General features: G+C 27.8%; 4 protein-coding genes and 1 long non-coding RNA gene across 6 annotated transcripts in view; 4 read left to right on the top strand and 1 right to left on the bottom strand.

The window, feature by feature from the left end:
- LOC136092133 (uncharacterized) overlaps positions 1–1,088 on the top strand; it is a 3,710-nt gene extending 2,622 nt beyond the window's left edge. For both annotated transcript variants that reach the window (XR_010644222.1, XM_065819855.1), the window contains exons 1-3: positions 1–243; positions 758–851; positions 956–1,088. The exon at positions 1–243 is cut by the window's left edge. Coding sequence is in view for 1 of the 2 variants with exons in the window: in XM_065819855.1 (XP_065675927.1) it covers positions 114–243; positions 758–851; positions 956–1,055 (324 nt within the window). In the remaining variant the exon portion in view is untranslated. The remainder of the gene's footprint in view (positions 244–757; positions 852–955) is intronic.
- An 81-nt stretch (positions 1,089–1,169) lies between these two features.
- Positions 1,170–2,462, top strand: LOC136092135 (uncharacterized). Its single transcript, XM_065819856.1, has 5 exons — positions 1,170–1,292; positions 1,481–1,550; positions 1,703–1,749; positions 1,973–2,132; positions 2,277–2,462. The coding sequence occupies exons 1-5, from the start codon at positions 1,269–1,271 to the stop codon at positions 2,321–2,323; spliced, it is 348 nt and encodes a 115-aa protein (XP_065675928.1). The 5' UTR covers positions 1,170–1,268; the 3' UTR covers positions 2,324–2,462.
- Positions 2,463–34,913: 32,451 nt separating this feature from the next.
- Positions 34,914–41,045, top strand: LOC100215181 (myophilin). Its single transcript, XM_065820499.1, has 3 exons — positions 34,914–35,137; positions 39,436–39,663; positions 40,727–41,045. Exons 1-3 carry the CDS (start codon positions 34,979–34,981, stop codon positions 40,940–40,942), a joined length of 603 nt encoding a protein of 200 aa, XP_065676571.1. The 5' UTR covers positions 34,914–34,978; the 3' UTR covers positions 40,943–41,045.
- Positions 41,046–42,628: 1,583 nt separating this feature from the next.
- Positions 42,629–50,184, top strand: LOC124812170 (conodipine-P2). The gene is made up of 2 exons (XM_065820727.1): positions 42,629–42,944; positions 49,885–50,184. The coding sequence occupies exons 1-2, from the start codon at positions 42,762–42,764 to the stop codon at positions 50,167–50,169; spliced, it is 468 nt and encodes a 155-aa protein (XP_065676799.1). The 5' UTR covers positions 42,629–42,761; the 3' UTR covers positions 50,170–50,184.
- A 1,117-nt stretch (positions 50,185–51,301) lies between these two features.
- On the bottom strand, positions 51,302–53,565 carry LOC100204812 (uncharacterized). Its single transcript, XR_010644403.1, has 2 exons — positions 53,293–53,565; positions 51,302–51,471 (listed from the first exon to the last, which is right to left on the bottom strand). It is a non-coding gene; the product is annotated as an uncharacterized LOC100204812 (long non-coding RNA).
- Positions 53,566–72,089: the final 18,524 nt, after the last annotated feature.

Below are 72,089 nucleotides of genomic sequence, written 5' to 3'. Positions count from 1 at the left end.
CTTATATAAGATTGTTTAGAATTAAATTGCACCAGAATATTGAAATGTCATTTGCCATTGTTTAATTTTTAAATGGAAAAATTAAAGTAGTGGTAGTGATTACTAAAAGTTGGATGAAAAATGATGGGAAAAGCTTCTGGCATTTATTTAAAAGTTCCGCTGCGATTCGTAAAGCTGTCACAACCTTGCAGGCACCAACCTCTGATTGGAAGATATACCCAGCTAGGATTTTATACACTACAGGTTTGCATATTACTATAAAAAAATGTAAAAAAATTGAATTAGATACTGAATTGTATGTTTTGACCAGGGCACTGGAGAGGATAAACATGTGCTGGTGCAAATTTATTTTGGGCCCCCCTTTACAATATGACTATTCTCTCATTTAATATCACTTATTTTAAATCCAATATTCCAACAGGCATTTGTTTAAATTATATGTTCTGAATGTCATTAGAATGTTTAAAGAAGATTCTTAACAATTTTTTTAATCGTTGACAAAAACATTTTTATTTTGGAGTCTTTATAAAAAAAAGTTTTTTTAACAATGTTTTTATTTTTTTTTAAATTTTCAGTGTTTTTTAAAAACTAAAAAATTCATTAATTTTCATGGGTTTTTCATTAAAGTTCATTAATTTTTATGCGGTGCACCAACTGCACCCCATTCTCATAGCGCCTGCTTTTGCCGCAAACATTTCAATTATATTTTTTTATTAGATATCGATAAATGATTTTACGTACACAGATTTGTGTTTAGATTTTTATGAAAAAGCTCAGTCACGCTTAGAGAAAACAGCAGATACTTTAAAAATTGAAACTGACACCGAAGAGAAAAAAGGGACAAAGCAAAAGTAAATTTTACTAAAATTATTTTTAAATAAATAAATAATTTTGCAATAAAAAATTACACAAATCATGCACTGTTTTTGTTTAAAAAGTAAAGTTTATATTAAAGGAGAAAGACGGCAATGGCATTCTCTGAAAGTGATGAAGATATTGTGGTTGGTGATGAAGAACTATACAGAAGATATTATTTTGATAGCTCAAATAGCTAAAGAACATCTAACGTGATTCTAAATATAGCAGGTTAACTATTTTTGTAAAAGTAGTATAATGGTTTGTTAAAATAAACATGCTTATTTTTTTACTGAACTATAAATGTTTTTAAATCAATATCAACTCCCCATTTACACAGTGAAATAGCAAGCTTTTCAGTTGCTGAAAATAACATTGACTTCTCGATAGAAACTAATCTATCTCAAGGGAAAATGATGTTTTCTTCAAATATATTGGTAAAAAAAAAAGTCCTAATGTTGCTTTTGTTCTAATTAAAATCTGTGTGCGTGTGCAGTAAAAAAATTAATAGAAATCAGAACTATATGTTATAGAATATAATTTTGTTGACAAGTTTAAATAAAATCACTATATAATGTTTAAAAATTTTGTTTAATTTTTGTAGGTATAATTTATCTATACCTAGGTAGAAAATGGCTCTAAAAATTGTGTTTTGGATAAAGTGGATAGCAGAGAAAGACATTTGTCTTGCCAGGGTAAATAAAATTTTTAAGAATGTACATTTCAATGTGTTAATCAAAGTTTTATTTATTTTTTCCATTTAGGTAATTTTTCATGGTTAATTTTTTACAAAATATTTTACATAAATAATAACAATATTATTTATTTTACTACATTTTTTTTTAAGATTTTCAAAAAGTTGCGTTGAGTTGGATGGCAAAAATAGATAAAAAGGTACTACTGTTGCTTTTTATTTTAATATCAAGGATTGCATAATACCCCCACAAATTTTCAAAATTTTGAATCAAATCAGAAAAGTGATTCAAGAGTCAATTTTAAAATCCATGTATTGAAATTAAGATTAACATTTAATGAAAATTAATATAAATTTCATTCATATAGAATGAACATAATATGTATTCTGACCCTAAAGTAATTTTTATTTTTTTAATAATAGATGAGTTCTCTTAGTCGTTGTGGAGGTAATACTCCATTTAAATTGGCTTTTGCTTTTGGAAAGTTGTTGATGAGCGAGGATGCTGGGGCCTGTTTTAATGTCTCTGGTGGTTCATTGAAGATAAATTTTAAAATATACACCCTGTATCATATGACAGTGGGTTAGAATGGTTTTATGCATTTTTTTAGATTTTTTTTTTTACAGGAAATATATTTTGTTTGCCCTAGTCAGTCATTTATGTAATTATTTGCTATAATTTCTGCAGTTTGAATTTTTTTTAATTTGATTTGAATTTTTGATTTAGATGCGATTACACGACAGCATCATGGTGCAAAAATTTGCGAAGGTTGATCAGGCATTTCGAAATTTTAAGACAATCAGGAACACGACTCAATCAAAATGTTTTAAAAATGAACAATGCTGCAAACGCTAAATAAATTGTTTGAAAATGTAAATTTTGTGTTAAATTCAATAAAAAACTTTCTTACTTAACGCAGTGCCTACTTTATTTCATTATTCTTTTGAGTTAGCTTTTAATTGCTCTATCAATAAATTTTTCGCTAAATCCTTTATTTACAGCCTGTTTTTTACAAAACAAATTAAGATATGAGCAATATGTATAAATTTTATATATAAATATTTTATATATGTGCATATATACATACATAATATATATATCAATTATAAATTATTAGAAAATCACTTAACAAAAATTTTTTCAATTAACACTGTGTTTCATCAATAAAAAGACTCATCAGAAATAATGAGTTTTTTTTATTGATGACAGCATTTCTGATGAGTCTTTTTATTGATGAAACACTGTGTTAAATGAAAAAAAATTTTTGTTTAGTGATTTCCTACTAATTTATAATTGCTCTGTTCTTCTAAGAGCATTGAGCACTCTATTTTGTAGAATACATTTTAAAGTTGTTTAAATATATATATATATATATATATATATATATATATATATCAACTATTTACGAAATATATATATGTTTATATATAGATATATAAACATATATATATTTCGTAAATAGTTGATATATATTTTTTTGATATATGCATCAAAAAGCGATATCAAAATGCCGTCGACTATTATAAAAATCAGTGTTGAATCACCAGAAAAAATGTTTGTTGATTAAACGTTGAAAAGCAACATTCGATCAACGTTTTTTGTAAACACCAAATCAACGTTGATAAGTGGCTAACATTTTGGACAAAAAATCAATATGGAATCAATGTTGACGAGAAACATTGAATCAACATCAAATCAACGCCTCATTTTTTAGCGGGTATGTATATATATTTTATAAATGTTATATATTAACTGTCATTTAAGGCTCCAATTTCTTAAAAACTTTTTCACTTGGTACTACTTATAAATATATAAATTTGTTTCCAAAAGGGCTCCTAAATTTGAAATTAGAGCCCGCTAAATTCGCTGCAAACCAACCCCCCCCTCCCCCCACAAAAAAAATGTTTGTGTATTTAAAGAAATATCTTTTAAATTGGAATCCGGCGGCGAAACGAAGTACTTTGCAGTCGTATAAAAGTATCTAAGGGGGGTTAGGAAGGTGATGTATCTGCAAAAAGCGTTTAATAAATTAGTTGGAGGGGGGGGGGGGTAGAGTGAAAGCAATTTTAAAAGTAATTTAAATTTAAAAAATATCTTTTAATTTATAAAATAACTTTTTTAGTCCATGAAGAAGGAAGGGGGTGTTTTAAAAGGCTACGTACTTTTTAGAAGACATAAAGTACGCATGACAACAGAGGGGAGGAGTTCAAGTTGCTAATTTTTTTGCTTACGTATGTACTATATCACCTTTTACAATTTCACCAGAATTTTTAAGGAAAAAATAATTATCGCGATTACTACTTTTTCAACATTCCGATTCTTTTAAAATTAGTGCCAAACTGAACCAGTGATATTCCATGTATTAACATTTTTGATACAATTATAAATTGATGGTTTACAAAAAAATAAAAACTGATTTAACAAGAAACAAGTGTTAATGACTCTTTATATTAACTTTGTTATCACTATAATTTATTAATTTGTTTTTATTGTTTGTTTTTCGTTGATTGAACGCTAATTTTTTATTTCAGTTGAGGGTTAAAAATTTTTAATTTGTATATGTAAATGCGTATTTATTTATTGAATGTGGGTGTATATGTGGGTATGTATGTATGTATATGTATATGTATGCTTGTGTATTTTTATGTATGTATATGTGTAGACATGTATGTATATACTCAGCTAGCACACTTACATTAGTTCAATGTATGTAAAAAATGTCGTAGCGGTTTTCCCAAAATTTGGCATAGATGCAAAGTAAACAACAATGATGTTTTGAAGGGTGGCGATTAAGGCGCATTAAAGATTGACCTATTATTTATTAAAGAGGAAAAACACTTTTTATGGCTCAAACTTAAAATTGACAAACATAATAACTATAGCCAATCTTGATCAAATTAGCTTTTAAATCGTTTTAGTTCAAAAAAGAATGGTTATTATTGAATAAAAGTAATCTATCTCCGCTTTAACCCTTCTTATAAGTAAAGATATTTTAATTCATTATTTTACTTTTATTACCGTTAACTAGTTTATATAAAACATTAGGTTAGACAAAGCCTTCAATATATTTTTACCTCTAGCTCAGAAAACTGAAAAAAAACTTGTACTCTTAATAAAACTATTCAAAGTCAATAGTATTGACTCATGGTATTGACCAGACCTAGGGTTCGTTCAGAAAATTCTGAGTAGCGTTCAATTTGTCGCTTAGCAGCTTTTTATGGACAAACGCTCGCAAATCCGCTCAGAAAATTTTCTTGAGCGGGCACTCCACTCGTTTGCTCACAAATCCGCTCATAAAAAAATTTCAATATATTTCCCAATATTTATTTATTGGCAGCCCGTTCCCATTGCTTTAATTTTCAGTTGGTCACTTAATAGGAAGGAGTAACACGAATTTAAGACAGTTATATAATGATTAATTAAATAATAGCTAATATGACTGACAATTGGAAAATTGTGAACCAAATTGAATTGGCCAAAGACCACTCTGAGCAGTGGGCAACGAGCAGGAGAATAACCTTTTAGCGGTCGATGGAGTCTCTTTCCAATCTTTGATTACGTTGTTGTTGATCTTGTACGAATTCAACTTCTCAAAGAGTCGTCGGTCATCGATCCCCGTTTGGCAGTAAAAATGAGTCCCCCTACTGAACGTTGGCTTACAAGACGAGGGCAACGCAGTGTTGTATTGCCTAAAAATTATGAAACATTTAAGTCTTAATCAGTTCATTTTGTGATTTACAGTGGATTTAAAAATGATTAAAATATACCTGAAAATCGATTTGATCGTCGGATATCTGTCTAGCTGAGAATAATCACATTGCTCCTCATTGAAGTTACGATCCACCTCGTCAAGATCACTTGAGCTACCTTTTTGTAGGCATCCAAGCATCACCTTTGCTGCGTCATGCCACGGTTTTCATCCGCGGTCAATTCTCTAAAGTTGAAACTGTCGGACCTTTACAGAAATTCAATTCAAAGGTTTTAAATGTTACGTTTCTATTTTTAAAAGAACAGGACTCGATATAGTAGGTTATTGAGAGAAACTACAATAATTTTACTTACAGAGAGCTTCCAGCTTGGAGAATTTCCTTTTTAGCAGTGACTTCACGTTTCAGAAGGCGGGTGTCCAAATGACGCTCTTGTTCAGATGCCTAAAGCAGCTTGAATTGAGGATCAGAGAGTGCAGCAAGGCGGAGTCTCGAGTCATGGAACATGTTGCCAAGTCTCTTCTGCAAATCCCACAGCGCAGCATTGATGAGGCTTTTGCAATAGACGATCAATAGCATCATTTCCATTCCAGATAACTCTCCTTTTAACAGCTGTATAGAAAGCAACAGACATACAATCGAGAAGTTTGATTCATTTTAAAAGAGTTTTAGAGCCTCAGACAAGGGCTTCATGATGAAAGTGTACTCGATGACATACTCGACCTTAGCCTGATTGAACTTCTTGATGTCACCAAGGTCTTTGCAAAGCTTGTCAAACACATCCTTCATGTTGACCAGAAAATCTCGGACCCAATCCATAACGTTGTAGTATCCGTTCCATCAAGTGGCTTTGTGAATAAGAAATAACTTTGCCATAGTCGACTTGATAAGATCGACCTTCAAATAAATTCTGATTACAGATTGCTTGCAGTTTTCCATATTCTTTCCTCTTCAACTTCGTAAATGAGCTTGATGGTCCTTGAAACAGACACAGTCTTTGGCAGCATCTAAGTTAAGTAGGTGGCATCCGCATTTGAAATGAGGAGAAAGGCGAAATTTGTCAAGTAAGGACTCAAAGGAGTTGATGCTCTGGTTCGAAGCTTCTTAATCGCTACGTCCGGAATTAAAACGTTGCCTCGTCTTCTTCGGCATTGAAAAGAAGGTTGTCGCAACCATCACGGACCACGGCTTAAACTTCCTGAAAGTATTACAGACTTGACCTTCTCCTCGCACGCTTGTCTAGTAGCTGTTGATAGAATTTTGGACTTCTGATCTCCAGATTGTCGACCAGCGGTAGTAACAAACTTCGTAAACAAGCGTTGTGGACCGAAGAAAATGGCCGCATATCAACAGCAATATAATTCTGGAATAGCAAATAAATAAATTACAGTTTAGCCGCAAAAATAAAGACTTATCAAGATTGCAATTTACTAGCACATTGTGTTATAATTCCTTTTGAGTCATGGACTTTTTGTTGACCTACTCTTTAGTGTTCTTGACCTCGAAGTGGGCATCCAGAGTAGACTGATTCTTGTTGGATTGTCTTCCTGCCTCCACTGCTCTGTTAAAACTTAGCATTTTATCTCCAAGATCTCCTCCACAATGGTAATTCTGAATAGAAAATTCAAAATTGAGCATATACAGCTAATCAGGTTTATATCAAGAGCATAATTACTACCTTGATGTGCCTACGAAGATTTGAAAGAGAATTTTTTGTCATAAACATCGGCCGTATGGCTCGAGAAGTGCAATGACGTGGGCAGTTTTTTATACAGTATTCAAACAAGAGTCCAGATTTCCCAGTTTTACTTGACCCTATGAGTTTGAGGAACTTAGGTGGGACGTATGTTGACTTGACTTTTTCTTTTGTTTGCTACTTATCATGCTTGCTATTGTCTATTTGTTCCTCCCCATCTTCAGATTCTTTGCTTTGAGAACTAGATTGACTTGAATGATAAAAATATGTAAATTATCATTGACATTTTTGTTCTGGATAGATAATTTAGTAATTTGATGGTGCTTATTAGCGTATACTTGCTCTGACAAGCGGCGAAGCAGACATAAGCATGTTAGCTTGAAAGTCTGAAACTGTCAAGCTGAATATATATATATATATATATATATATATATATATATATATATATATATATATATATATAGCTTGAAAGTCATACTGTCAAGCTGAATATATATATATATATATATATATATATATATATATATATATATATATATATATATATATATATATATATATATATATATATATATATATATATATATATATATATATATATATATATATATATATATATATATATATATATATATATATATATATATATATATATATATATGAATAAGTTCACAATTATTAAAACTGGACAAGTTAGCGCCTTAATCACATTAATAAAATGCTGCAAAATGCCAAAATCTCTTTCCAGTGTCACTTTCAGATTAACAAGGTAACAAGACCAATTGCACTTTTTAAATAAATTAATTTATTAACATGCCTGTTGACTTGGATTTCATCAATGCACGATGCACCACTTGTATCTTCTTCAGCCATATCTCAATTTTTCAATTATTTTGTGATCCAAAGGGCAAAAGCAAAAATATTTACTAGAATAATTGCTTTATTCTACAAGAATAAAGCAATACTAGACGAATGAACCCGTAAAAATTCTTCTTTCCTACTATTATCTATTTATGTTTCACTTTAGTAGTCACAATAAAGTAGAATATAAATGATACTAATAAAGTGCTATTACTATTAATATGAAATTAAAATAATCTTAAGAATTTTTTACCTAATGTTTTTACTACTGTTCTAAATTATATAAAAATAAAAATTAATAATATGATATGATAAATGAAAATTTAAAATAAGCTATATATATATATATATATATATATATATATATATATATATATATATATATATATATATATATAAATATATATATATATATATATATATATATATATATATATATATATATATATATATATACATATATAAATATATATATATTGAATAAAGAAATAACAAAAATGCAAGTCAAAAGTTAAGTTGTGGTGTTTTAAATATCAAGTTAAATATTTGACCGCTAGATGGCGCATTTCAACATGGAGTTCAATATTTGGCTGCTAGATGGCGCAGAATGATTGTAGTTTTTGAGCGCTAGCAAAAACGCGTTCGCTCGCGCTTAAGTTCATCTAAGTTTGACGTCGCTCGCGCTCACGCTTCGCTCAGAAATATTTGAGCGCCGCTCATGAGCGGGTTTATTTGGAGCGGCGTTTTTCCTAGGTCTAGTATTGACTCAATACTATGAGTTGGTAGTTAAAAGTATATTTTAAAAATATAGAAAATTTTAAATGTTTATTTCAAACAATTTTAATTATAGCATGCATATTTTGCATCTCTTGCATCTCTTGAACCAAATAGTCTACTTTTTATTACACACATAATATATATAACCAACTTAAGCATTTGCTGCAAATAACCATAAAATTATAAGTGCAGACATCAAGTGAATTGTAGCACTTGATGCCTGCACTTATAATTTTGCATAAGAATCCATTAATTGTAAACATTCATATTTACAATTGATGAAATCTTATGCAAATTATTCAAGTTACTTGTTTCCTCGAGTAATGGGAAAGGTTTAAACTGCCCATCCTGAAACATTTTCTAAAGATATTTATCGTTTTAATATTAAATCTTCTTAGTGTTGACCGAAAGCGTTGTGGAAAGCATTTGCTATAACAAAGAAACCACAACCCAACCTTCCAATCTGTTGTTGAACACTTTTTGTTAAACTACTTGGTGGAAATTCAAATACGTTTGTTAAACTACTTGGTGGAAATTCAAATACGTTTGTTAAACTACTTGGTGGAAATTCAAAATTTAAATCAATAGATTTTTTTTAATGTTTAACTTTAGGTGCCCCAAGAAGTCCTTACCGTCTTATCACAAAGCTCCGTGGAAGAGCATTTAATGGGAAGCTCACGTCTTCTTCCCAACCAATGTCGCAAAACTTGCCCAGAAGTGGGATTTGAACCACCAATCTTACCTTTCTAAGGCAAGTGCGCTACCACTGCGCCTTTTTCTTAGAAAATTTTTGAAATATTTGTCACTTGTTTGAACTTCATAGCAAGTTATAAAAGATATATATCGGGTAAGGAGGCAGCTTCAGGCCGCTGATAGAACCGACATGTTACTGTTATAATATATTTATTTCCTGTTTCTGTAAGAGGAAAAATCCAATTAAATCAATTTCAGTTGTATTCTATACTTCATCTTTAACACTTATAGAGTATACGTCAGCTGAATATTTTTCAAATGTTCTAAAAATCTATTATAAAGGATTATATTATGCTTAGGGTAGCAAGGTTAACAAAAAATCTAGTATAAAGGATTATATTATGCTAAGAGTCAGCGTCTTGAAATAAAAAGTCTTGTTAAACTCATTTTAGCAAGGCAAGACGAGACAATACCAAGACAAGACGAGACAAGACCATTTCAGTTTTGTCTTGAAAAGTCTTGAATGAATCAAGACCAGCCTTAAAAAATAAGTAGTAATTCAAGAAATAACAAGACTTTTCTTGGTATTTTTTAAATCAAGACTAGACTAATCAATCTGAAAGATTTCTAAGATGAGTTCACAATTTTAACTTTGTACCAAGGGGTCATCAATAATGTACGTCACGCTAAATGGGGGGGGGAAGGGCGGCGGGAAAAGGGGGAGCAAAATTTTGTGACAAGGAGAGGGAGGGTGTTAATCGAATGTGACGTCGCAAAAATTATTTTAGTATTACAGTTTAATTACAACGCGTTCAATTGAAGGAGTGTTTTAGATTGTCAAAATTTTTACTCGTTTTATTTTTGTGCGAATTGCCGTATTTTAAATAGTTTTAAGTTCGCAAAAGCTGCCATCACGTTTTTGAAGACATTAAAGCGCAGCGATGCAAAATCATTAAATTAAGAACGTAAAAATTAAGTTTAGAATTTAAAATTTAGGGTTTAAATAAATAAAGAAAACATTTTTTAAAAATTATAACAAATAACATAAAAACATGTAAGTTAATTATCTTTTATATTGTTTATATTTGTGATTCTTATGTTTTTAAACATTAGAGTTTTAGTTCCATGCACATTTAAGCAAGAATAATAATAATCTAAATAACTAAATAAAAATATTATAACTAAGTTAAATAGTCTTGCTCATGCTTTTTTTAATAACATTGCATCTATTTCCGCATCTATTGCTCTCTCACATCGTGGTCAAATCTCCAATTTAGACAGTATAGGATGAGTATAAATTCATGCCAAAACCAACAAAAGTTGATGGCCTGAACAACATTTTAAACTAGTGGAAAGCAAATGAGGCATTGGCTTTGCATTCCAGCATCATCAGCATCATCTTCTTCTTCCGAACGGGCTTTTTCTTCATGTGGAAGCATTGTTTCGTGCAAGAGAACTAGACTTCAGCCTGAGAAAGTTGATAAACTTTTTTATATTCAGCAAAATGTTGACTGTGTTAAAATTCGTCGATGCAAGCTTATTTCCAAAGATAAGTTTGATGAAGTTCCGCATCTCCATGAAGATAATGTCATACCTGGATCAAGTACTGATTCATCAACCATTAATCAGTGATATGGAATGTTAATCAGTTCAAGTTAAAACTAAACATTTACATACTGAAAAAAGATTTTTTTTTTTTTTTTTAAAAAATGATAAATAAATATTTTGAGAAAAAACTAATTCCTTTCCAAATTTTTAAAAGAAAAATGCACTTGAGGTCTTCTAATTTAGAAAATAATTTCAAGACTTAGTTTTTGGTCTTGAAAAGTCTTGTCAAGTCTTGATTTTCTTGAAATTATTTTTATGTAACAATAATACTTTGAAAAAGTATTATTGATATGTCTTGAAACATTTCAAGACTATAATGGAATTATATGTTTCTCCGCGCAGCGGCCTTGTTCGTCAAGGTTCATGTTTCGGAGTTATAGAGTTGAGAGAAAGTTATAACCACAAGTAGCCTCCTCATCAGTAGTCGGCCTTAGGGAGGTGAATTATAAAAAATAAAAATAAAAAAATAGATCAAATTTTAAGCCTCATTTTGTTGAAATAACACTGCTATGATTTCCGCAAAAAAAAATTTGTTCCTTATTTTTTCAATTTTATTAACTCAAACCTTTATACGAAAAAAATTCAAATTTTTTGAACTTAATTTACAGAAAAATATTTAGTATTGTTAAAATGTTAAAAGTTTTTACTATGTTTTGTTTTTATTTAAAACCACTGCTATTTTAGGGCTTTAAACTAGGTAACTTCAATGAAAAACACTGGGTAATTTGAGCGTGCTCATATTACACAAAAATGGCATCTTTAAATAAAGTCAAAACTAAATGTCTTTACGTATTGTTTTTCATACAAAAATGGATTAGATTTTTAGCAAACATATTTTCTTTATGAAAAAATTAATTTTATTAATTTAGCACCAAAATTTCGCGTCACAGATTTATTCATGCGTGATGATATTATTTTAACGCAAAAAATTTAACAACTTAATTAGATGATAGCCGCTAAATACTTCATAAAAATTTACGGTAATAGTACTGACTCCTGTCAGTACAATTACCGTATAAAATCGATTTAAAAATACAAAACAACTTTAACTTCACTTCTTACTTCTAAGAAATCTCTAAGAATGCTCATATTACCGAGGTGCTCATATTACCCTAATCTACCCTATGTCTATTTAATAACTTATACATGTATTTTCGTTTGTAGAATAATTATATATATAAACATATATAAGTATATTTAAATATATATATATATATATATATATATATATATATATATATATATATATATATATATATATATATATATATATATATATATATATGTATACATATATATGTATATATACTTATATATATATACTTATATATATATATATATATATATATATATATATATATATATATATATATATATATATATATATATGTATATATATATATATATATATGTATATATATATATGTATATATATATATATGTATATATATACATATATATACATATATATATATATATTTATATATATATACATTTATGTATATATATATATATATATATATATATATATATATATATATATATATATATATATATGTGTGTATGTATGTATGTATACAGTGCCGTGGCAAGTGGGTCTCGGCCCCCTCCCCCCAAAACTAGCCATTAAGGCCCCAAAAATTTTTTTTTTTTTGAAAAAATGGATAAAGTTTACAAATTACCCCGAAACAGTTGGGTACCTGACATATTTTTACGTCGCCGTTTATAAGACTAAAAAAAAATCAAATTAACGCTTAATTTTAGTTAAATATATCTTATAATTGTTAAATTGATATAGAGTTTACTAGTAAAGAGATTTTTTAACTACTGTAAATGTATTACCAAGATAATACAAGTACGTCGCAAACCATCAAAAAAAGGGTTTGCGACGTGTTTTCATGCTTACAAAGTCATTTACTATGCTTTCATAGCCTAATTTTCTTTCAATCTCGTTCTTAATCGACAGCATTGCTAAGGAAGACAAATACTAACGTATGAAAAGTTTTAATTAATTTTAACTTGCTGAAGCTACGTTCTGCACTTGCAACAGTAACTGGCAAAGTAAGAATGTTTCGTAACGCAATAACTAGATTGGGATAAGTTTCTGCAGCTCTTCTTTGTAGATGTAGTTTAGGAAGGCATGTGTAGATTTTAGGATAGTATTTTTTTTCCTCATTTATATTTTTCTATTTCCAAATCCGTTTAACTCCATTTCTAAATCCTCAAAACCTATATCACCAAGCTTCATTTGCAAACTTTTGCAATATAAAGCGTGTACACGAAATAAATGTGAAATAATAAGCACGTCATTTTTTTTTAGTGGTTTCATTAAAATCTTTTTAATTGTTTTGTATTTTGTTACAACGTGTTGAGGTTTCAAAAAAATATGTTAGTTTTTGGATTTAACTTGAAATTAGTTTTAAAAATGACAAAAGAAGTAGTCATAAGAGAAAAAATCTATCGCAAATCTTGTGGTGGAAGAAAGAACGGTTTTAAAGATATAAAACTAGTTGGAAAACTGGTTAACAGTTTTAAGAATAAGCCTTTCACTAAGGGAACGCGCAAAAATATATGGATTTTCTCATAGTTTTGTTGCAAAAGTGTGAAACAAACATGGTTTTCAATCTTTCAAAGCACAAAAAGTGCCCAACCATTTTCAAACTTAAAAAAAAAGTGCAAGAACCCACGGCAGAAAGTTGTACGACAATTTTATTTCTAAAAATTCTGAATTAATGAAGACGATGAAACTTATATCAAGTACGATCATCAACAAATTCCTGGTCCTGTTTATTATATTGCCAAATATAGAGGAAAAGCAGATAAGAAATTTAAATACACAAAACATGACAAGTTCGCTAAAAAAGCTTTAATTTGGCAAGCTATTTGCAGTTGTGGCAAAATATCAGCACCTTATATTTCTCAGTCCACACTTTCTGGTCAAATATGTTAAAAAATGTTTACAAAAACGTCTTTTACCTCTCATCAAATCACACAATAACAGACCTGTGTTCTGGCCTGATTTAGCTTCAATTCAGTATTGTAAACTAGCTATGGAATGGTCATGGCCTACTATATAACACGGCCGGATTTGTTGCCTTGAACGCAAAAAATTAGTGGGCCGATTTTAGGTTTTTAGCTTTTGAATCAAAACCTGAAGGTAATTCTATAAAGACATTAATAATATTTAAATAATTTGCTCTTAGCTATAATTATTACTATTACCAAAATTCTTAACCTTCAAACACTAAAACAGTTAGCTAATAATAAATCATGATTGCATTAAGCCGAATGAACTATCTATTTTAGCCATCAATTTTAATCTACAAAATCTTAGTCTTAAAATTATTGGTTCAAACAACTAAAATTAACAAAAATGTTAGTAAAACTAGCATAATTTTTTAATGTACACATTTACTGAAAGCATTTACATATATTACAAAAAGATTAATCAAGTCAAGTTTCTTTTGTTTCTCAAAAAACAATATACATATACTATGTTGTTATGGGTTTATGCATTTGTCTTTTTTGGTTTGTCGAACTTTAAAGGCAGCAACTTCATTTTTTCTAATGTTTCCATTTTTAATTTGTTGCTCATTGTTAAAATATATGTTGGTAATAATTGTGTTTACCAAATGCCTTCCCCATTCCTCATGTTCTATACACATAAAATCACTATCACTTGGTTGATATTTTTCTAGCGCTAGCAAGGATGCATTTTTTATATCATGGGAATACTTTAATAACATTATCTTTACAGTGTCCAGAATCATAAACCCATTACAAACATATTTAGCTAATTCTTTGGAAGGTTTTGTTAAACCACCACGTGAAAGAATTTCCAGATATTCTGTTGAGACTTTATTGAAACTTAATGATTTCAGACAGTTAGAACAGTTATATTTATCCCCAATCTTTTTCGTGATGTAACCAGATATATTGATTGCAACTTCGTAAGAGTCATGACAAAGCTCATTCTCTTGAATTTCATTGCTATATTTTTCCAATTTTATTAAAAGTTCATTTTTGTCAATTTTTGTATCAAGTTTAAGATTGCTCGTCCAACAATTGATATTGGCTTTAATTAAAGATTTCATGCATAATATCTTTTCAGAGCTTTGAACTTCACGTAAACTGATTAAAAATCTTACACCGCTCATTTGTCGATATTTACTGAAATGTCTTTCTAATGGATCAGTTTGAAACCTGCTAGTTAAAACATATTTATATCCTTCTGAAAATAAATCTTCAATCAGACTTGCAGTACCCTTCAGTGTTGTAATTAATGCATTAGTTGTTGAGCAGATAAAGTATACTTATTACATCTTTGAAACTGCAAGTTTTTCCATTCATTAATCCATGTTGCAAAAACTCGAAAAAATTGTGACTTTTTGTCACCTGGAATAGCTGCATTACCAATCCTATTGTTTGTATTAAACATTACCTTTGAATTAGAAATAGTCCACCAAATATTAATAAGCCTTAGAAATCCAGCAGCTGCAGTTTCGTTTGGAAAATAGCTGATGATTGCAGCAGAGGTGGTTTCATCAAAAATATTTAAAGCTAAAGGAACACTTTGTTTGTTGTTTCCTGGATGTAAAGTTTGGGCAGACAATTTGAAAGCTTTTTTAAGTTAGCAGGTAACAATTCATCTTTCTCATAAACATTATGCAATAAACTCCAAGAAATTTCTCCAGCTTCAACATGAATAATATCATCAAACTCAATAAAATCAAAAGGTGGAAATACAAACCGTTTTGAATTTAATAAATTATTTCTAATGTTTTTCAGTAAATGAACACTGTCATATAATTTGTAAACCCGGTGTCCCATAAAAGTAAAATATATTTCATTATCTTGTTCACCAAACTTTAAACGTAGAATTTTAAATGCTGAAACATTTGTTGCATGACTGTCAGTTATTATAGCTCGTACATTAAAAGATGCTTTATATAAAGTATCTAACGTTTCTTCTATATGTGAACTAATCATAGAACCAGAAATTTGAAATTCTGGACAGGCCTTAATTACAAAGGGGATAGATTCTTTCAAGCTAACCACCATGAACACAACTATACCAGAATAGAAATTACCATCATCATCAGCACCAATTAAACTTCCTCCATGATATTGGACACCTTTTTGTAAATACATCTCATCAATTAAAACAACACAGTCAGCACTAATACTACCATTTTCCAAAAGTAATAATAATCCTGATAATGGATCAATGCCACCCTTTGAAAGTGATTTTAAATAAGACAACGAAGGAAGTGGAAACTCTTCTAATAGCAAAGTATAAGCCTGTTTTGATGTATATCTAGGCATTAGAGAAAATCTAATGATTTCATTTGTGTAGATTGGACGTCCTTGTGGTTTATAAAGAGATAATTTATATAAATCTGATAATACACTTTTTGATACGTTCTTTGCAACTTCATGCATATAAGAAACAAAATTAACAAGCATACTGGCACTGGTCAATTTACAAACACTGCCTTCTCTAAACCATTTAGGCAATGGAACTGGGATACCTTTCATATGTAGCTTTACATGTAAGTCTTTATCAATAGTAATACTCTCAATGTTAGGAGTAACATCCCCGTCGTCGAAATAAATTCGAAGAAATAACACACGGTTATCAACTAGTTTAAATGAAAATCCTGCTGGACAAAAACTTTTATTAAGATCTATAATGCTTTTAATTGTATCATGTTTTCTAAAATTGTATGTTTCATCGAGAAAAGGATGAGAATATATACGAACTGCAGGGGGCTTACGTAAAGCTAAGGTTGATTGAATTAAAGATGGCTTTGATAGGATGTTTTGGTTGGTAATAATTGTTGGTATAGGATTTTCGCAATAATTCAATGTTATACGTTTACCTCTTTTCAAATATTTATCTTCAAAATGATCGATACATATAACTGAGTTTTCTGTGGGGCTCCAATCAGCTCGGTTGACAAACTTAATCCAACAATTTCGAAGATCTAACTGATTGCTATAAGGAAAACTAAACACAGTTTTGTATGTTACGTGGTTGCTGTTACTGGAACATTCTTCAATCTTTCGCTTATAATTACTTCTACAACCAACAACACAACACTTTTTCGGCATTGCAAAATAAAGTATTACTTGAATTAAAAAAAGTTTAATTTAAGATTGTTAAATCGGTTCATTGTAAACTTCGAACTCGTGTTTTTTCGGCCCACTAATTTTTTGCGTTCAAGGCAACAAATCCGGCCGTGTTATATAGTAGGCCATGGAATGGTATAAAATGGTATAAAAGAGTAATGTGAAATTTGTGCCTCAAACAGAAAATCCTCCAAACTGCCCGGATTTGAGAGTTATTGAAAAGTACTGGGCGAATATTAAAAGAAAAATGAAAAAAACTAAAAAGCTATGCAGAAACATTAAAGATATTAAAATATCATATAAAAAAGCATCAAATAGTTTTGATTATTATTCTGTGCACAAGCTTATGGGTACAACTAAAGCAAAAGCTCGAAATTTTTTTAGATTCCCACAGGAATAATTAATTTTTTTTTCAATGTTTGATCTTCTTATATTATTGTATTAAAATTATTACTTGGTTCGAAATAAAAATTGAGGAGTACTTTTTTTTAGTTGTTTTTCTACTTTCACATTTATTTCGTGTACATTTTTTACAGACAGAGAATTTTCATTACAGGCTTTGATAAGACTTTCAGATCGCTAAAGAAAGTCATAAAGCTTTGTGACAATGCCGATCTCTTCAAAACGCTATTTTAATGATGCAATTGACATACCAATTAGCGATAAAAAGAAATCTGCGATCATACTTCTGTGGCAGTTGCCCCATCTCTCTTTTCTAAGGCATGTTCTTCTAATCTTTCAAGTGCCTCTAAGATTTCTTTTAAATAATAGAGAAGTGGATTAACACAGTTTATTCTACTTTCGCTCTGGTATCTGATTGTAGTTTGACAGAAATTGCCACGCACGATTTTAAATTTTCCCATCGAATAGGAGACGATCAAAAGAGTGTATATAACCTTGTAAAAACGCCAAAAAAAGAAATTGCACTGACGGATGAAAGTGCACCATCAACAATAACAAGATTGAGTGAATGCTTTGTACAAGAAACATACACGGCTTTAGGATTCGTTTTCAGAAGCCTAGCTTGAACACCTTTTAATTTTACTTTCATATTAGCACCATTTTCATAAGATTGACCTCGACAGTCTAAAATATTTAGATCCCAATTAATTCCCTGATTTAAAAATGCATCCAAAAGCCCTTTTCCAGTGGTATCATTTAATGTGAGATGTCCAATGAAATTTTTGGAAATGTGATACCTACTCCAGGAGTACATGTTACTGATCGCAGTATAATGCTCATTGGTTCTCTGTGCAAAACGTCTGGCACACAATCTAAAATAATAGAATAGTATTTTGCCTTATTTACATATTTATAGGTTTTTGGATTCAATCTCTTTGGGTAAAAGTCTAATCAACTCGTTCTGTGTGTCATTGCTCAAATAATGCTCTTTGTTTTCTTTGTTCTGAAATCTTTGCATAAGCTCATTGAGAATGGTATCTTACTTAGCCAGTAATTCAAACACCTCACAAAAATGTCCATTGTTCTTTGAACCAGTTGCTGTGTCTGAACCACGGAATGCAAGATTTCTTGCAGAAAGAAATAAGGTAATGTCCAGTACCCTTACTAACACAGCACTCCAAAATATCCGCTATTTATGAAACAACTATTGTTGTTGCTCGTCTATGTTGGCTTGATTTGCAATGCCTGCATTACCGAAATTGAAAAAAAAAAATTAATTAAGAAAAAGAAAGTAACAAAGCAATAAATTAAAAGAAATATCAGTTAACATTTTTTTAAACTCATCCAGTGTTCAAAGCACTTGAAATGTGCACTGCATGTTTTGTGCTCTTTAAGTTTTTTTGATAAGCCTTTCCAGGTGTTCATTCCTTGTCGGAATAATAAAGAATTTATCCCTAAAAGTTTTCAACAAAAACAAAACATTTATTGCTATTCAAAGAATTTATGAGCCATGTCCGTTCAAAGATTTCTCCATTCATTTCTGGTATCAAAACACTTTCAGGCTGAACTGCTGGTTTCAAAAAATGTGTTAGTTTTTTGAAACCAAAAATGTGTTAGCATCACTTTTCACTTTTTTCATACCAATAATTATATTTTGAAATACTAACGAACAAAAGCTAGTAAGTTAGTATTTATTGTTGTAACTGGTTTGGCCAGTGAGCATGCTTTTAAGCACACTGTGATAGCCGCTTCAATCGATTGTTGTTCGTCCGACAGTCGAATCCTGCTTTAAAGGAGCTTACAGACAATGATTTGACAAGCTTCAAAGGCAATGAGTTCCATAAGTTTGCCGATCTATTGCATAAGAAAATATGCCTTTGCAGATTTTTTGTTGTTTCCCTATTTTTGTTTCAAACAATTTGCATTTATTCATTAATTTACTTGGCAGATCATTTATATATATAATAAACATTCAGAGTTAATTAATTATCATCTTGTGAGAAACACTATCAAAAGCTTTAGCAAAGTCACTACCAGATTCTGTTGTGAATATTAAATCTAGAACATTTGAGGTTTAGCCATTAGCCAATTGAAAAGTTGGTATGTTTATATATTGATAGAGGAAAGTAACACTTTAAGTTTTATAGAACTTATGTTCTTTGCCACTGTAATTTAAAATTGATGGTATACTACCATTTGACCATTTAATAGCTGGGAAATTGAAATCACTCATAATTAGTTCATCTCTAAAGGTATTAACATCAAAATATCTTCTTGCTATCTTAAAAATATTGTCAAAATCTACCATATCAACAAAATAATTTGGTCTGTATAGACAACCAACTAGGTATTTATTTTGACAAAAATAAACTACTGCCCGAACCTGTTTAATTTTGCTAATACTAAATCAGTGTCGACCAGCTCATACGAATCTATTAAATTTTTTATGTATAATCATACATCACCGCCTCTACGATCACCAGTTCTATCATATCTGTATATATTGTACCCAGAAATATTTACAATTGAGTTATTTTTGAACCATGTTTTGCTTACTCCAACAATTTTTGGACAATTCTACTAGCTACAACCTTTAATTCATTTGCAGCTCATTTATGGTTGATTAGCAACTTCTAGTTGCTCAGGTGGCTTTTTACCACTTTTGCTACCTTTTCTAACAATTTGCAACCATTCGTTGGCAATATTGGCTGAATTTACATTTTGCATTGATTTACTTTCAGGCCGTCATAGAATTTTTTTGTGTGTGTTTTTTTCCGATAATTATAAATTTTTGCAAACCTTCTTGCATTATTTATTTTTATGATATAAAAAACTAAAAACGCATAATAATAATTAAAAAAAATCAATTCAAAAATGCAAAATAAAAGTTCATATGATTATGGACTTATCATATGGACTTTAAGAGAAACAAATATAAAGCGTAACCAATCAATCAATATATTACTGAAATATTTGGTATTACATTTCAAGATTGCTTACAAACAGTATAAACTACTAACATTAAGTAAACATCTAATGACAATGATAAAAATAGTAATAGTAATAATAATAAAAAATATATTTATAATAACAATAATAATAAATAATAATAATTTTAATAGTAATAAAAACATGTTACTTAAGTAACATGTTATTATTATTATTACTATTGATAAATTCAACAATAGTAATAATAATAATATAGTAATTATAATAAATTAACCGTTTATACATGCAAAGTTACAGTTACAAACAGTAATAAGCTGACAAAATGTAGCAACTAACGATGACATAAAAATGACTATTGCTAAAAAAAATTATAAAGATTCAGTAAATATATCAATCATAGCACTTATAATATAATAACCAAAACATATTGCAAATAATATGACTAAATAAATGAAATATAAAGAGAAAAACACTGAGAAAATCAAAACAAAACAAAAGTTACAACAAACATTACTTACAAAACAAAAAATTACGTTAAGTACTTTTGGCAACAAAATATAAAATAAAAAAAATATTTGTTTTTTATTTCATAATACTAAAGCAAAAGTAATAAATAGTAATAAAATTAGTTATTACCAAGATAAAATGTGAATTCCGGAAAATAAAAAACGATTTATAATTAACAAATAAGTAACCTTGAAATAGGTACAGTCAACTGGGGTGACTATAAACGCTTTTTAAACAATTATGCATCATATAACAATACCGTTAGTCTAACAGCTAATTTTTTTTTAACAGAACATTATACTATATAGCTTCCAAAATTGGTTCTAGGCCTGGTAAACATTATAAAGTAAATACCTTAGTTTTCTTATTTTATACAAGCATAATCGTATTTTTAAAACGGGGTGAGAATGAACAGCCGATTCGGAGTTACTTTGAACACGACATAATGTTTTTATTTCTTAGATTATGGATAGACTAACATGTTGTAAGGCTGGGGGGGGGGGAGGAATACTGTTAAAGATCAAACAGATAACAGAAAGTGTATTTTAATATGTTGTAGAGTCTTTTATTTCAAATCAATTCATGTGAAAAAAATTACATACTAAGTTTAAAATCTAGTTTTTTCAGCACATTACTATTTACAACAATATTTACAAAGCTGCCTTAAAAAAAACAGACCATCAATTATCACTATCCTCGAAGTTCTCACATGGCTCACACAGGCTACATAAAAAGTCAATTTATTCAATATTAAGCTTATAATATTGATCTTTTTCATAGAAAAGGCCACAACACTGGAGGTGATAAGGTTTGCTGCATTTGTCGCATTGAATCAATACGCCGTCGCTTAACTCCACCCATTTTTTGTTACAGAAAGCACAGTACCAATCACTATCTTTGTTGTTTTGCTCTGTTGAACTTGATGGCATTGACTCATCTAAACATAGAACTCTTTTTCCTGGTTCAACCTTTGGACCGCGTGTTTTTCGTATTGCAACTGGATTTGTACCTAAGCCTAGATTGTTTTTCAGAATCTCTAAAACAGATTCGTTAAGAACCATTACAGTGTTTTTACCACCAGAGTCTTTATTTTTTCCAGGAAGTCGTTTTATCACCTCTGTTTTATTTATAGGGTAGATTCCTGTTGCTCTAAATCCGGAAATTAAAACTTCTGGTTTCAAGGTGTTTACTAACTTGTTTAAAAGGGTAGGCATGTGTTCTTTTGGAATAGCCCCTTTAATACGACTTTCTATTCTCCACTTTGAAAGTACTATCCTCCACGACTGCTTTAACCCTCTAAATACAGCAACATCTAGTGGTTTGCAGAGATGGGTTGCATTAGGTGGCATTGTTACAAACTTGATGTCATGTTGAATTGTGGCTTCAATATCTTCTGGAGAAAAGTGTGAAGCCAGATAATCACCAATCAGCAATGTTGTTCCGATTTTTAAAATAGCAATAGGCAAGAATATCTCCATGAACCATCTGGTAAATGTTCTACCATCAAACCACCCATAGTGGTGATATCGTATACGGTTCTAGGTGGTCCACCATGAGTCCAACCCTGGTAGAGATTTTTTGCTTTATAAATAACCATAGGCGGCAAAAATTTTCCAACAGCGTTACCAGCAAACATTATACTAGTTGATTGCTTTGAATGTTCCTGTTTGTTTTCAACGCAGTGTCCATGTCCACGACGAACAATAACAGCTTTGGACCCTGGATTATCTTTTATATTGGTCTCGTCATAGTTATATATGTTATCTGGAGGTATATCCTTTAACTTATGCGGTAGTGGTGTAGTGGTAGAGCTCTCGCTTCATAAGCGAGAGGTTCCGAGTTCGATCCCCACCACGTCCCTGGTAGTACCGCGCTCGACTTGTTTCTCCGCGCAGCGACCTTGTTCGTCAAGGTTCGTGTTTCGGAGTTATAGAGTTGAGAAAGGGTTATAACCACAATTAAGTAGCCTCCTCATCTGTAGTGGCCTTCTGGGCCTTGGGGAGGTGAAATAACAAAAAAAAAAAAAAAACTTTTGGTATAAGTTGTCAAAATAACGGTTAAGAGTTTCTTCATTGACTAAAGCCCTACAATGCTTTACATTGTCAGCAACCCTTTTCGTCAGACAATGCCTTTTCATGAAAGACTGAACCCAATCTACACCAGGCATATTATTTTTAAATATAAAGTCTCTTATTTTCTTTTTATCACAACAACATTTAACTAAATGTCCAAAAAATCAAGAGGCACCCTCCAATCTGTCATATAAGTAATTGTTTGAACAATTAAATTTTCTGTAGAACTGTCAAGTCTGGTTTGTCTGCCATGCTTTTTTAGAACTTGATTTCCAAGTTTTACATTTTTATGGAGAGTTTCTAGCGGAATGTTATAAGCTTTGGCTGCTTTCCTGATAGTAAACCCGTGGTTTTTCAATTTATTTACTGCTGCTTGTAAGTCTTTTAGAGTGTAATTTGTTTTGTAACCTCGGGTATTTTCTTTTCTTTTGCAATTTCGAGGCATAGTTCCTTAAATTAATAAAAAAAAAAACTCGAATTCTTGATTAAAAAAATGCTATTTTTAAATGAGCAAATAATCATTTACAGACAAACTACACCCTCAACTTTGAATTCGTTAGAACAATATGTACCTGAACTTGATATGTAGCAACTTTTATAGTGTTTTGATACGCACTTCTTAAGATATAGCTTGATAAGTCAACAAACTACCCGAACAATGTAACTCATGCTGTTGATATGCGATAAAGAAAAGCCGAAAAAAGAAAATATTTTGCGCAGCCTAAAATTAGGTTCCAAATATTATACTTAATGCAACTGGATCAAAATAACACACAATTTAGATTTATTGTGTGTGTTGTTTCACCTTTTAATTAACTTGGTACTGATGTTCATAGTCACCCCGCTGTTCATAGTCACCCCCGTTGACGGTAATCTAAATACAAACCATAATATATTCGCACATAATCGTAAAATAAGCGACTTGATTTTTTGCAAGGTCATCGTAGATGGCGATCTTGTTTTTTTAACCGTTGAAAAAAAAGGGAAATAAAAAAGAAAATCTAAAACTGAGTTAATTATCAATTGTTAAAATAAAGAATTCATTTATATAAAAAGAAAACTTGTTGAATTTAATTAAAACGGCAGCGTAACGGGTGTTGCGGAAGTTATCGGACAAATCCTAATTTCATTATTTGAGCATAATAATTAGTATGTCCGATAATAAGTGGTATGTCCGAGCTATTGTTTCGCACTTCCAAGGCTGTAGCGATCAATTCATCCAATCTATATTAATGAATGTTTAGAAAAACGACTTCTTCCATTTATTCACAAGTATCATGGAGACTTTAACTATTTATTTTGGCCAGATTTAGCAAGTTCTCATTATTCTAAAGAATCTCTAAATTGGATGGACCAATATGTCTATTACGTTGATAAAGAATCCAATCCCCCAAATGTGCCTCAAGCACGACCAATTGAAAATTTTTGGGGACATTTGAGACAGAAGGTTTACGAGGGAGATTGGCAAGCTTCAACAGAGCAAGTTTTGATGGTGGTGTTTTTTCATATAAAAAATTATATATTTTTATTAAAAGATAAATGCTTTATTTAAAAAAAATATAACAGTAGTTTGTTTTTTTAATTATAAATAAGTTATTGACGTTTTTATTTTGTCCAATAACTTCCGCATCACCCGTTATAATCTTTTTGTTTTAAATATGATTTTAATGTTATTATATATTTACAATATTTCGCTGACCTATAGAGGTCAGCAGGTGTAATAAAAAACGTTACAAAAAATTGCTGCAAAACAAGTTCTATGTATGGTTCTATGATATGGTTTTAAGGTTCTATGTAAGGTTCTATGATATGGTTTTAAGCTCTTCCAATGAAACTAATCTGCATTTATCCGACCATTTTCTGGAAAAGTGCAAAGTAGGAATATCTTCTGAAAACCTCTACTCTGTGGATGGTTTCAGTAAGTCAATTTTAATAGTGAGAATTTTTAATTACTGTGTCATCTTTCAAATTCATTTGTCTATTTAAATTAAATGACAAATGAACCACCTATTAAATTTTAACAGACACTCAAACACACACACACGCTACAGATATATATATATATATATATATATATATATTATTTAAAAACTTGTAAAAGAAACTTTTGCTCTAGTTGCAACAAAATTAATGTTCATTAATTTTTTAGTTAAAAGGTTTTATTTAATATTGCGGTTTATTTAAGTCAAACCAGGTTTTATAAAACATTTATCATAAAGGATTATTTTAAAAAGAATTATTGTTACCCAACTCTCTATTACAAATGCTTGAGTATTTTAAATTACCAAAAATAACAATGCAACCAATATTGCGCTATTATAAATGGATAGATTTGGCTTAAATAACAATAAACAATATTTAAACAAAAAAAATACACAAAAAATAAAACGATTTCAATATTATAGACTTTGTTGCCGTTCCTATAGAAAACAAAACCCTATTGTTTTGTACTGATAAGTAAAGCGATAGTGTAATCCTTAAATTGCAGCAGTTTATAAAAACTTCAACTAACTAGAATATGCTTTGACCTTAGTTTAAATAAGTCAATTTTAAGAGGTTATTATATTTTTTGTATATTTAAAAAAGAGTTTTAAACTATAAATATAAGTTGGAATTGAAAATACGGTATATAGTTTACGATAAATACTTGCTATTGTGGATGGATGTTTTGTTTTGTTTAGGCGGATAAGTTTTTGAATTTTTAATTAATATAAGCTATTTTAAATGTGTTTTTAGATCACATAGTTTTGTATATGCATTAAAACTTATATATATATATATATATATATATATATATATATATATATATATATATATATATATATATATATATATATATATATATATATATATATATATATATATATATATAAACACCCTTTTCTTGAAAATCATTTAATGTGTACTATGTAACAAATACAATTAAAAACACAAACAAACTTTTAAAAATAATCATCGTTTTATTAAAAGCATAGGAAAATAATTATATTCAAACTCACTTTTTCATTTTTATAAGAAAAGATTTTTATGCAATTAAATCTAAAATAATAATTTTCTTATAAAGTTATAATTATTTTATTCATTTTTATATTTTGCTTTGTTTGATAATCGACCTAATTTTTTTTTTTTACTTGCTTCATTTGAAACCAAACATACATATTTTTTACAATATTATAAAATAATGTTATAAAAAAATTATTTTATAATATTTGAGAGACATGTTTAAAAGTCTTGAATTACCTCTAAGAAAAGAAGACTTTATTCAAAATATTTTATAAAATAATTTAAAAAAAAACTATTTTAAAATATTAGAGAGACATGTTTAAAAGTCTTGAATTACCTCTAAGAAAAGAAGACTTTATGCAAAATATTTTTATTTTCGGTGTTGTTTTATTAAAACTTAAGTAAAATATTTTATATAATAAAGTAATAAGATAAATATTTTCAAAAAAAATGTTCCTTTTTTTAAGTATCACTGGTGTTAATTAGGGAGATCTAAATATCAAAATTAACTCAAAAGAAAACTCTCCACTTTAATTTTAATACAACTTTAAGGGCAGAATTTAAATTTTATCAAAAAATTTATTGGCGCTTAAAATTGACCAATTTTTAAATAGTAAAATAGAGAAAAATTTGAAGTAAAGTTTAAAGTCTCTTTATTTTAATTGGGTCGGTTAAAGCTGCGGTTTACTAATTCGTATAGACGGTGTTTCATGACGGACGGTGTTTCAACGTGCTAACCTACACCCAAGCTGTTTTAAGGGTGTTGGCATTTTTTGCCACTAAATGGCATTTTTTGCCACCATATGGCATTTTTGCTACCTAATAACATATTGATTGTGTGTGTTGGCATTTTTCCCACCAAATCTGATGCTGGTTTTTCCAACATCAGTAGCAAAAGGTGGCAAAAATGGTGTTTCATTGGTATTGGTGTTCCCATATCGAATAAGAAAACACTTTTTTATTCAATGTAGGAACATCAATCATATAAGTTATAAGGAATTTTATAAGGCCTGAAAAATGACGACAAAGATGTTTTTTCAATTTGACTTTCTAGGCAAATTAAAAAGTTATCAGCATTTTTAAATGTTTTAAGAAAAAGCATTCAAGAGCAAAAAACTATAATTAATAGCTGGCATTAATTTGGATTGTTCTCAGTAACGCACCGATTATAGAATTAAAAAGATTAAACCATGATATGAATTTAAGGATTCCGTTAATTCATAAACCAACAAGAACAACTGCAATATCAGCTATTTTAACAAAAAATGTCATTACAATTGATATTATTTTATCTTTTAAAAAGATATAATTAAACGCAACGTTTCTGATCACTTTCATTTTTTTTTTTCTTGAATAATAATAACCTTGTCGTTTACAAAACTTTTACTTCAGCAAATCATTAAAAGAACAATATTCTCTGCTTTTTTAAAATCAAGTAAAAGTTTTAGAAGACGCAAACATAGTTAATGACACATAGTTTAAAATTTTTTATAAACTGTATGACGTTAGTTTTCAGTAAGTAATATTTTTGTGATCCATGGTGCCATTAAATCTAAAGGTTTAATGTCGCTATGGATCATAAAAAAGCTCAGACAATCCTTTAAAATTAGGCAATTCTCTAATTCTTAATTAAAATTATGTCCAAAAAATTAAAAAAATTTGCTAACATTAGTTAACTTAAAACGAACAAGCCTAATTTAAAACGCGCATGGGATTTATGTAAAAAGAAAAATTCCATTTGTGACTCACAAAATAGATGATTATGCTTTTCTGATAACGTTGTCTATAATTTCTTTTAAATTTTCTTTTAAGGAATTAAAAAAATCTATTTAGGGTAGATTAGGGTAATATGAGCACCTTGATAATACGAGCATACTTAGAGATTTCTTAGATGTAAGCAGTGAAGTTAAAGTTGCTATGTATTTTTTGAATCGACTTTATGTGGTGATTACAGAAATCAGTGCAATTAGAGAAAATTTATATGCAGTAATTAGCGGATATCATCTAATTAAAACGCTGTTAAATTTTTTGCGTTTTTAAAATAATATCATCACGCATGAATAAATCTGTGGCGCGAAATTTTGGTGCTAAAATAATGAAATTAATTTTTTCATAAAGAAAAATATGTCAGCAAAAAATCTAATCCTTTTTGGCTCGAAAAACAATGCATAGAACTATTTAGTTTGGACTTTATTTAAAGATACCATTTTTGTGTAATATGAGCATGCTTAAATAACCCAGTGATTTTCATTGAAATTACCTAGTTTAAAGTCCTAAAAAAGCAGTGGTTTTAATTGGTTTTTTGAATAAAAATAAAATATAGTAAAACTTTTTATTACTTTAACAACACTAAACATTTTTCTGTAATTTAAATTCAAAAAAATTGAATTTTTATTGTTCAAAAGTTTGAGTAGATAAAATTGAAAAATTAGCGAATTAATTTTTTTTTTCTTGCGGAAAACACGGTAGTATTGTTTTAACAAAAAGTGGCTTAAAATTTGATCTTTTAATGATAAGTTTTGTTAATAACGAATCATTATATTCTAAAAATTAGTTCTAATTGTCAGGTTGGCATTTGTTTTACAAAATTAATGTTTTTTTGTGAGCTAATTTAAAGTGCTCATATTACCAAGTGGTCTGGGTAATATGAGCATTTTTGTGACTATATTAAAACCTCTGTGTTTTTAAGAAAAAATTTCGGATGCCCAAATATCTAAGTGGATCATGAGAAGGGATCCCTAAATATTGTTTATTCGCACAAATTTTGGATCCAGCTTAACTATTTTTGAAATTATTCCAATTTTTCCTTAAGGTGCTCATATTACCCTAATCTACCCTAAATACTTAAGTCTAACAAATCAGTTAGGTCATAATGGTATTAATAAAAAAGGTTGTAACTCTTACAAACCTTTAAATAATATTTAAAAACTTATGTTAATAATTATTAACGCGTTAATAATTATTAATTAATGCGTTATTGAAAGCTTTGTATTGTTCAATAAAACAGGAACTATTTTTAGATTACCTTAAAATAGCCAAAATCATACTATTTAATAAGGTATGTGACGTTACAAAATACTGCCCAATCTCAGCTTTGTCTGCTCTTTTTAAATTTTTTGTGAAATTATTTTACAACAATAATTACCTTTCTTTTAATAAATTACCGTATCGTCAATCTGATTTGAAAAAAATTAAATTTTAAAAACAATAACTCGACGTAAAAATAACTCTACTCAACGTAAAAATAAAAATGTAAAAGTAACTCTACTCAACATAATACTCCATATTAATTGTAGTATTGCGGAATTTTTTGAAATTTCCTTATTGAAAAATTTAAATTTTGGAAGTTTCATAAATTTATGAAAGTATTTGGTAAAATTAATTATAAAATTCATTAACTATTTATTTTCATTTAAACAATTGTTTGGGGCCAAAAATTGCAAACTGTATAAAATTTTTATCGGCAACAGAAGCATGCTTCTTGCCTTTAAAAACAGATTTACTCAAATAAAAGCTTCTCTTATTTGAAATAAAAATTCTTAATATATAATGCTTTTGATATTTTTTTTGTTTTATATAAAATTTTTCCCAGTTTCCTGCCATCTTTTATATACCTTAAAATTAGCTTCTTCCCATTTTCTTCCCATCTTTTATATACCTTAAAAGTTTATTATCTGTGATATATCTATATAAATGCAATTTATAAAAATCATTATTTAATTCGAACAGTATTTTCCTAACTAATTTTAGAAAATCGAACATTTTATTTCGTGGAGCGTCTCTCTAAAACCAAATGATTTTAAAATACTTTTATTTCTTTTCTTGAATGAACTTGCCTTTGATTCAAGAATTATTTTAAAAAAATCACGTATTAATGCTGCTTTCTTTAATAAATTTTTATTTTAGTTAACAACAGTTTTAACAATTTAGCAATTTTTGGTGTTTAAAAATTCTCTTTTATTAACTGTATTTAACACAAGATATTTAAAAAACACAGTTGGGATAAACATTAAACAGTATTTATTTATTTTTAACAAATATTTTAAACAATATTTTTATTTATCTTCCTGATTTTCTTTAATTGTCATTTATTTTCTTCGTTATTAATGCATTTATTTTCTTTGTTATCAATCTCCTTGACAAAAATGTCATTATTATATAAAACGAGTTGTTAGACCTTCTCTCAAACCCTTTTTTTTTAATTTTAAATGACGCATTGAATTTTTAAATTAAAATTCGAGTAATTCTCAAATAGTTTTGCTTCAGATATTTTAATATTAATCCGATACACGGTTTAATATTAAAAAAATATAAAGAAATAGTATTATACTAAAGTAGTAACGGCTTTTGTAAACACTATACATTTTTGTATATATTGGCAGATTTTTAGTTTTAGGGACCTTTTTATTTTTTTTTTAGAAAGTATTCGAAAGTTTTTAAAAATTTGCACCTCAAATCAAATAATAATTTGGCTAAAACCAGCTTCACATTTCCAAAATTTTATAGAGTTGCTTTGATCGGAATTAGAACGTTCTGTTCTTGCAAAGTTAGGTGTATCTTTCTCTTTGTAATGGTTTTTCATCATGATACCAGACAAAAAGTTTATTAGTTCTTTTTTAATTTTAAAACCAGCATCAGATACCATCGCCATTGATATTTGATGATGGTTGAATTGCAAACTATTGAAAACTTTTGAAAATTACAGTTAACTCAACTAAGTGACAGGAAATTGCATTTAATTCATTGACAGTTTTTTAATTTCACCCAATATTCTTAGCGTTTATAATAATTATGATCATGTTCTTAAGGTTCAAAAATTATGATCATATAAAGTTGACACCCTCCCTAAACCTAAGTAAAAAACACAAATTTCTAAACGAACATATATGTACATATGTATGTATGTATGTATAATATATGTACATATGTATGTATGTATGTATAATATGTACATTTGTATGTATGTATATATAAATATATATATATATATATATATATATATATATATATATATATATATATATATATATATATATATATATATATATATATATATATATATGTTCGTTTAGAGATTTGTGCTTTTTACCTAGGTTTATCTGTAGTTTTTAATTGCAATAAAGAAATGATTTTTTGATTTAATTCACATAGTCTGAGTCACACGATTTAAAAATTAAATTTCGGTATTCCAGCCTGAATTCTTGTATTTCCGGCCGGAACCGGAACGAATGAAAAATTAGAAATTCCGACCATTTAGCAATTATGATAATTTGTTGTCAAAATTTTCTAAAATTATCTTACCCAGTTTTTTGCTTTGTATATTGATGTTCAGTGCCGTATCAAGCTAAAATGACGCTCGAGGCTGAACATTATTTGCGCTCACACTCCTGAAAGGCATTTTTTAATGTCTATTAAGCTAATTACAAGTTATACAAGTTACTGAAAACCATAAAATTGTACTTAGAAAGATTTGTTGAATATTTAAAGTAGTTTACAATTTTTTCTTAATTTAACAACGTTATTGGCAAAAATAATGGAATGCAAAGCGTAAACTAACATTTTTTCTTAACTTTAAAGTGTTTATAAATATAGCTAGTAATAAAAATAAAGATGCACTTCCTAAAAGTTTCGAGGTCATAAATTCCGTCGTTATTGGTTAATATGCGACTCCCTGAGAGATACAGTATTTTTAAACTGATACCGTCATTTAGACAATTGTATGTGCGTGTGTGTTTCATAATAATCATACAAAGCAAAGTATTTTATGATTATTTTATTGAATCAGATCATATATTAGGATTTTGTTACAAATATGGATAAAATGTTATAATAAAATTATATGCCGTGGTTGAGCAAGATGTCATTTTCTATAAAAGCAGTACAATGACACAAAAAAACGTTTGATAAGGGAAAGTCGGGTAGCCCCGGACGGCGGGTAACTCCAGACACTTGATGTATAGCTTAAACTAAAAAAGCTATTTAATTTTAGATACTATAAAAACATTATTTGAGTAAAAATATGGCATATGCAAAATATCTATCATAATATGCCGGAGAGATTGACTGGAAGTGCATGATATTGTTACCCAACTCCAGAAGGGCGATTTATTATCATATTTGATTGACATATTATTATACCTAATTTTAAAGTAGACTACTAACTTTTTATTAATTAAAGATACATTTTTTTAAAACAGTTATTAAAAAATGGTATCGGACACAAGTTAGTTTATCAGCTGGTATCGGACACATATTTGGAGGGTGGTTACGGACAAACTTTTTTTAACTTAAATAGTAATAAATTTAATATAACACACAAACCTGTAACTTTCATTAGTAAAAAACTAGTGTTTATATTTCTAAATAGTAACACTTTCATTCCCATTCCATATATGTCAGAGGCAATTTTTAAAGGCAATTTTTTTTTTTATGTGTTAAGAACAGTTCAATGCTAACTAATTATATATTATATTTCACACGGGTAAAAAAGAGGTAAAACATAGTTTAACTATGTGTTTGGGGCTACCCTCCAATTTTGAAACTTGCCTTTTTGTATGCAACCTTTACAAAAAACAAATAAGACTTATTTTTTTATGAGCATATATATATGCTTTCTATTTGATATTTTGTTACATTAAAAACACTCTAAAAAAATACTCTATAATATTTGTAGTTGAGAAAAATAAAAGCTAAAAATATATTATAGGCAAGCTCAAAAGATATAAAAAAAAACATTTATATTTTGCTGCTCTACAAAGGTAATATACACAAAAGTAATGTATAGCAACTCCAGCGCTTCTGACTGAGATTCCATGGTAACGTTTGAGTGTTTCATAGTTCAAGTATTTTGTAATCAGTTATTATTGTTAATGTGTTTGTATGGTTCAATGTATAACTGTTAATGTGTTTATACGGGTATTAATGTGAATTGTTGTGGTTGTGTGATTGTATATAAATTGTAGTTAGAGTTTGTAAAAGATGAGTCGAATTTTGCTAAATAAGATAACAGACAAATAGAAAAATAGTATTTTCATTGTTGTACTTTATGAAAGAATATTAAACAGAGCATTTTTAACAATTACATAAAACTGAGTTTTATAAATTTGATTATAAAATTTTGCTGATGCAAAAATAAAAAGTTTTTGAAACAAATCGATGATTTTTATATAAGTACATAAGCTTATTGCAATAAAAGTTTTTTAGTTGGGCTAGTTAAAACTGGTGGTGGCGGTAAAAATTTAAAACAAGGAGAGATGGGTCAATTACTTTTGCTTTCCGTTCTCACATTTTTTGTAACCCTTCATCAAATAAATTTTATATTGAATTATTTACTTCTGTTTTTAGACACCGCCAAAGTTTAATCTTTGAAAAATTATTAATTGTCAGTTTTGGCCTAATTTAAAGTCACTCTTGATCATTATATTTAGAAATAAAAGCTTGTTATTAATACTATTTTCAGATATTTGATGCAATTAAGTTGCATTTAAAAATGTAGGCAAGTCAGCTATAAAATGTTGAATAATTTTTAATATAGCTTGAAAAAAATAATAAAAACTATTTCACATTTAAAGTTTGAAGTGGCAAGGGTCAACTAGGAACAAAAAGTTAAAAGTAAACGAAATTATTAGTCGTATATCGTTGTTGTTAAAATGGTGTAACAATGAGAGAAAACTGAACTCAATTTTAAAATGTTAATATTTGTGATACATATATTGAAAATATAGGTAAAAGTTGAAATAAGATAGTAGCTTGACATTAAATAAATTATGAAACGTTTAATGACAATTGCTTATCTATTTATTCTGCTATAGACATAATCGTAAGAATGTATGTCTTTAGGCTATAGGCGTAACCGTGCGATTGTATATCTTTATAAATGTCAATGTTTGATTTGAATTAAACATAATTTGAATTACGCATTTATAAAGACGCATATGTTAACAAATTATAATCTTTCTCATAAAAGGATCATTCATATTCATAGGAGGAACATACTTATCGTACGTTCCTTTTATGCAATACGATAAAAATAAAAAATTTTATCAAGAAGATCAAGAAATAGAATTTTTAAAACTATGGCTTTTAGAAAATAAAAGAGGAAGAAAGTCTGAAATGAAAAAAAGAGCTTTTTTATGAAATTGAAAAATTACGTCACGAATTTCCTCCACTAACTAAATGTAACCAACTTAGAAGTTATGGAAATCATCAAGTAAAAAATTTATTTTAAATATTTCTTATATTTTACTTATATAGCCTAATTTGGCATTTAATAAATAGTAAATTATATGATTGGCTTATTTATAATTCATTCAGCTTTATCATTGGTCAATTTTACTTGTTTTAAAATACTCATAAATTTTTAATTGCAGTGGTTTAACGCTTTGTTTTTTTAAGCGACAAAGCATAAAACAAACATTCTTATTTAAAACAACCATTTGTGTTCAAAAGATGTTAGCCCAAGCATTAATTGTAAAAAAAGAATTGTTATTTATTTTGCACAAATTTATTTTTATGGAATCGTTTTCACCACATTTATATAAGTACACATCTAAATAAATAGACTTCTCTAATTTTATTTCAACAGACTAGACTTACAATTGATAAACAATAGTTATTTTGTTACATAGCAACATGAAAAAGTCATTACAAATAATTTAAAAAACGGATTTGCAATTCAAACGTCGTCTGAAACTGTTAGTGCTAAGATGTTGCAAATGTTTGATAAAGTCGATATAAGAAAGCGAACAAGTTTACGCTGAATACTTCACTATTTAGTCATTAGTATATTCTGACGTAATATTTGTCAATGACGTTTACATAACAGAGGACTGCATAACAAAGGGCTAAACAAACGTAACAGAACATATTTAGTGTTTTAAATGAAGTTCATTATTAAACTTTTTTTAATATGAAAACAAAATGCTAAAAAAGTTCTATTTTAGTTCTATTTTACATTTTAATTTTGATACTCTAATTGCTTGGAACTTTATTTAGCATCTTGGTAAATTAAAAAATTATAATATGGCTAACAGACCTCGTGGTTATGGTTTATCAGCTGAGTTGGCACGAAAGAAAGCCGAAAAATTTGATCCCGACGTATCTAGTGATTGCATGTATTGGATTAGAGACGTGCTTGTTGATGGAGGTTACACGGATGAAGCTTCAAAAATAATAACAGAGGTAAATTTTGTACTTTTTAAAAAAGCATTTGAGCAATATAAATACGCAATTTATTATATAACTAAGCTTTCTTAGCGTCTTTTTCGTTTTATCTTTTATACCTTTATTTTTGCCGACATAATAAAAGTTTGCTTAAACTTTTTTCTTAAAAAAAAAAAAATGAATTGTCTTCTCTAGATATTTTGAGAAGTAAAAAAAAAATAAAAAAAAAGTAACTTCATGTCAAATCAGTAAAAGAAAGCAGTAAAAAAACATTAGCGAGAAAAAAATATGGACGGTTGGAAAGAATGTATGATATAAAAATATCGATGTTGAAAAACTTCTATATGAATACAAAATGCGAAAATTCTATACGAATCATACATCTTGTTTTTGGTCTAATTCGATTCAATTTTATTTTATTGATGTCACTCTTGAGTAGTTTCAAGACCTTTTCAATCTTTTTATCGTTTTATTTTTGCGCAAGTTTCATTAAAGCTGCGAAAACTTCAACAGCCAATTAAAAAATTAATGACACTTACAATACCATTCATATCTTTAACGATAAAATAAACAATTGGTAGATTATCACTTAGAATTAATCCTGCGAAATCAAAAAAAAATTATGAATCATTAAGTTAATAGCTTCCACCTTCAAAGATTATCCTCATTTCAAAGCATAAAAAGATGTAAAAAACATTTTCAAAAAGTGAAAAATAATATATCGCACCACAAAACCGAACGAAATTTCGCTGCTTTGTAATAATGCAAAAAAAAAAAAAAAATTAAAACCCATTTCTTTAAACTTTATTTCTCTATTATGACATAACTACTACTTCCAACCTTTTCGTAACGTTTAGTTTAAAAAAGCAATTTTGATTTTTTCCAACCGTTTAAGTTTGTAAGGAAAACCTTCTTTAAGTGTTATTTACTAAATTTCCTACTAAATTATTTCCTATTTTATCATCACATAAATGATAACTAGTCGTTGAAATTTCTTTAAAAACAACAAAATAAGAAGTATAATATTTTCAAATTAATGTTACAGCACTAATATAATTATTATCCCTTGCACAAAGTTCACTCGTGTCAGTGACGTATCTTCAATAAATACGTTACGCAAAATCAATTAAAGACATTTTACGAAACAAAATAATTTATCAAACGGTTCAATTTATATTGGTCGCTTTACTTTTCCTAAGAGTAGGAAAGTTTAAAATATTTTGCGTACGCGCGTATGGATTTAAATTGAGATATTTTTTATTTACATGAGACGTCACAGTTACTTTTCTAATATAAATTGCGTGACTGTTAGGATCGCTCATTTTCTGTAATTTTTGCATCCGGTATTATATGTCAAACAAGTGTGCAATTTTATAACGTCTACAAAAAGTTTTTTATGTCAAACAAGTGTGTAATTTTCTTATACCGGGATTTACCGGGATCACGGCATAAGTTTTATTTTATTTAACCTAAAATCATTATTCAAATAAAATAACAAACAAGAGGTTTCTAGCACAAGTTTAGAATACAGACTAATCTGAATTTTTTATTCAGGGGCAGATGCAGTATTTTTTTATGTTTGATTGGTGCCATGGGAATAAAAAAGCCCTAAAATTTTGGCGACGCTTGCCCCTTATGTGAAAGCAACAAGTTAATAAAAGATTTTTCAACCATTCATAACTAAATTTATATTCATCGATAAATATTAAATATCATACAATGATCTCTTAAAGTTCAAAAATTACGACCCTATAAACTTTATACATATTGCAAAGCTATCTAGAGATCCTGTTTCTACTAGTTTGACATTATAAACAGTAGTATACAACTATTCTTTATGCGTCAAACAACATTAGTCCAACAACGTAGCAGCAACCGGTTGAGGTATTGAAGAAACTTCGCTTTCGTTATGACTACTCTTGTTGTGATGATGAAAAGCGTCTATCTATAACTTACTATAACTTTTTTTTTTTTTTTACTGATGAATAATAACATATCTTCCGCGTCAAGTAATAGTATTACTACTGCCGAGCCTTTCCATTCCAACTATATTGGTTATAACAAAATTGTTATTGCGTTCTTTTTCTTTTCGGAAATATTGAGAATTTCTTTTAAATTGATTATTACTTTGAATATAGGGGAAGATTGCATAAGATGAGCAGGTTCCTAAGATGGTATAACCTCTTTTACGGGTAGGCTACTGATTTTTTTTGCGAATTTTTTTGGTTATGTATATTTATAAAAGTTTAACGGTGTTATATATTTTAACTTCTTGATTGTGTAGTTAATATTCTTTCATTGTTTTATTATTAAAAAAATTTACCATCCCCGTTATAATTGTTTATTATTCAATATTTTGCAATTACGTCAAAACGAAACAAGATCACTAAAAATTTATTATATCCTGAATATTTTATGCTTACCTACTTCTAATTCCATGGGTTATATGAGATTATACATAAGCTGTTGTCCTGCTTTTTAAATTATGATAGTACTTAGTAAAGTTTCTTAAGATGATACGTTTTAAGACGCTTAAGATGAGATGCGGATTTTTATTAAGAAAAGTTTTTTTAAAGTTACTCATCACAGATCTTTATTTTTATATTTAAAGAGCGAAAGTTTTTTCAAAAAATTTCGCAGATTTAGAGAAAGGATTTATAATGTTTTTTTGGTTTTTATGTATTACCTTTAAGTATAGTTCTTAGAGAAACAATTTTTGTGTGAGTGTGTGTGTGTGTGTGTGTGTGTGTGTGTGTTTGAGTGTGTGTGTGTGTGTGAATATTTTTTTGTTATTTTGAGTTTTTTTGAGTTCCATTAAAAAAAGCTTATCTTAGGAAACTGGATTCCTCAGATGAAACGATCGGATGTATTGAAAATAACGCAATTTTTGGTATAAAGATTTTTTTTTTTAATGAACTATCCATTTACATTTTTTAAGAGGAAAGACTAAATTCTGATAATCTGCAAAAAAAATTATATATATTATAATATTTTGGCTGCAAAAAACAATGCAATGTTAACATGCTCAACTTATGCAACCTTCCGCTAGAAATTTTTTACTTTCAAATATCTTTATGGCATTGCAACAAGATAATTCTCTCTTGTTTTTACTTCAACTTCAGCTTAGGTTCTTTAAGACACGTACATTTGTAAGATTTTATTCTTAGGAGGTGTTTTGTGTAATACTCGAGCAACTTTTTGAATCTTTTGAATAAAAAAAAAAAATTACGCTACTTTGTATATCATTAGCAAATGTGAAGCCTGTTGAGCTATACGACTCGTCAATATGTTTTATCGTCAAAATTTTATTTTATTATTATACTAATCACAATCACTAAAATTTTCATCAGAATCTTGCAACATTCAACCACCTATAAATATATTTTCCTTCTAAAGAGTTTAAATTTTTGTAAAAAAAACATCACACACTTTTAAATAAAATTCATGGGCACAACCAAACTAATATTCAATACCAATTAGCCATCCTAATCATATCATATCATTAGGGATGTGCTCTATTAGTAACATTTGCTTTGATGTGCCTTTTATTGATAAATTGAAATCTGGCAGTTTATTTTCTACTAAATCCACAATTTTACCTGCAAGAAATGATTTGGCTATTGAAGTCATTCCCAGGTTCTAAAACTTTGTTGATAAGTGTAAATTTATATTTAAATAATGTTATATTTAAATAATGTTATATTTAAATAAATTTCTTAAAGACGCGCCTTTGTCTGACGATATAAAAAATTGCAATTTGCTAGATATTTCTTTTTTTAGTTAAAAAAAATTCACTAATTTTTTTGTTAACTCAAATTCTTTTTTTATCATATTTATAACACAGGATGGATTTTTTAGTAATATCATGCTATTTTCAGACAATGATTTTGTAGTAAATTCATTTTTTGTTATGGCATTTGTGGAATGCCGTCCTCTTTGCAAGCTATGATAATAATTTCTTAATATCCTGCTGTTTAATAAATATTGTGACTGGTCCTAGCTGCTTTACACTTTTTGTTAACGAAAAAATATCAACGGTCGTGTTCGTAGCTTTGAGATCTGCAATTTAAACATTAACTTTTTGTAATGTTTATAAAAATTTGTAAACAAACATTATTTAATTTTTACTTGGTTATTAACTTCTTTTTTATTGATATGTTATAAGACCCAAAGTCGGGTCTTAACATTATTATTCGTAATAAAAACAATGTTTAAATTTTTTTTTGTACCCTTGCACTTCGGTTAGGTAATCATTAAAAAAATGTAATTATATTGTTTAAAACTGAAAATTTAAAATTTTAATTATTATACTCTAGGTCAGGTGTGAAAAAGATGTCATTTCTAGTCTAAAAGACGGACAAATTTTATGCAAGCTTGTCAACGTCATTGTCCCAGGATCAGTAAAGAAAATTAACGACACTCAAATGGTATTTAAACAAATGGAAAATATTAATAACTTTCTCACAGCTTGCGAAAAAATGGGCTGCAAAAAATTAGATCTTTTTCAAAGTGTCGATCTTTACGAAGCTCAAAATATTCCACAGGTAAGCGGGGTTTTTTTGAACATTTTTTAAAAACAATAACATAAATATTAGATTAGAATCACATCTGAAGATAATAGTCCAAGTTCAAGATATAATAAAAACAAAATTGAAAAATACGCATCAGTTAACAAAATTATTTTATAACTTTGCCTTAATAATTATTCGATTTATAAATTGATTCAATCAATCGACTTATAAATTATAAGTCGATAAATTATTGACTTAAAGTATGTAAAGTAAGCAAAGTGTCGATATAGCGATAAAATTGTTAATATCGTTTGAGGTAATGAATACATCGCTTGAGGTAATCATGAAAATATTATCAGAGATAATGTTAAAATAAAGAAGTTTCTTTGCGTGGGAGTTTTCTAAAAGTTAACCATCATACGAAAAAGAATAATTTATCTTAATTTGATTGATTAACGATGTTTAAAAATTATTGCACTAAACTTTAAAACTATTTTAGGTTTGTTGCACTTTCAAGTTTTATTTAAAATACCTTTTGCGATCGTTACAAGACTTTATAAAAAATTATTTGCCATAGTTTTTATGAATTGATGAAACGTAAAAAAATGATATGTGTCAGTACAGGAAATTTATGATAACAAATGCACTATTTATCCTCCTGAAATATTTGACTAAGAGATTCCTCAAGTCATATTGTCGAAGCAAAAGTGATCAATTGTTTGTTGTTTCCCTCAGATGAGAAAAAAGGGCGTTGCACTGATACAACATACAATATAACTACATAGTTGTAAATATGAGGTTTTAGTAATAGCAATATGCTACATTTGTTTATAACTTCTTATTTAATTGTGCAACATGTATTTTGTTCTTTTTTTATTTTCAAATATATGGTAATTACGTGTGTAAAATATTCTTATAGTAAAACCATGTTTTTATTCAGAAACCTTGTATCTATTTGTTTATTTATTACAACAACGAATCTAAAAAGTTGTTGTATAATTACTATTAGTTATAATGTTAATGATAATTTTATAAAGTAACCTTTTTTTTAGTTTTTCAATAAATTGCTTGATAAGAACTATAATTACTTTTTCAGGTTATAAACGGCATTTTAGCACTAGGTCGAAAAGCGCAAACTATTGGTTACGACGGTCCCTGTCTTGGACCAACTGAAGCAACGGAAAATAAACGCGAATTTACAGAACAACAACTTAGGGCTAGTGAAGGAATAATTGGTTTGCAAGCTGGTTCAAATCAAGGAGCAACGCAATCAGGGCTAAATTTTGGTAAAACTCGAGCGATCATAGATTAATATTAAATGTTTGTAAAAAGTACGTTGTTAAATATTTGTTAAACTTTCAAAAAAGTCATATATTACCATCTTTTTAAAATTCTTTGTTGCTGTTTTTGGCTTATTACTTAGTTTTAATCAGTGGCATTTCTGACAATTAAAGAGATAACTCTCACACCTTGTTGAAGTCTTTATTTCCCAATAAAGGATTTATTATATATATATATATATATATATATATATATATATATATATATATATATATATATATATATATATATATATATATATATATATATATATATATATATATATATATATATATATATATATATATATATATATATATATATATATATATATATATATGCTCTGATTATAAAGTAGGTGAGATTCTCGATTGAATTTGCTTTTAAATAAAAATTACTCAATTATAATTAGTATGCTCACAATTAATGGTTTTAAAAAATTGTTAAATATAGTTCGACGACACGTGCGCTCAAGCTTCAATGCTTCTAGTACATAAAAGAATAATTTTAAAATTTTTTTATTTTGTTGCTAAATTCTTATATTTTTATTTTAAAGATTTTTATGAGCGCTATTCCATTTTTTTTTTAAATCTTTAAGAACTGAGCAGTAATTAAATTTTTGTTGAAAAAAATGTCATTGCTTAATGTTTTTCTGTTTATTATAAATTAGAGGTTTAGCTGTGGACAACCACTAAGTTAACATCTATTGATAAGTTAAGAAGAAAAAAATGCAAATTATCTTTCAGGCTAACTTTTCCACAAAACAAGTTAAATTGGCCCCATGATTAAGAATTTTAATAAGCGTTTTTTTTTTTATACATTAAAATGTTTTGGTGTCCGGCGGCCAGCATATGTAGTATGGTAAACGTTAAAATTTTCTTAGATTTTTATATTTAGTTTTTAATATGCATATAACATAAAGTTTATATTATATTTGTGAAAATGTAAGTTATAATTTGACGTGAAATTTATTTCATATCAATTATGGAGTTTGTAAAATCTTTTTGTTGCGGAGATGATTGAGGGCAATGAGTATTCAAAAATAAAAAGATAAAATACTTTACTCAACTAAATTTAAGTTCATAAACAAATTTCAAGTTTTATTTACAAATCTTTTAGCGTTTGAAAAGTAAATAATAACTATGCTGTAAAAAATTTATACTTCATTTATGCTTCATGATGAGTAGGTTTTAAACTTTATAAGTATTTTGTTTTGGATAGATGGCTTATATTATTGTCTTCCTAAAGATACGCTTCATCGTAATGATAAACAAACTATTCGTGAGTTAAATCACTTATAAAACAATTCACGAGAAATCTTGATAAAACTTTTTTATCGTTTAGTTTAAAAATTATTTTAAATCTGAAAACGTGTTAAGTTACATAGAATACGAATACATCCTTTAATTTTTAAATTAAAACTTAAGTTCTTCACAAAAACGCTCAGTTGGAATATATTGACTTGTTTTTCATTTCATCAAAAAGTTTATTTTTTTCATTATTCATTTTAAAATTTGTTAAACAGTACAAATACGATGTTTTATCTTATAAATAAAATTTATTTGTTTCACTATAATTAAAGTTTAACTGCATTCAGCACATTTTTCTTCGGCATATTTTTTGTTACGTTCTTACCAATCAGTTTTTTTATCGAACGCTTTTCAAAAATGCAAACTCGTATAACTATTATTTTACGTATTCTCTAGAAACTCTTTGTTCTTATGTTTTTCTATTTTATCAATTATATGAAGTTGCGTGTAACTCTCAAATCCTTACTACTTACCGTTTTTTACTGATTTTCGAAATGGAACATGATAGCAACTAGACGCTTTTTAATAATATTTGTTTTAAAATTTAATTTTGTTTATGCTCGTCCATTATCCTGCGCCGCAGACAAATTCGCCGACGGTTGTTCTGTTCCGCCTATTATACCAGCACCTTTTAAAAACGAGTTCACATCGGCTTGCAATAGACATGATATATGTTACGCTTGCGTAAGTTTATTTTATCTTTTTTTATAAATTGTTATTTTTTTTTTATCAATTTTAGATAGTACCGAGATGTAGATCGGTGATAAATATGAGAATATAGAAGAAAAGTAAAATTTACAAAAGTTAAAATATAAAAATATGCAGTACTTAATTAAAATAAATGAAAATGAAAATAAATGAATAGATTATAGAAGTTAATGTATAAAAATTTGAAAATAAATGAATAGATTATAGAAGTTAATGTATAAAAATTTGAAAATACCACAAATAACATAACAAAAATTAAAGTACCGCTTTTATTTGCTTTATTTTTTTCTCTCAGGTTTAGTTGCTTACAACAATTTAAAAATAAAAAAACACTTTGAAACTATGAAAAATTTAGTAGTATGATAGAGCATGATAGAGCTTTTAATTTTGTTCATTAAAAACCCTATTTAAGGAGGACCTTAAACAAAAAGCTGAATTTTGAATCTAAAGATTTTTTTTTTTCCGGCTCCTATTTTTTCTTGATCACTTTTAAAATAGTTTCAAGGTGAAAAATCTTTAAAAAAAAGATATAAAGCACCTAAAACAATTCTCCTTAAAAATGCCAATAGCAACAACATTTTGATCTATCTTTATATTAATGACTAGTTATTCATCTTCCTTAAGGGTAAAAATTGATGTAAGTTGCTTCGGTTGTACGCAGGTTTTAAGCAGTAATAAGTAATTGAACATCTTAGCAGTTATTTAAAAAAGTTTACAGTCACTCGTAAAATTTAAGACTGTTTATTTTGTCTATATTGCAAACTCTGGTTCACATAACATCTTCGTCGATAAACCTATTATACTTTTAAGAAATGACCAAAAAAAAAAGAAACTTTTGTTATTGACGATAATGTATTAATTACCGTTAATAGTTATGATTTTTCTTCTGACTAGAATCAGTGGTTGAGGAGATCTGTTAAATCTTTTTTATCAAATTTTCACAAGAGATTTTCGAAAAATTCATTGAAAAATTTGGGATATGTTCAACTTACAATAAAAGTATAAACTTAATCGACAAGTTGAAAGCTCAAATAATCCAATTTTTAAAAATAATTTGGGAATACTGCTAGAAAAAAGAAATCTTTTTTTAGCTCAAAACCTATAAACAACGATAGACTTATTAAGCAAGCATGTCATACTGCAGTTGGTAAAAGTATGTGAAAAGCTGCTAAAAGTTTTGATTCCTAAGCGCAAAAATGCGTTACTGCAATAACGCATATTGTCAGACTTTCCTTCGCTATAAGGTATATATTGTTTTCTATTGTTTAAATAATATCATAGTCAGGCAAAGTATGTGTTTTTAAAACCATTATTTTCTTGTGTTTTTATAAAAATGTCAACTTAATCATATGCTTTGCTAATATCTATTAAAGTTCCACAGGTAAACTTTTTTTTTGCACAAGGCTTGAAATATGATGGGAGCAATAATAATATATGCATAATCAGTGAAATTACTTGGCTGAAAATTAAATTGTTTGATGTAAAATTTGCTTAAACGTTTTATAGAAACAAGAGAGAACTGAAATTGATCAGTAATAAATTGAGTAATTTTATGAGTTAGATATGAAGTAAAACCTACATTACTAATTTGTTAAGTGTTTTGGCGATTAAAGATTAATTTGTTTATCTTTATTTATTATTCATCATTTTTTGTTTATAAATATTTTATAATTAATTAGACGTCATTAATCTGTCTGATGAGGTCATAAGTCCGTCATAAAACGGACTTATAACGTTTTTAAAACGTCTGTTTTTAAGTTGTCAGATAATATATTTCAAAAATTGAACTATATTATCATTTATTGTATTATTTAATCATATTTATTTTACTTTCCTAATATTATTACATATCACTGACTAATAAACTACGCAACGTAAAATATGTTTTAAAAACTGAAGTAGGAGATATTAAGCTTTTTTACGCGGCGATTTACATGAAACTTAATAGGCTATTTTCCTATTTTATTTAAATTAAGACTCTTCGAGGGAAAACTTTTGATCTTTTTTATTTTATAATTTTTAATTTTTCGTAAACCAACTTGACACGATGCGCGTTATTAATTTATACGCCAGATTTCTCTGCATACCACTAAAACTTTTTTTTAATTTATTTTTATTTTGTTATATCTTTTTAATATTTCAGTTGTTATATCTAAAAAACCACGTTGGTAGCTATAAAATTGCAAAATGTATTTATCGAATAAATACAGAATTGTTGGTATGTTATTATCTACAATATGATATATGTATATATATATATATATATATATATATATATATATATATATATATATATATATATATATATATATATATATATATATATATATATATATATATATATACATAATGATAATATCGCCTAAAAAGTTGAGGTTTTTAAACAATAATATAATGATAGTATTGCCTAAAAAGTTGAGATGAGTAAAAATAATAGTATTATGATAATACCGCCTAAAAAGTTGTGGCGTGTCACTGCAGCTTATTAGCTAGAGCTATAATTTAACAAGCTACATATCGCACCTACAAAACTACAATAAGTATTTATCAACATATTGTTTGAAAATTGCCAACTAAAAACCCACGATATGAGAATGCAAATGTATGTAACCAAAGGTGGTTATTGATACAAACTAGTTGTAGGGGTCGTCCATAAAGGACGTCATTCAAAATTTAAATACTAACTAGAAGTAGAAGTTTATTGTCTCTCTTCCGCGGAGATTTTTATTGAACATAAAGCGCTATAATCTTTAAAATCTCTGCTCACAAGAGCCAACATTCTCCTACTTCTAGCCATTAGTTAAACTTAGCGTGACGTCCTTTATGGATGACCCCATAGAATTGTCGTTATGCAGTTGCAAGCGACAAAGCTAAAACATGTAGCTATTAATATATTACAACAACATTACTAGCGAAAAAATCTATGATATTTAGCTATTGACTAGCTATAGATTTATCGTTATGTCGTAGTTAGCAACATACCTACGATCGGTAGCTATCAATATATCGTAATAATATTGCTAGCTACAAAGTTGCGACATGCGGCCATTGAGTAGCTACAAACTTGTTGTTATGTTGTACCTAGCTAAAATATTACAATATGTAGCTAACATCGTAGTAATAACAATAGCTACAAAACTGCAATATCTAAAGCAACATGGCATAGTTTTTTTTTTTTTTTCAATTCTATTTAAGTGCCTCAAGAAGTCCTTACGGTCTTATCACAGAGCACCGCGGATGAGCATTTAATTGGAAGTTCAAGCCTCCTTCCTAAACGATGTCGCAAGACTTCCCCATAGGTGGGGTTTCAATCACAGATCCTTTGTTTCAGAGGCAAGTGCGCTACCATTGCTTTGCTCCAAAGGGTAAGAATAATAAAATCACAATGGTACAATTTCAACTATTATCATAAATATATCATATCCAACACAAAAAAATTTAACTTTCAAGACGCAAAAAATAAAATGAGAAAAAAAATTGCTTCAAAATTACTAAAAAGCTAGCTATTCGCTAATATATCCTAAAGCCCATATCCCATAGGGCTTTCTAAATTTAAAAACAATAGTTGTTAAGGACGGTTTTTAAATGATCAAATAGCCTGTTAATAATTTAAAAAAAAAAGAGGTTTTGTTTCATCAAGAAGAGAAAGAGCTTTACACATCATTTATAAAATGTTGCAAGAATTTTGATCAAACTCTACAACAGATCCAATACATTAAATTATTAAAAGGTCTAAGTGATCATTTAAACAAATCAAAATTCTTGCAGCATTTTATAAATGATGTGTAAAGCTCTTTCTTTATATATATATACACTACCGAAAAAAAGTTTGAGGCAGACTAGGAATTTTTAGAAATAAGCGAATAAACAAATATTTTTAAGTCTAATTTATACTTTAATTAATATGTTTACTAAAACTAAATATTATTACACATTTTTGATTAATAATTTCCAATTTTAACTTGCGTTTTCTAGTTGTACTCGTTCCAGTTTTGATTTGTCAAAATAATTAGTTATTCAGTAAATAGGCCACTGTTAAGAAATAGTGTTATTAATACCTTTACTAGAGCGACAATTAATAAACTTTGTGTGTGATATACCTTTTTGTAGTAAAAAGGAAAATAACGAGCACAGAATTTTGATATTTATAATTTGACTAAAATTTTCCAAAAATTGTAAAAAAAGTGAAAAAATGGGTAAACGAAAGGAACATTGCTGAAAAAAAAAGAATTCAATTTATCATGAAGAAGGTTATCATGAAGAAGGTTATTCACAAGTCGAAATTTCAGAAAAAATGAAAATTTCAAGATATTGCGTCTAAAGGACATTTCAACGACACAAAGAAACTGGTAAGAATGCAACTAGAAAACGTACTGGAAGGCCTAAAAAAACTAATAAATTACAAGATAGAGAAACAAAAAAGATTTGTTTATCAAATAGAAGGTACACCGTCGAAAAACTCAGGTCTGTCTACAATTAGTTTAATGATCTTAAAATTACTACTTCCACTGTGAAGAATCGATTGAAGAAATTTGGCTTGCATGGGCGTGTAGCTGCTCGTAAACAATTATTAAGACCAATTAATAAGGCAAAAAGGCTAAATTGGGCTAAAAATCATCAACATTGGTCAATTGAAGAATGGAAAAATGTCCTTTGGACAGATGAATCCAAGTTCGAAGTTTTTGTTTCGTGCGAAGATTTGCAGGGGAAGGGTATTCGGAAGAATGTTTAATAACCACTGTGAAACATGGGGGTGGATCTGTGGTCGCTGGGGATGTTTTGGTGGGGGGAATATTGGAAAGCTACACAAAATTGAAGGAATTATGACAAAAAAGGTGTACAAAGACATATTAGAACATCAAATGCTGCCTTCTGGTGAGAGTTTATTTTCCGATAAGTATTTTTTTATGCACGATAATGACCCAAAAAATACCAGCAAAATCTGCAAAACTTGTTTAGCAGATCTTCAAAGCCAGAAAATATTAAAAAAAATGAAATGGCCACCACAATCGCCAGCTATCTTAATCCGATTGAGTTGTTGTGGGAAGAACTTGATAGGAATGTGCATATTGCACGTAAAATGGGACGCAATACAACCTGAAAAACTGTCTAAATTAATTGATCGTATGCCGAGGATCTGTACAGCTGTAATACAGAAGGTGGTTATTTTGACGAATCAAAAATTTAATTAAAACGCCAGTAAAAATTAGAAACTATTGATCAAAAATGTAAAATAATATTTAGTTAGTGTAAACATATTAATTAAATTGTAAACTAGACTTCAAAATGTTTGTTTATTCACTTATTTCTAAAAATTCCTAGCCTGCCAAACTTTTTATCTGTAGTATATATATATATATATATATATATATATATATATATATATATATATATATATATATATATATATATATATATATATATATATATATATATATATATATATATATATATATATATATATATATATATATATATATATACATATATATATATATATATATATATATATATATATATATATATATATATATATATATATATATATATATATATATATATATATATATATATATATATATATATATATATATATATATATATATATATATATATATTTATATATATATATACATACTGCCGAAAACAAAAATAATACCAGACCGCATCATTCCCGCACCTTTTTTTTTATTATTGGTTTATTGTCTTTAACAGGAAAATTTTAATGGTTTAATAATTTTTTTTTTGAAACTTAAAGTTGAGCAAAGAAAAACATAAAATATAACCATAATTATCCAATAGTATAATCACAGATAATGGTTACAACTTTAAACTAATAAGACTATAACAAAAAATGAAATAAAAAGCATACCTGAACTGGGTTTTACAAATCCAGTTAAGGTATTCTTAAGCTAAACCACGCTCTTACAAAAATTTCACTAAACATTGACTAGAGTTGTGCTCGGTAAAATTGGTCATGGGTAACTTAGTGTTTTTACCAGTAAATTTACCGGTAAATTGTTATTATTACGATCAACTTTATTATGGAGCGTCCTATCTGCGAGCTTGATCCTGAGATTTATTGGTTTCAATAGTTTTATTTTAGCTGTAAATTTACCGGAAAAACATAAAGATACCCTTTATCGAGCTAAACCCTAATATAGACGATATGCAAAAAATAAAATATATAATAAGGTCTGTAACAAAATAATGCAGGTAAAAGTTGTTTATTTTTTTTTTTTTTTTTTTGTATTACATTTTAAACAACATTTCTTGGTAAAATATAAAGTTTACAAGAAAAAACTTATAAAAATATATAAAAATTGTTCGTTAATAAGAAAAGAATCCGTAGACCTTAAGATCTCCGCGTAGAAGACCGTAAGGTCCTGTCGTCGAGATACGTTAACATAAATTTCTCGTGATAAATAAAAGTGGTAAAAGATAAACAAGATAATTTATTAATATTTACTTGTACAAGATAATTTAGGTAAAAAGGCAAATTACAAAAAAAATTGTAAAAGTATGTTAATAAATTTTAAATATTAATTCTTTAAACTTTCATTTAAATAAGTTGTAGTTACATTAATAAAAACTTGAGAAAAACTTTTCAAAACTATTTTGGTCCACAAAAATGATCCGCGAAAACCAACACAAAACGATAAAATTCAGTGTTAACATAAATAGTTAAGCTTTTTTTAGTTTGCAAAATAAATTCCAGCCCAAATGATTAACCGCAAAATTTTAGTATATTTTAATGGTAATAAATTTAAAAAACTTATTTGTTTTTTTTATCGTTTTTGATAAGTTAAAGGGTTAAAAAGTACAATTTAAAATAATTTTAATTTGAAATTTGTTAGTATGCTTAATTTACTTAATTGTTAGTATGTCTAATCAATTTTTGCATTAAAAATTTTAGGGAACGCATTATAATTGGAGTCGATCAGACTGCGATACATCGTTTTATAATAACATGAAAGAAGTGTGTTCTCAAATGAAAGAAAAGCGTTCATTTTGGGGTTCAGTAGTCGATCTTTTAAACAACATTGGCAGCAAAGCGAATCAGTGCAGAACTGCGGCAAAAGTATACTTTGAAGCTGTTCGCTTGTTTGCAGAATCACACTTTGATAAACGTGATCACGATTATTGTTTAGCTAAATGCGCTGAAAACCATGGCAATCCTTTTAATAATAAATCGATTTAAATTAATTTTGTTAAAGATGTTGAAATATTTTTGTATTTTGTACCACATTTGCGACTCCTAAAAAAAAAAAAAAAAAAAAATTCCTTAATTTCTGAGATATTTTAGGACTTTCAGATTTTGGTCAAGGAATCCCTGAATCCGTCAATGCCCTATTGTACCACTAATTTTTTAAAAATCATTTGGTGAGAATTTAAAAAAGAAAGCATTTAAATATTACATTTGCAATTTTACCATGTACTATTTGTCAAAATTTAATTCTCAATTTAAAAACTTATTGACATGAACGTGAACATATAGACTTGATTGACGTTTTGCAGTCAAATTGGCATCTTTTTTTAATTATTGTTTGCATATATTGTTTACATATATATGCAGATTATAATCATATCATATTATATACGAATACTTTTTACTATTAAAATTTGGAACAGCACCAAATATTTTACAAGTTTTCAAATAATAAAATATTAATTTTAGAATTTTTAGAAGAAAAATAATCATTTTTCAAGAGGCAAGAAATAAAATTGAATTGCTAAGCAAATTTCGGGTCTAACTCTTTTCCATGAAATTTTTTTTGTTTTATTGAATTTGCACACAATTATTAAATTAAGAATACCTCGTGAATTAAATCTTATTTTGAAAAATGGTTATTGAATTCAGAGATATCATGCCAGAAACACACTTTTTTTTTTAAACTAAGAATCTTGAATAGCCCTTTTCCTTAAAATATAATTACCTTAAAATATAATTACCTTAAAACATAATTACCTAAAAATATAATTACCTTAAGATATTATTTTACAGGTGCTTACCTGTATATAAAAAACGAGAATACTAAAAAACGTTTATAAAAACTTTTAATCTTTTTTTAATTTAAATTACTTTATTCTTCTGTATACTTCATTACAAACGACATTTTCACATTTAAGCTTAACATGTAATTTTCCGTCAATTACCTGATGCTCCATTATCGCAGCTATGGAATCATCTGATTTATATCTCATTTCTTGAATTACTTTTCTTCCGCTAGTTTCGAATATACGACCTATTTCTGGCTTCCCAGACAAAGTTTTTTCAGGTACAAAATCATGTGCAGTTGACATTGGATACATGTTTGTATTAAAAGAAGAAATTGTTTTTTTTGTCAGTAATGATTTATCTTCAGACAATGAATATTCAAAATCTGCAGAAAAAGTGGTCATTATTGTTCTTAATAAATACCTAGTTTGCCGACACACAAGAAAATCATTAAATGTTGGATCTCTTGATTCCAATCTCCAGGTGCCAACCATATCTTCCATACTTAAATATAAATAATTAAAAAACACAAATTATTAGGCATTTTTCATTTCTTCCTTTTTTACATATTGATATATAAAAATAAAAGTAACATGGCAAGATAAAATAAAAACAATAAAAAACAATTTAAAAAATAATTATTCAATTTTTTTGAGGCTAATACTGTGTGGAATGCATATCATGAAAACAAATAAAAATTTATTCATAACATAAATAAAAAGCAAGTAAAAATTAAAAACAAAACACAATTATTGTGCATATGTGCTTACAATCTCTCTAGATAAAATAAGTAGAATGCTGCACCATAAAAATAATACATTTTACTAAATTTAAATAATTTAGGTCTAGTAAATCTTGAAAAATATAAAATTAGATGGATAAAAGTATAAAATTATAATATCTTTAAAAATCTCTTATTTGTCCCCATACGGAATACAGTTATTATATTTGGGCTGGTTCTTCTAACAATCCTCTTTCTCTTTTTAGATGGATAGTTTCTTCAAATACCAAAAATAATTGTAAAAGCTAAGTTAAAAAAATTTTTAACAATTTGGTGACAATGGTTCCAACAAAACTCAGTTATTTAATTGAAAGAACTATTGCAACACTGTTGACATTCCTCATCATGGAAACTAAAGATACAATCAATTGCAAAGTTAAGATTTGTTAAGGTTGCTTCTTTTTATTGTGCTCGCCAGTACCTTAGTCTAATTCTTTTCTCATTCTTTACATATCTCTTATTTGTCCCCATACGGAATACATTTATTTTATTTGGGCTGGTTCTTCTAACAATGCTCTTTCTCTTTTAGACTTGGTCCAAAAACGCATTCAAACAAAGTTAGACCTGTTTTTTCTGCCAAGCTTGAGCCTCTCTCACATTGCCGTAAAGTTGGATCTCTTTCTTTTTTTTACAGTATTATCACTCAAAGGTCACTACTCAAAAGAGCTATCATTTTTAGTTCTATCAACTAAAATTCATTCTCATTTGTATCATCATTCAGCAAAGTCAGATCTGTTTACTGTTCTGTCCCTGCATGCTCTAAAAACTTTTATTTGCCAAGCTTTTTTCCTCTGCACTTCAATTTTTAGTTTTGCACAGCCATTACCAATGAGGTACAAATAAAAACCCATGAGTCAAGTCAAGAAGATCAATTATAATTCGAAACAAAAAATAATGCAACACAGATTTTCATTTTGGCTAGCATATTAGATACAGAAAGAATTGTAAGGCTGATCGACGAATTTTTTTTTCCAAGGATGCTATAATTGGATGCATTTTTCAAATGCAAACCCAAATGGAGTACTCTAGATACTTATTACAAAGGAGGGGATATTATGAATTTTTGGAAAAGTTTCTTACTCGCTCTGAGCTTATTAGGGTCTCTGGTTTATTAGTTTTTACTTGTCATTGTATTTTAAAAGAGAAACTTTTAGTTTAAAATAACCTTAAAAATTACAAAATTAGAAACTCACTGATAAAAATAACATTTATTAAGATTTATTAAGATCTTGAGAAAGCTGACAACTAAATTAAAGAAATCACAAGCTTTTGACAATTTTGACAGGAAATTAAATACCAATACATTATACATCAAATAACATAAAATATTTTAAATTTGAAAAAAAAAAAGGTTTTAATAAAACACAAAACAAAATTAAAATATCTTTAAATTAAAAAAGTTTTAATTTAAAGATATTTTAGAATTTATACACTTCTTTAATGAGATTTTTTTAAAAACTTAAAATAAATTTGTAGTAAGTTATTTGTATTAATTTATTTTAAATGAAAATAAATTAACACAACTATATGATGAAGTAACTTACACAACAAAAAGTAATCAGTACAACCATACAAATACAATCGGAAACACAGTTAGAGATTTTTTTTTATAAACTTCTGTCCATAAACTTTAATATTGTCTATTATGCCATAATTTATGGTCAGTGATACAAAAAGCTTTTTTCTTTATTGACCATGATAGACTATAAACTACTTTAAACTTTAAGAAAAAAAGTTTATATATTTAATTAATTTATTAAATCATTTAAAGTAAAAAATAATGACACAACACAAAAGCGTAAAGCTTTGTCGCATTTTTTTTATTTGTTTTGTTTTCTATGTTTTAAAAGAAAGAAACAATGCTCCCCCTCCCCCTTCCCCCTCCTCCCCAACACCTCAATCCTTTTAAGGATTTACTTTTAAAAGTAATAACATTACCATATCTCTTTTCGGACATTGACCAAAACTGCACTAGAGCCGACGACACTGAGGGGGGCTAGTGTTTCTTCACCCGTTTTTCTTTTTTTTTTTAGAAATTTCTATAAACTGATGACTATTTTTGGAAATTTACGATTGTGCCTCTCCACTTCGAAACCCCTGTCGTCGGCTTTGAGCAGCACTGATTTTTTGGTTCTTTAATTTGAACCAAATCTTTGATGATTTTATAGAATCTTGAACAAAATATCAGATCTCTTCTTTTTTCTTCATATTGAATATTGTTTAGCTTTTGAGCCATTAATTTTTGGCAATTGCAGTCACTTAAAAAATTTTTTGTTTCCTTGTACTTTGTTCATATCTAAGTTTAGCCCATTTAAAGTCTTCATGGAAAGATGTTCAAATATTTTTTACTTTTAGTATTTTGTTTTGTTGCACATAATTTGTCTTATCTTTGTTAAAGACATTTTTAGAAAATAGAGAGGTTGCAGCTGATTGTTAGTTTAGAAAATCAGTGCGGACCATTTGCAAAATTTCGAAATTAAAATTTTGTTAGCGTGTTTGTTAATAGCCTTAACAGACCAATGAATATTTCTTTTTTGTTGTAACGCTCACCGTATGCCACATTAATCTCTTGTAAGTTACCGCGTCCTGGATCGGAACATTTTTGTTCTATTATTTCAAAGTTGTCGCTGTCTTCTGATTTTAAAAAATTAAGTTTTGCTAAGCTCATTATTGAACTTTTAAGTTGCAAAACGCAACTGTCCGGTCCTTTGTTATTTCCTTAAATGTTTCTTTGTATGCACTTTGTTTTTCAAGATGTCTAATTGCGCATTAAAATGGAAATACTGTACATTGTACATTTAGTTTAGACATTATTGGTATTCTTCTCTGTGATTAACTTAACAGCATTTAACCTTTTTTTCTGGAATCGTTAGAGATGAAACTGCTGCAACATTTCTCTGATGCTTGTTAAAGGATTTAATTCTGTTAATATTCATCGTATCTATTCTCTCTTAAGTTTAAAAAATTATAAATTTATCATTAAAAACTCTTTTAAAAGAGTCCATAAAGTACGTACACAGATATGGGAAAAAGGGCTAACCCAAAAGTGTACAAATGCATACAAGGAGGGGTGTATTAATATCTATCGTTCTCTATTTCTCCTAAAACTTGATATCTTTTTTTAAAGAAAAGCATTGAATTTTAAAAGTTTAAAAACTTATATTATGTTTTAACAGAGATTTATAAAATTTAACCAGAACTTATTTTGTTTTTAACGTTTCGAAAAAAAGCAACCGTGGTGTAGTGTTATGGTTTTAGTACTGGTTATCGGTGGTTTGATTTATAAAAGAAAATTTATAAAAGAAGAGATAATTTGATCATATACACACCAAGCTATTTAGAATCTACTTTTATTTAAAAAATTTTTCCCAAAAAATCAAATGTTATTGTTGGTTGCACTTATAGACACCCAGCATGGATGTAAACAACTTCAAAAGTAAAATATCTTTCCTTCTCCAAAAAATATCTACTGAAAATAAATCTGTTTTTCTACTTGGCAATTTTGACATGGATCTGATACAGTCAAACTCTGACTTTGCAACTTCTGAGTTTTTAATCTTACTTAGTTCTTATTCGCCCATTTATAACACTACCAACAAGAGTTACTGACCATTCTGCTAAAACCGTTGACAATATCTTTTCAAATGAAACCACTAACCAAAGTATTACAGTAAACGTTAGAACTTCTTTTTTTGATCACCTACCTCAGTTCCTTATTTGTCCTAATTTCAACGAGTTATTTATACTACGCAGTCATAATTTATACCGCAGGAAATTTAAATATTATAATAAAGAATCATTTAAATCTGAATTATAAAAAGTTGACTGGAATGACATTACCAATAGAAACGATGTTAACTCCAGTTTTGAAGCAATTTTTTTCTCAAACAACATTGTTGTTAGATTGCCGAGTGCCACTCAAAAAAATTAGTACTGAGAGCTACAAGCGTCAATTCAAGCGATGAATTACTAAAGAAACAATAAAATCAATTCAAATTCGAAATCTTATTCAAGGGAAAATGTTAAGGATAAAGATCCAATAAATATAATTAAACTAAAAACTATCTTTAAACGCTATAAACATACATGAATTAATCTAATAAAACTATAAAGTAGAAAGTAAAAACTATATTTCAAAAAATCTTCTTCAAATATGGAAAAGCATAAAAAGTCTAATAAGTGTCAAAAATGTCAACAATGTACCTCTAAATTGCTTACAAGTTAACGAAACATATTTGATGCTGTTAGGACCTATTGAATTTCTACGTTTCAATTATACTTTGTTCAAAATACTTTATAAATTATTCAAAAATACTTTTAATAGGTAATGTAAAATGAGTAAATTTTAGAAATAAGTTTATGAGCAACATTTGTTAAAAAGTTGTTGAAGTCTTTGCAGATTAAAGTTGGTTCAGCTGAACCAGCTCTAATCTGCAAAGACTCATTTTATTTATTTTACTCATTTACTCATTTTACATCACCTATTAAAAGTATCTTAAGCATCCAAATCTTCATAGTTTACCGATATCTCTAACAAACCATTCAAAAATCTCATCACTTATATCTAAATTGAAACGTAGAAAATCAATAGGTCCTAACAGCATCTCCACAAACATTCTTATTGATTTTTATTCTGAATTTTCTCATATTCTCTCTAAGCCATTTAATATCTCCTTCTTAAATGGAACTTTTCATGAAATTTTGAAATTATCTTGTGTCATTCCAGTATATAAAAATGGCTCAAAACTCTCATGTAATAACTATAGACCAATTTTAATTCTATTTATTAGCAAGCTAATTGAAAAACAAATGTATTCTAGATTATACTCATTTTTGAGTTCCTTTAATTGTTTAAATGAGTTTCAGTTTAGATTTTGATCAAAACACTCTGTTTTCCACGCTTGAATAAGTATAACCAAAAAAATAAAAAAGGCACTGAGCACTAATCATTTCGTTGGTGGGGTTTTTATTGATTTACAAAAAGATTTCGATACCGCTAATCGTATCATTTTAATTTCTAAACTTGAGCATTACGGAATCCTAGAAATTGCTTGTAATTGGTTTCAACCTAATCTCTCAAATTGGAAGCAGTTTTTGAGCATTAATGGTTACAAATCAAAAAACAAACTCATAGTTGTAGTGTTCCACAGGGTTTTGTTCTTGGCCTTTTTTTTGTTTTTGATTTATATTAATGATCTAAATAACTTTGTCCACTTCTCATTAGTCCAATTGTTTGCTGATGATACTATTATCTTGCATATTAATGTCTCACAAGTCCTTGTGTAAGAATATAAAATAGATCTAAAAGCGCAAGCTCATTGGCTAAATGCAAACTTAATTTCTCGAAAATTGGAAAAAACTAAACTAATATTTTTTTCATCTCCAAAACAAAAACTTTTATACAACAATCTTATAACTAAAGTTAAAATTAATAATAGACATTTATATCCAACACACGTTGTTAAACATCTTGGTATTTTTATAAATTCGAACCTCTCATTGAATTTTCATATAAATGCACTCCGTAACAAAATTAATTGAGCTTATGGCACGCTTTCAATAGTTTGCATTATATTTATAAAACTACCTTCTGTAATTTGCAATTTTTCAATCTTATCTCATCTACTGTTGTCAAATTTGTCAAATTCTTCAAAAAACTTAAAATTCCTACCTTGTCAGCACTAGTTAAATTTGCTAATCTTTTTTTTTGTTTTTGACTCCTTTAATAAAAATTTACCTTCCTATATTACAACCTTCTTCACTAAAACTCAATTTATACATTCACATTTAACTAGAAAACTTATAAAACTTTGAGGTATGGTATATATGGTATGGTATATAGTTTGAGGTAAGTATCCAATTACAAATCAGTGCATCAATAAATGGAATCGAAGTTTTGTGTGATTTGTGAATGAGTTTGAAAAATTAAAACTTCAAAATAGTTTATCTTTATTTCTTTATTGAAAACAAAATAAATTTACACAAATTCTAAAGGAAATTTAATTCTAATTTTTTATCATTGTTAACTTCTTTTAGTTTTCTTAATTTACTTTTTCTTCTATTTTTAAAGAAACTTCATTGTTTTTGTCGTTATTATTTATTCTCTTTATTACAGCTATTTTATTATTAGTATTATTATTATTATTATTATAAACACTATTATTTTAGCTGTTACTTTTGCTCTATTAATGAATTAAGTTATTTTTATTATTTTTAAAATTAATATTATAAATATAATTATTTGGTGTCACTCCTTTGATCAGGTTTCTGCTCAATCAATTATTTATTTTTATTCTTAATAATGATATTATGATGTTATTATTTATAGTACTATAGATACTCTTATTATTAATTCTTTTTTAATTATTTTTATTATTATTATTGTAATTATATGATTGTAAATTTTGAAAAAAACAAATATCTTGTTGTTGTTGTTGTTGTTGTTGTTGGCAATTTCCTATGGGCGGCAAATTTTAAGATCAACAGTAAATTTGCTAAATTAAGTAAAATTGCTAAAAAATACGTACAAAAAATATATGCTTAAAATTATATCGATGTTCAATATTTAATTTTTGTAAATAAATTCTTATAGAAGTATCTATATATAAAATTCCAAAATTCTTTTTTTGCTTAAAACATATTTGAGTACCAATAGAGTTAGCTTGTTTGGCGGATTTTCAATTTTTTTTTTTTTTTTTTTTTTTGCAGCAATCATTATTATATATTTAAAAAATAAATAATATTTACATGTCTCCAGTTTATAAAATGTCCACCACACATATTTACAATATCTAAAGAAAGTAACAATGATGTTTTACGCATTCGCGTTTGACAGTGAGTTAAAATAATTAGATTAAAAATATCGTGGTTTATAATACAAAGTGCTGGCTATTAACCCATGCATTTAAAAAATATGTGCAAGTCCGTCGCACGATAGGGCTACTAGGGATTTGCTTGTGGTTGTCGTTGAAAATGCGTATTAATATATTATAATAACACTATGTAGTTTTAAAGAAACTCGCAGAAGACTAAGAGAAGTCTTTTCATCGAGAACCTTAAAAATACAAAATAAACTAAAAACTTAAAAAGTAAATTTATAAAACACACATTAACTTTTTGAGGTTTACTGTTCAGTTATATTTTACTATGTATAGTTGCTAACTATATTTATTATTATAACTAACTTTGTTGTTATAGTTATTATATTATTATGATCAGTCGTTATTATATGTTCATGATTTTTATTTTATCTAATTTTTTAATTAGTAAGTTTAACAATAGTTAGGAAAGTATTAAAAATTATCTAACATGATTTTAATTAGAAGTGTTATTTAGCGCAGAGAAACTTTATATAACTTTTATTATCATAAAATATTGAAAAAATGAATAAAAGAAAAAAGTTGTTCGGTTTTCTGTTTCATATGAAACGGCTAAAGAAACAGGAAAAACCAAACTAAACTAAATACTTTTTTAAGTTCAGAAACATCTTAGCTCCATCAACGATTTTAAGATAAACACTTTGCCGTATGAAATCAATTCAAACGAAATCAGAGAACATGAAGTTGAGATGGAAGGTAAAGAATCGAGCCAAAATCATAATGTTAGCAAAATTTCCAAAATCCCTTTGATAGCATCACAAAACATTTATAGATCATCCGAAAAACTGTATGAAGAAAACAGTAGGTTCCTAAAAATAGTTAAACTTATGGGAGAATTTAATCCAATTATGGAATATCATGTTTCCAAATAAAACGCATTTCTTCAACAAAAATATCCCAAAAGAAATTATTTAGTTATTAACTTGTACTACTAGAGAGGAAATCCTTAAAAAATTTAGAAAACCAAATACTACCACCATTATTGCAGATTGCACACTTTTATCATGCGATATCTAGTCATAGAAAAACATAACAATTCAGTGGTGGTCGACATCCGAGAGAGTTTCTTACGCTTTACTATTATTAACAATACCACAGGTTTGTAAATTTTTGAACTTTTCCTGATTTTTTCTATGCAATTTGTGTTATAAAATTAAGAAATGTATGTAAACAAAATTTAATTTTTTAAGTCATGGATTAGAGCAAAAAAATTTTGTTTCATTAAATGAAAGTAAACTTTCACTTAAAGATATAAAAGGTCAAGTATACGGCAATTGTGCAAATATTAGAAGCAAGGGCTTACAACAGATAATTTTAGGTAGAAATAAGCAAGCACTCTTTGTCTCTTGTACAACACGTTATCCTTATTATTGTCGATTGTGTAAAAGTTAAATTAGAACTTGTGACATTTTTTGGAATTTAGAGCCTTTATAATTTTTTTTCTGGTTCCACAAAATGTTGGAGTATTTTGAATTGAAGTGCCCATCACTAACAGTTAATTTTTTAATTGATACAAGGTAGTAGAATCACATCAAAGCTGTGAAGATAATTAAGGAAAATAGCTAAAATAGATACTTTGGAATTCATATGTATAATAATATATGGAAATACATGGCACGATGTATTGAACGAAATAAATTACACAAGCATTATTATGCAACCAAGTTTATCAAATGTCAAAATTTTCATAGAAGCATTAAAATTCATTATTTTTGTAATCCAGTTAAAGTTAAACTAAATTTGATGAGTACATTACCACACCACAAGTTTCGGCAACAACTTCTTATCTAACATTTCAATTTACCAATTTGTCAACAGAAAGAAATGAAAAAAAAAAAAAAAATGCACGGCGATATAAAGATGGCGGATGTTTTGTCATAAGATATTGATAACATTATTTTAACTGAATCATCAAACTATTTTAGTAATTTTGAAAACTTTCTTTATGAATTTTGCGAGAGTAATGGGAAATTTAGTTATGAACATCTAAGCTTTTTTTTAAAAATGTTATCCTCCAAATTCAAAAACGAAAGAAACGAGCGGATACTAACAGCATATTTTCTTAAGTATTTAAACATTTTAAAAGCAAAGTTGAAAAAGTGGATGTTAGCAATTTTCTTTCACATCTTGTCTTGGAAAACATTTTAGGTTGTTCAACGAAAGATGGGAAAGAATCTTTTAAAGTAGTATGTAGTTTTAATAAAAATGCTTATAAAGATACTATAGAATTATTTCAAGATAAACTTAAGTCTATGGAAATTGAGAACGGAAACAAACAATTTAAAAATGATGGAGAGTAGTATATCAATCTAAAAAGATGAAATTTCCATTGAGAGCAAAACAACTAAGTTGTTAAATATGAGGGAAGTAAAACTTGAAATTGCTCAAATAAAAGCTATAAGAGTGTCATTTCCAAAACAAAAAAAACTGTTTAACTCAAGTTTTTATAATGTTTCGAACTTTCAATACTTTTAATAAATTTAATACCGGCTGCAAACATTGGAAACAACCTCAACGATTTCAATGTCATAGTCAATATCAACAGATAATAATTCAAATAAACTTCAAGAGAGATGTCCGTCAGCTATGAGTACCTGAGGCCTGTTGGTTTAATCCAATTTTACTATCACTTTATTTTGGAACTTCCAATGTTAGCTTATAGCTACTCTTAAAACTATATTGCTTGTAAATTCTCTAATTTATCTTTAGTTTAACATTTTTAATTCTCTATTATATAGCTTAAAACTTTTCTTCTTATATAGCATGAAGTAATGTTATTGTTTGACCTTTTGATATTAAGTACAGAGGTAAAGTTTCTCCAGTAGCATTCACATTAGCAATTACAGTCATGCTTTCATTATTTCTTGAAGTGAAAAACTGAACATGTAAAACACTTCTGTAACAGTTTTGCCCTGTTTAATGTCAAACTGCAGTGTAGTCTCATATATATTCTAATTAGAAGAAGGCATAACAAAAGTACCCGTTTTATTTAGAAACTTGTTTAATTGTAGAAAAATATTTAGAAACCTTTGGCACTGACAGGCACTGATTACAAAAAGTTAATGTTTCTTCAGTTTTTATTACAACGAAATTCTTGTGTTGTTAAGTAATCACCATTTTTTTTCTGATGGTTTATCATATTTATACTTTATCTAATATTTCTTAATAAGCTGTGAGACATAAATTGTCTTTTCCAAATTTGATACAGTAACTTGCTCTTTTGTAACATAATCGACTTTTTTTTATATAGTTTGGTAAATTTGGATGAAGTTAAGGTCTAACTCCAAATAAGAAATCTCCTCTAAAGTACTTTTCTCTAAGTTACTTTACTCTAAGGTACTTTTCTCCAAGTTATTTTACTTTAAGGTACTTTTCTCTAAGTTACTTTTTTCTTGGAATTTAATATTGAATAGCTGCTGCTTTTTGCAATAACGAGCTATTTTAGTTGCAACAATGACATTGTGCATGTCATTTTTTAACTATTGAAGTTATTATTTTTTTAAACTTTATTATTATTATAAAAAATAAAAGATCTACCAAAATAATTAATAATATTGCTGAACATTTAAAGAACTATATATAAATTTAATACGTAGTAATATAAAATATATTATAAATAAAATATCTCTGAACAATTTTAAAGATACAGATTGCAGTAAAAAATTGTAAAGGCTTTAAATTAATACAATATATGGCCAATAAATGGACAATACAAGTAATAACATGCAAAGGCCACCAATAGATAAGTTTGAAGATTACTAAGACTAACTTAAGGTTTGAGACACCTCAAAAAATATTTATTAAAACAAAAAATCAGTTATATATATATATATATATATATATATATATATATATATATATATATATATATATATATATATATATATATATATATATATATATATATAATATATATATATATATATAAATTAGTAAAAACACTTATCTAATTTTTTATTTCTTCTACACAGTGTTTCTCCATCCGTAGATTCATCAGGAAGAATTCTTCCTGTTGAACCTACTGAATCAGTAGGTTCATCAGGAAGAATTCTTCCTGATGAACCTACTGATGGAGAAACACTGTGTTGAAGAAATAAAAAGTTAGATAAGTGTTTTTACTAATTTATTATTGCTCTCTTCTTTAAGAACATTGAGCACTCTGTTTGTAGAATACACTAACATAATTTATATATTTATATATATATATATATATATATATATATATATATATATATATATATATATATATATATATATATATATACATACATATATACAATATAAATCATTAGATCTCATTGACACCAAATAAAATGGTCAATAAACAAAAATGTTTAGGCCAACTTGGCTATATTAACCCCGAGTAGCAAACAAAATTGGCGCAATATTGTTTAAATATTAAACTATAAAAATATTGCATCAATATTATTTGCTCCTCTGGTCTCAGTATCTAAAAAGGCAGAAAATATATCGTATACTATAGATTATATTTTTATTTATTTTATTTTTATTTTTTATTTTATTATTACTTTTTTTAATTATATTTATTTATTTTATTGTATTTATTTATTATTATATAATTTTATATTTTATTATTATTTTTTATTTAATCATAGAAATTGTATAGTAAACTATAAAACATACTATAAAAAACATTTCATCAATATTATTTGCTCCTCTGGTCTTAGTATCTAAAAAGGCAGAAAATATGAACTTGTGTTATATGCTTAAAACATTCTGACTTTCGTACTGAACTAAAATTTTAAATAAAAACTAAGTACTTAAGCAATGCAGAAATTTTCAAAAAAGCTTATTGAAAAATCACAATTTTGTGACTTAAGACATGTACCAGAAAAAATCTGCCCTTGTTCTGATGTGGTGTTTACGGAAACCGTGCATCATTTTAAATAGCTGATTGTTTTAAAATGTCGTTGAATTAGTGTTATTCAAATTTTAAACAACTCTGTTATTAAAACAATTAGTTTTAATTGAAATTTCATCAAATCAAGATAAGAAGCGAGAAAAAATTTTGCATTTTTGTTGAAAATCCTGGTGTATCAAACGAAACAATTCTAAAGAGTTGGAGATTGCTTTGAGAACAGTGCAAAGCGTTGTGAAACTATTTAAGGACACTGGTACAATCAGGAAGTGGATGAAAAAAATGCTTTGTTAGACGAGATCTTGGTAAAAAAGTGAAAGATGCCTTAGACAGAAAACCGGAGTTTTCTGTTCGAACTTTAGTGAATAAATTTAAGACAAGTGCTTCCACTATACAATAAATAAAGATAAGTAGTGGCTATAAATCTGATAAAAAGAAAATAGATCCTCGTCCTGAAGAAAAGCAAGAAAATGTCGCAATTCGTTGTTCAAAGAGCTCCATAAAAAAATATGTGCCGAAAAATCTTGTTTGTTGATTGACGATAAAACTTATTTTGCTGCTTTTTTTTGATCTCTTCCTTGGCACCAATATTAATTAGCAATTATTCGCAAGAAACTGAATTCCAATTATAAATGCATTGGAATGCAAAAATTCGCTAAAAAAATCTTAGTTTGGCAAGCAATTTGTGAATGTGGTGAAAGAAGCTCTTGTTTTGTGACCACGGGAACAATTAACACCAAAATATACATAAAAGAATGTCCCAATAAACGTCTTTTGCTGTTTTTAAGAACACACGCGAGTAGTAAGCGACCGAGGCTATGGCCGGGGCTAGGTTTGATAACACATAGCCACGACCGAGGCCAGGTTTATGACCAGGGCTGCATAAATATTGATAGATCCTATAAAAAAAATTTTTTTAATTTAAATTTATAATATGAGTTATAATTAAAAACAATACTTTTATAGGATCTATTAATATTAATGCAGCCCCGGTCACAAACCCGGCAGGGATTGCATTAAAATTGATAAATCCTATAAAATATTGTTTTTAAACAAAATTAATATCTTAAATTTTAATTAAAAATAATATTTTTATAGGTTCTATTAATATTTATGCAGCCCTGGTCATACACCTGGCCCCGGTTGCGGCCATGTGTTATCGAACCTAGCCCCGGCCATAGCCCCGGTCGCTTACTACACGCGAGTAAACCATTATTTTGGCCCAATTTAGCATCATGTCACTACTCTTGGACAACTTTAAACTGGCTTCGAGAAGATAAAGTAGATTTCTTTAAAAAACACTGCAATCCACAAAATTGTCCCGAACTACGCCCGATTGAAAGATATTGGACTCTTGTCAAAAGAAAGCTAAGGTTCAATGTAAAAAAAGCCAAAAACATTAAACACTTCAAAAATAAATGGATTAGAGCTACCAAAAAAGTCTAGCCAAAGACTGTGCAAAAGCTTATGTTAAGTGTAAAACGCAAAGTGCGTGCGTTTTCACGTACAAAACTTCGCAAACTTTCTTAAGTACAAATTTAAGAATATTAATATATGTACTTTCAAAATATATATAACATTCAATGTCATACAATACAATATAAATACAATAGTTAAAAAAAATATCCTTTAAAATGTACGCGCAGATTTTTTCTGGTGCATTTTCTTTAAATTTCTTTAAACACAAAATGCAAAACTTTTAGTTTTAGTTGTTTAATTAGATGTAATTATCTTTTGGTGAAAATTAATGCAAATTAAATATATATCGTCTAATATTTTTAGCTTTTGATTCATAAACTAACAGCTTGGAGAAATATTAAAAAAATACAAAACCTTAAACAACCGATGTCGAGGTATAAAAACAAACAACAGTAGCTCAGCTAGATTACACATGATTTTTATGAGCATAAGATAGTTACTTATAGTTTGATAGCTATTCAATCAAACACAATGTTATTTAGTGGGTTGCCAGGCCAATCAAACACAACGTTGTTTAGTGGGTTGCCAGGCCAATCAAACACAACGTTATTTAGTGGGTTGCCAGGAATGTTTTGCATTTATAAGTAGTTAACTCTAATAATTATGAGTGTTTGCATCAGCGATAACTGTATATTTTTATGTGTGAACTTCTGCTTAGTTTAGAGTTTAACTATAGCAAACTATAGTAAAGTGTAAAAGAGTAAAGTGGTGCTAAACGAAAGCACATTAAAGAATAGTCTGTGGATTCAAACCTTGTTTCACGACAAATGGGTGAATTCTTACGAATGTAAATGCCCAGGTCAAGCATGTGACTATTAGAGTCTTTACGAACTAAAGGAAGATAACCTTCAACACTAAGATCGCAAGATGAGACAGCTGAACTCAAATTAGTCTCACAAAGAACAATTAAGTCTGATGAACTTTGCAAGAGATAAGACTCAACAGAAGAAAAGTCGAAGACCACGAATGTTAGTGAATGATCGTTTTAGAGAACTTGGTGATGACAATGGTTTTTTGTGTTTTATAGTTTTTGGTACATTATTCATTTTTTACCACCGTTAAAGAACTTGACTCAAAGCACAGATAATACTCAGTACACTATCTAATAGTCCAAGCTATTGCCTCATTACTATTAATAAACCCTGAGCCGAAACAAAGGGCTCCATATGTGGCCTCTTCTATGCACACCAAAAGTACAAACAGGGACGCCATCCATGCGCAACATGTCACTTTTAGTACTCTGATATTTTACAGTAGTTGATGGAATGATGTAGATGTATTTATATCACATCTATTGGCGTACACCAGCCTAATAGATGAAAAAGGTTTGCGAAGCTGGTCGAAAGATAGATGCTGTTTATCCGTTAAGTTTTTTTCTTGTAGGTCTTCTACAAGACAGTAACTGGATGCATTTAACATCTGCCTCAGATGAGCATTTTTATTGAGCCACCATCTCTAGCTTTTACTCAATCGAGAGCTCCAAGTCAAGGAAACTGTTAAGTCAGAGTTAGCATTTCCCTAGCCTTTGCCTAAAAAAGTGATCACAAAAGGCAGCAGGACATGAAACAGGTTGTACTGGGTTCATGTTACCAGTAGCAGGATAACCTGATCTGACATCAGTAATAATAATAACATATCTTCTGTAAGAAAGACCTTAACACCTGAAAGAGCAGAGGGGACACAGCAAATTATCACAGAAACTATTACATTTATTATTTTTCTTCACAGAAAATTGCTATTAAAAAAAAAAGAAATATTTTGAAGTTTTTTCCTCCTTAACATTGAGGGGAGGGAAAGATGGATTTTGTTATACATGTTTCTATATTTGGAAATTGTGAAACATCGAATGATGAAAATACAATCAGAAGATTTTGAGTAAAAAATATATATTTTGAGTTTAACAATAGTTATTTACTCATTGCAGTTTTGTAAAATTTCTTTAATAAAATTTTTTCTACAAACTTAACTAAAACGAAACATAAAAGCGCCTCAGTTAGAGCGCCTAAAATTTTAACCTCAAAAACGTCTAGTAAATATGTGTCTAATAGTGCAAACTCGTAGGCTTTGTTTTTTGTTTATCGTTAATGTAAGTTCTATCACAAAAACTGTGTATTCTGCAGAACTCCATTAACTACGTTAAGTTTTCCGTATATATCGTACACCCAGATCAAGGGTGCCACAAGTGAAAAAGTGTCATACGATCAAATGACATTCATAACTCAATATCCATAATTTTTGACTTGTAGCACCCTTTATCTGGGTGTGCGATATTATTTAACCAATAAAGTTCAAATAGTTGTCCCAGTGGGTACGGAACCTAAAAAAGACGTCTTTTGAACGTTCAAACGACGTCTTTTTAAAAAAAGTTCAAAAGACCTTTAAAAGACATTCGAAACGTTCAAAAGACGTTTAAAAACGTTCTTTTAACGTCCCGTGCCCACTGGGGTAGGGTAAAGCGTGCAATACATGTTCTATAAAGTATCATTAAATATAAAACTAAATTAATTCTTTTCCATCCTACTGGTAAAAAACAACTATTACCATGGAATTTGCAACTTTCTTTTTATTGATGATACGTTTATTAATTTAGGGAGTTTAGGCAAGTTTTATAGCGAATGTAAATATATATATTTTTTTTAATGCATTGGATATTTTAATATATTTAATTTCAAAAAAGATTTTAACCACTTCTGTAGCTTATTTAGTTCCACAGATATACATGTTTTATTATTTTCAATTCATAGACTTTTTATTAACTATTTTCTTAAAGTATCTCGATAAATTTTTGGCACCGAAAAAAAAAACTTTTATAATTCTTTTTTCTTGGGTAAAAACTTTTTGTGACTTTTAATAAAATTTTATTAGAAATTAAATCGTAAATCAATATTATTTGAAAAATTTATAAATACATTATATATATATAATTTTTTCTATAACTTTTTTTAACAGTAGAATATGTTTTAAACTTTTTTAACACAACTTAAATTTTTAAATGGTTTAATTTATAAAACGTTAAGCGTAACAAAACTTTGATGAGAAATTTTAATTTAAATTAACTTTTATTTGAACTTTTGTTAATAAATTATCAAGTGAAAAACGTGGACCAAATAAAACAGTCTGAAAACGTCGAAATACGTACAAAATAAGGATAAATCTAAAATTTATCTTTACACAATAAAAAAAATGTTAATCAACGATTTGTTGATTATTTTAGTATTATCATAGATTCAAAAAGAAATTTAACAGCATAGTCTGTTGTTTAGACTAATTTATTATTTTGCCCTCCTATGATAATATAAGAGTTTTTCTTTTTTTAATAAGGTTAAAGTTTTATTTTATAATTTCAATTTATAATTTTAGGGTTTTGAATTATTTTGAAAACAATAAATAAAAAACTCGTTGAATTGTTTTATTTGATTGTGTTTTATTTGATTTGATTGTGTACCTAAATTAACAGATTTAGTCAACAGAATATTTATATGGATTATCTTCTATTTCAAGTTGTAAAAGATGCCTTAAATGTTTTAAAAGATGTCTTAAATAGTTTTGTCTTGGAAAAAAAAATCGCACTATAAACGTACCCGTATATTAAATTTGTCTATATGATGCAAATTAATTGAACTCAGAAATTTAAATTTTCAAAATTCATTCAAAACTTCGCGGACATCATATCGGTAAACTTACTGAACAAAATTTTTTTATTATCGAACTGCAATTCAAAAATTGAGAAAGGAGCTCTTTTGCCTTTAATGGCTCTTCTATATTGCATATCTTCAATATTGCATATCTTCAAAATCTATTAGATGTGTAAAGTAATGCTTTTTTAAATCTATCAGATATTCCATTTTTTAAATTTTTTTTTCTATTTTAAGCATTTTTTTTTCCGCTTAGTTTTGTTTCTTTAGGAACTTCAGATGCATTCACTGTATAATGAGGAAAATTTGCCACAGGTGGAAAAAAGACTATACCTAACAACTTTTAATGATAATTTTTTGTTGTTTCTTTAATTTACTGTTTCAAATAATCTATTTATTTTTTTGGCTAAAGCTTTCTTGCAGCAAAACAGTTTAACATTGAAATCCACGCAACATCTACAATATATTACATCATAAGATGTATCTTTTAATGTTAAATACCAATCATAAATTTGATCATTTTATTTAAGTTTATTTTTGATCATTTTATTTAAATAAATAAAAATTTTCAAAACATTATTGTAAACAAATATAAGTTTTTATATAAATTTAAAGTATTTATTTAATCATCAATAAAGCATTTAACTAATTTAAATTAATTTTAAAGTCTTTTATTTATTTTATATTATATAATATTATGATATTATGTTATACTATATTATGATATATATATATATATATATATATATATATATATATATATATATATATATATATATATATATATATATATATATATATATATATATATATATATATATATGATTTAAATGTTGACATCTTGTACGAGAGTATATATATATAAACTAATTTAAAACGTCAGATAATACGAATTCTCTCAATACTAAATAACTTAATTGAAATTTTCGCTGGATTATAGGCACCAGCATCATCAGCATATAATATAATAAAATTACAAAAATTGTGACTGTCACTGTTGTTATTTAATTTCAACATTTAAATCATATATATATACATACATACATACATACATATATAAATTTCCTACCAACCTGCCTCATACATACATACATACATATATAAATTTCCTACCAACCTGCCTCATACATACATACATACATATATAAATTTCCTACCAACCTGCCTCAATCCATTGTTGATGGCGTCGCTCTCTGGTCAAAGGTAAATAAAAATGAAACTTAATGGCACGAAATGTAAAATCATAAGAATTATTCCCAGATGCTCCGAAATTCAAGCTTTACCATCCATTGTACTCAATAATACTGAACTTGAAATAGTCAGCAGCCACAAATATCTTGGAATCATGCTCAATGAGAATATTGATTGGGATGAACAATGGACAAAAGTTCACAACAAAATAAAATTAATACCATATCTGCTCAGACGTCTTAAGCAAATTGGTCACACTCAGCCAAACCTTTTACAGGTCTACCGATCTTACGCTATTAGCCACTTGATATATAGTGCTCCTATTCTCACTTCGTGCAGTGCTGCTGCAAAACGAGAGATCCAACATTTTTATAAAAATGCCCTACAAATTATTGGAATTGATGTAACCAATTCAAGCAGCTTCAATATTATTTTTGACATTGAAGAGTTACTTGACAGAATCTGTATTAATACACTCAAAAAGATCCTTGCAGACCCATGCCATCCTATAACTACTAAATTAACTCAAACCAACAGCAGAAACCCTAATAGATTCCCGTATGCTCTTAACACCGCAAAAACAACTACTTACCAGAAAACTTTTATTCAAAAACACCTCCGAATCCTTCGTGATGGCGTCAGTGACCTCAACCTCCCAAGCAATATTGGAAGCTCTACTGCCTTTTCGATGCATAAATAATATTCCTCCCCTTAGCAAACTATTGATATTAAAGGACAGATAAAATTGTACAATTCATTACTTGTAATGCTAATCAATTTTAAATAAAGATTTAGAAAATAAAAAAAAAATAAAAAAATAAAAATAAAAATATGTATATATATGTATATATATATATATATATATATATATATATATATATATATATATATATATATATATATATATATATACATATATATACACATAACGGTTACAATTTTTGTAATTATATTATATTATATGCTGATGATGCCGGTGCCTATAATCCGGCGAAAATTTCAAATAAATTATTTAGTATTGAGAGAATTCGTATTATCTAATGTTTTAAATTAGTTTATATATATATATATATATATATATATATATATATATATATATATATATATATATATATATATATATATATATATATATATATGTATATATATATATATATATATATATATATATATATATATATATATATATATATATATATATATATATATATGTGTGTGTGTGTGTATGCCTGTGCGTGTGTGTATGTGTAGTGATGCTGTTTTGTGCATATATATATATATATATATATATATATATATATATATATTCGTGCCACAGGTAAATCCGCTAAAGTGGTTTACAATAAAATAATCATCAAGTCCTAAAAGAATACACTACTTTTCTTTTTTTTTTTTTCCAAAAATAATTGGCTTCGATAACGGCACTAATAATTTCTAAAGACGGGGAAAATTTAAAAATCTCCACTTAGAAAAAAAAACCCACCCTATTAAACTGAAAAAAAAAAAAATTGCTAAAACTTAGTCACATAATAAATAAACAATTGCAAAATCTATTTTTATGTGGACACGAAAGAATTATCTTAATTTACGTGTATTTAAACAAAACTGAAACATTTAAAATTAAATAACTTTATCAATTCTAAAGCGAAACGTCGTCCCGAAACAAATTATTGTAGTACATCCTTTTTTTAAAAAATAATATCTATATATACGTATATACTATTAATTTTCGTGGGTGGGTTTTTATTCTTCGACACCAACATAAAATCATTTCTTGCGTTTTTTGGAAGAAGTTTTTCAAAAACAAACGAAGTATTTTTTTCTGCGATAAAATGTCACGTAACAAAACTCTCTAATTAATAATTAAACTCCCTAATTAAAAGGGGGGGGGGGGAATATTTTACGATATACATCCTCCCCCCCCCCCATCAAAATCTGAAAGTCCTAAAAAATGTTAGAAATTGGGTATATATTTTATTTTTTTAGGAGACGCAAATGTGGTGCAAAATACAAAAATATTTCAACATTACTCCTCCTCCCTTACCAAAAATTCCTGGATCCGTCACTGTCAATAGAGTTTTAGTGACAAGACTATTAGATGTGTAAATTGAAGTAATTTTTACATTGAAAAGCCATATTGTTAACTGGTTCAATTAAATTTTAAAAAGTGTCGGCATTTTATATAAAACAGGAAGTGTAATAAAGAAAACATACTCTAATTCAATTATATTACTCTTTAGTTCATTGTCATACCAGCTATGCAAATGTTGCTTCTACCC

Source organism: Hydra vulgaris, chromosome 15, assembly GCF_038396675.1.
Source record: "Hydra vulgaris chromosome 15, alternate assembly HydraT2T_AEP".
NCBI lineage: Eukaryota > Metazoa > Cnidaria > Hydrozoa > Anthoathecata > Hydridae > Hydra > Hydra vulgaris.
Note: the sequence above shows the minus strand (reverse complement) of the source record. Positions and strands in the feature narration are given on the sequence as shown.

Bases quoted from the DNA above. Each gene is read 5' to 3' on its own strand.
- LOC136092135 (XM_065819856.1), top strand. From the start codon at position 1,269: ATGATGTTTTCTTCAAATATATTG. The intron at 1,551-1,702 runs GTAAATAAAATT...TTTTTTTTTAAG, and splicing joins AAGACATTTGTCTTGCCAGG to ATTTTCAAAAAGTTGCGTTG. The intron at 1,750-1,972 runs GTACTACTGTTG...TTTTAATAATAG, and splicing joins TGGCAAAAATAGATAAAAAG to ATGAGTTCTCTTAGTCGTTG.
- LOC100215181 (XM_065820499.1), top strand. From the start codon at position 34,979: ATGGCTAACAGACCTCGTGGTTATGGTTTATCAGCTGAGTTGGCACGA. The intron at 35,138-39,435 runs GTAAATTTTGTA...ATTATACTCTAG, and splicing joins CTTCAAAAATAATAACAGAG to GTCAGGTGTGAAAAAGATGT. The intron at 39,664-40,726 runs GTAAGCGGGGTT...TTACTTTTTCAG, and splicing joins AAGCTCAAAATATTCCACAG to GTTATAAACGGCATTTTAGC.
- LOC124812170 (XM_065820727.1), top strand. From the start codon at position 42,762: ATGATAGCAACTAGACGCTTTTTAATAATATTTGTTTTAAAATTTAAT. The intron at 42,945-49,884 runs GTAAGTTTATTT...TAAAAATTTTAG, and splicing joins ATGATATATGTTACGCTTGC to GGAACGCATTATAATTGGAG.